The following is a 72,089-nucleotide window of genomic DNA, read 5'->3' on the forward strand; positions in this document are numbered from 1 at the left end:
AACATACTTTTAAAAAATACAAAATGTATATTCACAATATGTTAATATAACCATTTGAAATTACCTACTTCCCTGATTTTCACTAAAACTTAAGGTTGCTGAGAGTTTAAAAATTCCAATCAATATATGATAATTGGAACTAGAAATAAAAATGGAAATATTTCCATGTGTAAGAAAAGTAAGACTTGTTTTTGGTAAGTAAAGCTAAAAGGTATAAAGAATGCATTTTGACTAAGAAAAAAAGAAATTTTTTCCATAAAGTAAAATGATAATTAAAATTTAATGAAAAGAGAAAAGAGTATACAACAAATAATTCAAAAAAAAAAACACAGTGTCAAAGGTTTGTAGAAGATGAATCTTATGAAAATAACTACGTAAAAAGAAACTTGTTAAAATGAGAAGAAATTATATTTTTCTAAAATTTTGACATTTAACATAAAAAATACACTAAAGCAAGACTAGAATTGGATCTTTTCTGTGAAAACAACAAGGTTTCCTTGGAGTATTGATAGTGTCTCAACAGGAAATACAAATACTCTTCAACATATGATGAGGAAACATACCAACAATCCCATCATAAGTTAAAAATTATTGTAAGTCAAAAATACATTTAATGCAGATAACCTACCAAACACCATAGCTAAGCTGAGCCTATCTTAAGCATACCCAGAACACTTACATTAGCTTGCAGTTGGGCAAAACCATTTGGCAACATGAGTATTGTACACTGATCACATGGCTAACTAGGAGCTATGGCTCCCTGCCAATGCTTGGCATCATGAGAGTGTATCATAACGCAGTCCACTGCATGCATATCACCTTTGCAGCATCATAAAGTCAAAATAATTGTATGTCAAACCATCATGATTTGGTTACTGCCTATAGCAAAAGGTTTTTATTTTACCTTTACCTTCCTAGTGTTACACTTTTAGCAATTGGCCTAGGAAACCAAGATTCTGTGTTCTATGAATATTATTTCTTTTGTTTCATGTTTTGTTGTATGAGGTCTTTGCTTGCAAAAGAAAAGTAAGTCTCCTCAAAATTAAAATAGTTAAGGTTTTTCTATAACTATGTAACATTTCTATATTTGTATTTAAAATAGTTGTCATTTTGGTATTATTCCAAAGTGATTTGTGACCCTATTTAATCAAGTTTTTAAAATCTTTTGATATTTTTGACAAACTTCACAAAATAAAATTTTGAATTATGTCTTTTTGACCCCAAATTAACTTTGGGAAATTTCATGAAAGCCCCTGAAAATCCAAAAGACACATAGTAAACCAATTAGGCTTATCTGAAATGTTAAATTACATAGAAAGCATTGTCAAAATAGGAAATGATGTTTAGGTTTCTTTGAGTTATATATATGAGATTGAGTTAACATATTTATATTAACATATATTAATATGTCTTCAAAAAATTATATACAATTCCAAGAATTCTGATATATCATCAGTCATTATTATATGTTATAATTATATCAAGTTGTTGTATGTCATAGAAATAACCAAATTCCTTGTTAACTGCATCAATATTGTAATAAATTCTCGTCAGATTTTGACCATGGCGATTCTAAGTCTTTGCCATCTACAGAGCTATTGTTTTGATACTTCTCTAAAAGTACTTGCAATCAGTTACAGCCTAAAATTGCATTTTCTTCAAAGATAGTTTTTCTATTGGAAAAGACAGCTGCAAAAAGACTCCCTCCAATCTTACCAGAAGAACCCATAGCGGGTCTTGTTAATCAATCCTTGTACTACCAAGCTTAGAGAGACTGATTCCTGAACACATGTATTCCATCACTGACACCTTATTAGAACAACACTATTGTCCATGAATTGATACTAATAATTTCCAGGAATCCAATCAGACATCTGAACTAGACTGCTTCCTCAAGATGACTGGACTGGTCCTATACATTTTTTTCTCACTGTTAGTATTTTACTTTGCTCTCCTTCTCTGCTTCTTGGAAAACAATTCCTTTATCCTCATTTCCAAGTCCATTGCCAAAGGAGAAAACCTTACTAATTATTGGAACTATCATCACAAACCCTGACCTGTCTGTGATGCTGGTGACCCTTTACTTGATGCTATAATGAGCCTTGCTTGGTTTTCAACACCAAATAACTGGTCCAGTTGCATACTGGAACTTTTTACAGAGTTACACTTTCCTATTACTCTTTAGTTCTTATACTTTGTTTAACTTGTTTAAACCAGTGGCCTTCTAATTGGGCCTCTGAGATCTGCAATAGAGCAAAATTTACAAACCACTTCCTAGAAATCCCTTATTTTACAAACGAGACAACAGAAGTACGTTTTAGAAAAAAAGAAGGATTATCAACTGTATGCAATAACAAAATAGAACCATGGCTTAAGTCAACTGTTTGTAGAAGAATTACTTGAAAAGAATCATATGCAGCCCTCCTGGTTTTGTTTATATTTCTGAATGACAAAACTCAATTTGGGGCACTAACTCTTTAGATTCATGGATAATGGGAGACCAATGTGGACTAGAATATTTGACCACTTTTTCGTCAGTACATAAGAGATCCAAAACAGATCACTGGGGTAACCATCGGACCCACCCCCTTTCAACACATCAAAGGGTCACACTGGAGCTGCTTGGCAGAGCATGGGACTCAGGGTTTGTTTCCTTTGTTAGACTTTTTGCATCATATTTTGGTAATTCTGCAAACAAAGTGATGATTATAAATCGACTTTTTACTCTAGGAATTTTTATAGACTCCACTGCAAAGCCTGGCTCTACCCAGCATCATTTACTTTATCCCTTGCTAGAATGGTTTTAGATAATAGAATACCTCTTGATTATTTACTGGCTGAACAAGGTAAAGTCTGTGCTATTGCTAATACCACATTCTGAACCTAGACACACTCTTCTGGGGAAGTTGACACCCAGTTATACAAAATAAGAGAACAAGCCATGTGACTACAAAGTCTTGCCCAGTGCCCCGTCATTTAATTCGTTTAGTTGGTTGCCTTTTCCTAGGTTCCTGGCTCAAAACCATTATGCAAATTGGAGTTATAATATTACTATTAATTTTGCTATTACCAGTTTGAAGCTTTGTACCTGCAGTGTGGCAAATTTCTGCAAAAGTGTCACTTCTGAGAGCTGTGATAGACAAAGCTACTCACAGTGAGCTTGAATTAAAAAGCAAACAGACAAAAAACTCCTGAAAAGAAACTTGCTTTTCTTTGCCATGTTTCTGATTAGAGCAAAGAAGGGAATATATGTCTTTTATAAGAACTATTCAGTGCAAATGTGAACATGGACTGTGATAGATTTCTCACTTTTTATCTCCAACTTATGATTATTTAGTTTAAAGCCTACATCTCATTAGTAGCTGCCAAAAGCAAACTCAAAACATCTCTGGAAGAATACTCCTTAAACATGGGTCTCAAATAATTTCCATTAAGAAGTTCACAATGAAAGACCAAGAAAAACATAAAGGAGAGCCATAGAAAACAACAAACTAAAATCAGACCCACTGTGATACACTGATAATGAACAAACATAGAAATGTCTTATAGGTTTAAAGAAATAACAAGAGATTGAAAATCATGATAAAGAAAAGGGACATTCCAAACTGACATGGTAGATGTAAGAATCAAATACATTTGCTGGAAATGAAAAATATAAGAGTAAACATTTGACAAATAGATATGAGGTATATTAAATACACTGAAGAAAACAATGAACAATCGTAGCATGAGGCTACAGTAAACTATCTAGAATGTAGCACAGAGCCAAAAATCACCATTAAAAAAAATCATGAATGAAGGAGATTTTAAGGGACATGGATGATTCAGTGGGAATATCTTATGTACATATAATCAGAGTACCTTAGGAGAAAAATGTTGAGAACAGTGGCAGGGCAATGTTTAACAAGATAACAAATTTTTTATAAGTAAAAAAGTCATTATCAGATTCATGAATTCCAGGCAAAGTAAATTAAAATGAAATCTGTACCTAATACAATACAGGAAAACTGTAGCACACAAAAGACAAAAATATACTGAAAGCAATTCAGGAGAAGAATAGATTTCCCACAGAAGTGGTTAGATTGACATCTGATTACTCAGAAGCAATAGGAAAGTAGAATCACTAGAATAGACTCTTCAATGTATTGATAGAATATAACAGAAAAATATGTATTTTTCATACAATTGGCTGGCTCAAAAATAAAACCAAGGAAGGGAAGTTCTTAATATCAGGTTCTATGGCACACATCCATAATCCTAGTGCTTTGAGAGGGGCCTAAGTGGAAAGATGGCTTCAGGACAGGAATTCATTTGAGGCTGCCATGAGCTACAATTGCACCACTGCAGTGTAGCCTGGGAGATAGAGGAGACTTTAAAAAAGGAAAAATAGTATAGATGGGATAAATTGCAGAACAGAAATAAACAGAAATTTAAAATCAACTCTAATGCTAGTAAGTATAATCAATGTAAATGAATTAACTAATGAGTTAAACATATTTTAGGACAGGGTTTTAAAATTTTAGCTATTTGTTAGAAGCAAAATTAAAATGTAAGGACATTACAAGTTTCTTCTCTTTTTTATAAAATGACGTTAAACACATACCAGGCAATATTAACTAAAAGAAAGCTGGCATAGTATATTAATTTATCAAGGACACAATAAACCCCAAACAAAAAACTAAAAGTTGAACAGCAAACAAAAATTTTGTTTAGCTCAAATAACTACATGTGAACAAAGGGTCCACTGATTAGTTCTGTTGATCTCTGCTAGGATTTTTTTCCCCCTCCTTTGGAAGTTGTCTAGTCTTGGCTGAATTCAGCTGTCACAACTTGGCTGTGGTCTAAACATCTCTCATTTCCCTTGTGAGCCCATCAATTCAGGTTCAACTTGTGAATCCTCATCAAAGTTCAGCTTGTAGTATATCTACTAAAATCTCATTGGCCAAAGCATATTCCATGGAGGAAGTAGTAGAGACTGACCATATTGGGAAGATGGTGCCTGAGAAAGTGTCTGTTACTTGATCCAATCACTGAGAAAGGAGTGAAGAATAGAAATTATAACACAAGCTAGCACAAAGCATTATATTCATACCTATTAAAGGTAGCTTTATGGCAAAGGCAGTAATAGACTACTACTGATTTATAAAATGTTTAATTCTCAGAGAAAATCAAATGATTCTAAAATAATTTTCATTAAATAATATGCATGTTTATAATACAAAAAGTAAACGTGACTAATATAGATGATAAAATAAATCCATAAAGTTTGTTTTAACTCATCTATCTCAATAACCAAGATTAATCAAAGAGAAACATCAGCAAGAGGTAGATTAGTGCTGTTAAAAAGAGTTATGAGAGCCCAGAAGTGATTTTCAAGTCTCTAGTAAGTGCATTAAAGAAAGTAATAGAAATGGTGAGTAATAACTTTAACATACTAAAATATGTTAATAACATATTTTATTTAACCTAATATGCCCAAAACATTATTTCTACAAGTAATCAGTGTAAAACGTCATACCATTATTTTCTACTTTTGTTTTACACTGCATTTATTTTTACAGGAATAATGGAATAACTAACTGGTTAAAGGAAGGTAAGTAATTAAGAGATCAGCATGTTATCTAAAGCTTTTCAATAAAGGTAATGGAAGTTGGGTCAAAGAGAAATATTTTGAGCTAAATGCTGAAGCGTTTATTGAATAAGTGACGTTCACTGGGTGACAGGATATGAGCCTCAAAAGAGCAAAAGGTTTGTTTCTTATATCTTAATAAGTTGAGAAGCTGCAGGAAATTCTGCAGGCAAAGATACAAAAGCAAAAAGAATACTAACCTGTCATTGTGATTCTGTCATAATTGGAATATGTGAGGACAGACCCCACCTGGGGCAATCAAAGGTGCAATATGTCACAAGAGAATAGCCAAATCACAGCAAGGGTAGAATATGGGAGAAATTTTAAAAGAATTTAAGAATATGGTGAAATGGTCAATCACTAGGTAAGCATTTTAAAAGCCTAAGTGGAACAGAGAGAAAGACAGAGAGGAGAGGAGGAAGGAAAGAAGGAAGAGGAAGACAGAAAATTGGGGAATTTGTTCAATTACAGAAGTAAAGAAGCAAGAGAAAGAATGTACAGGAGAAAAATAGACAAGATAACAAGAAAAGCTTAGGCTTTGTGCCTTTCCCCATGCTTCTCTCTCCCTGTTTTGCATCTTTATTATAATCTAAGTAGACTTCTTTACTATTCCTACAGTACAGTCATTATAGTAATTTCTATTCAGGCTTCTCTTCCTCTAACAGAAGGTAAGTTTCTTGAAAACAGGGATTAGGTTTGATCAGCTTTTAATGTCTTAGTTTCTGTAGAATGTCTGAGACGTAACAAGTGTTCAGTGCTTGTTTTAGGAATGAATTATCCCTTGATAGGTGCATTTGTATATACAATAGGATCCACAGTTCTAAGAGCTGCAAGTATAAACTGAGCATAGCTTCAATTCCCTCCTCTCTGAAGTGAAGTGTTTGTCCAGAATAACCTCTATGATGCTCTTCAGCTAGCGATTTTATGGCTTCTAAATGACTAATCCTTTCATTTGTTCAAATGTTTCACCAGTGGCTTCAAGTTTTTAGTTTCTGTACTAAGATCCCCAAGCTGGTTTTGAGAGTTTTTGACACGGACCTCTGTTTTGGAAGCCTTACACATAGAGTACCACATTACCCACTTCTCTTTTAAACTTCTAGAAATGCAGAGTTAACTTTTATATCACCTACCTTGCCGGAAAAATAAGCTATGAATGATCTTGCTCTAAATATCATGTAAATGCTGTGTTTCTTAAAACCTAATATCTTATTTAATATTGTATTTTAAAGTATTTATATCAGTACCAAAATGGCTTCACACTTTTGTCTTTTATAAGCAATAAGGTACTACATAAAATAAATAATATCTATAATAAATTATCTCTAGAAAATGGATTCTAGAAAAATCCAAAATTATTCACTATTTTGGAAAATCAGTTAAATAGTGTATTTAGGGTTTGTAAGTGCAATAATTACATATGCTTTGTAGGATTATATACAAAAATTATTATAAACACATTCTCCAGAAGATAAAATTTAGAGTCAATATAAACAAACATCTTCCTAACATTTTCCTTCTTTCGATTTAGTTTTTCTTTGCTCATTCTTTAAATCTGTTTCTCTTAATCCCTGAAAGTTTAAACTAAAGAGCCATCACAAAGAACATATAATTATGTTTGAAATATTTGCCTCACATGTTTGAGATGAAGTTTGGAATCTATAAAAACACTGCTTCTGAACTGTTTAGCACAAGCAGATGTGCAAGTATTTTGTCAGCAAAATGGAATTGTTCACTGATGACAATTGGAATAAAAATAACTTTAAGAATATAGAATCACGCGTTACTTATGAAGGAAATCATAATTTCAACTAATGTTCAACTTTTCTAATTAATTGTCGTGTTCACACAGAACGGATACCCTCAACACAAAGGTCGATGAAATGAAGGCTACCTCTTTTTTTTCTATCACCCAAGGCAGCATTCAGCTGGTTGAAAAGTTTTCTTTATCACTGCTTTGTCCTATCCTCATCTATTAATTTGCTCTGAGATACAGTATTTGGAAGTAAAGAATTCTTGGTAAATGGCATAGAGCAGAGCAAAAGTTCTTAAAAGTATTGTCCAGGGATCCCCAGAATATGTAGATGGTTCCTGAGTTCAGAAAGTTTAAGAGGTCCTAGAATGGACTATTTCCTGTGTCAATCAAGTCCCTGTGTCAATATGTGTCAAGTTTTTACATATTAATTTGTCCAGTCAATTATGGAGAGGAGGAATTATGTGGATTATGGGGCCACAAGTAATTTTCTTTTGTAACTAGTCATGTCTCAGAATTCTACCATGCTCTTAGATTCATACCATTTTTGTCCACCTACTAGTGATTTTCCACCATTGTTCTTATTGCTGAATTTGTAATTTTTAGGTAGAACTCCAGTGACGAAAGGAGACATAAAGTCTCCAACAGGAACATTTGGGCAAATTTTCAAACACGAAGGAGCAATTGGAACAAACTAATCACACGTAATGATATAAATTATAGGAAGCATAAAACAGAAAAGCAGCAAATTCAGTTGCTTTTTAGAATTGAATAATACAATAGGTGGTCTTTGGCATGCGATGCCAAAATTTTAGTTATCACTTCAATGAGCCATGTTTACTAAATTTTCATTTATAGGTTGATACGGTTTGGCTCTGTGTCCCCACCCAAAGCTCATGTTGAATCATGATCTGCACCATTGGATGTGGGTCCTGGTGGGAAGTGACTGGATCATGAGGGTTGTTTCTAATGGTTTAGCACTGTCTTCCTATTTCTGTTTTGTGATAGAGTTCCCATAAGATCTGGAAAAAAAAGTGTGTAGCACCTCCACTTTCACACACACTCTCTCCTGCAGCCATGTGAATATGTACCTACTTCCCCTTCACCTTCCACCATGATTGTGTTTCCTGAGCCTAACTCAAAACTAGAAGCCTGTACGGTCCACAGAACTGTGAGCCAATTAAACTTTTTTCTTTATAAATTGCACAGTCTCAGGCATGTCTTTATAGGAGTGTGAGAAACAAACTAACAGATAAGTATATTTATTTCCTAGGACTATTGTAACAAATTCCTACAAACTTGATGGCTTAAAACAACAGAAATTTATTTTCTCAGTTTTGGAGGTCAAAAGCCTGAAATGCAGGTGTTGGCAGGGCCAGGCTACCCTTGAAGACTTTAGGAGATAATCTGTTCTTGCCTCGTCCAGCTGTTGGTGGGTCTAGGCATTCTTTGGTTTGTGGCCACATCACTCCAATCTCTACTCCCAAGTCATATTATCTTCCTTTTCTTTCTCTTATAAGGATACATGTGATTGAGAGTTAATTCTGTCTTTTACCATATAAGGTCGTATTCACAGTTTCCAGGAGTTAGGACTTAAACAGATCCGTTTGGCTTTGCAGTTGCTCTGTGGTGAGCAGGCCTATGCAAACCTACCCCTAAAGACTGAGGAAGCTGAGAGGCTGAAAAAACAGTCTGTCAAATCCAGTTTCCTAGAGAGAAACATTTAATAGGGACTTATGAACAGAAGCCATGTCCCTGCCAGACACAAGGCAAGATGGTGACAAGACAAGATCCCTGTGTCATTACCCTCCAGACCCAGGGCTTATATACCATAAGGAAAGAATGTGTCGGGCAATTGAAGTCAGCCCCTCAGAGAAAAGCAAGAATGCTAGGTGAATCTGCCTAAGGACAGGTTTTATAGTTAAGGTTTTTTTGACATAAGAATGGGATTTACAGTAACTGTAGATAAAGTAGAAATCTTAAAAGCATTTCTGGAACAGGGGTTAATCAAAATCCAGCATGGTAGATTAGCATCCAAGATGGAGTTACTTTATCCTCCACAAGAGGCTATCGCTTAGCCTACCATAATAGGCATAACAAATCCTATTTTCAATATAATTCAATTTAAAGGTAATATGTCTTTCATGAGAGGAGGTGATAATGAGAAGACAAAAAAAGGAAATAATTTGTTATATACTGTACCTTTTCAAATGACTACTTAGAAAGGTGATAGTTTTTAATATTTCCAGATGTACCAGTCTCTCATCTTGTTGCTCTATCTTCTGATACAATATTGAGAATTAAAAGAAAAAAAAACTTGTAATTTATTTTCCAAGAAAGCCATTATTTATCCTAGAAATTGCTTCATCCTTGAACTTACAAAATTCACTTCTGCCAAAAGAAAGAAAAATTGGAAGTACAAATAGGCTGCTCATATGAAAATGATGACTACAAGTCACATATCAATTTTCTTTTGGAGACGATTCACAAGCCACCATTTTGCCCTAGGGAGAAATGTTGCCATTTTCACAGCAAAGTGTTTTTTTTTTTTCTTTTCGTGCAGTGAAATGACAGTTTTCTTCAACAGTAAAACTGAATTAACTTCTGAAGGAAAAACCACAGTAAAAATGTCAAACTCATAAAATATATCATGTTTTGAACATCTGCACATGTTTTTGGACTGACCTGACCAAGAATGAAAATTTCCTCAAGGTACTAGTGATTCGGGAACTAGGTGGTTGAAGGACAGGTGGGGATGAGGATGGGAGTATTGGGAATAAGGAGGAGAGATTGTAAGTGTAACTTAGATACAATTGTATCATCTAGAAATAGCTCCATTATCTTGAGTTCCAAGGTATAGAAATGGATCATAATAATAGATACACTTGCTATTTGTGCTGTGCCATATTGAGCAGTCTAAAAGATCTGTCTAAGGCTACAAAGGAATATAACTCCAAACTAGAAAGCCTGATGTGTCTCAGAGGAAAGTCTTTCTTACCTCCCTTCTTTCTCCACTTTCTTCCTCTTTCCATCCTTCTCTACTTTCTCTTCTTCCTTCCCACTCTTTTTCTTCCTCCCTCCTTTTTCTTCTATCGCTTTTTTAAAAATTTCAGAAAAATGGTTTGGCTTACTAAAAGCGATATTTAGTCATAGACACTAAATGTATGGGTGTGAAATACTGCAACCGACAAGAAAGAGACATTATGACTCTTATATTCTGTTAAAAGAAGATTTCAAAACATAAAGCTTTTAAAAAATTCTATAAGAAGAGATAATTCAGCATTTTCCCTCCTGACCAATGGAAGAAAATCAGAACAGTTCCACCGAGAAAGTTATGGATACTCATAATATCTCATTCTCTTATTCTTTTGTGTCATGCCATGAGATATTATGAGTATGCATAACTTTACAATTATGCATAATTATTTATTATTTATAGCACTATCTCATAATTCTTTAATTTTGTCATCATAATAGTCATTGAAGTAAGCAGGAAAGATAGTGATCCTTTTGGTATTTTATAGAAAAAGACATGGATGCAGAGTCAACCTGAGATGTTACCTATTGGTACAAAACACTGGGCTCACTGCAGAAAGCGTAGGTATCTGTGTGAACAACTGTGGCTACCTTTAATAGAGAGAGCATTTCAAGAAGCTGGGTCTCAGCTCAATCATGCCTCTTACTGGTAGACTCTACCTAAGGAGCTTCATATTCCTGGGACTCAATCCTATTTTGTTATAACAAAGAAGGAGTAATCTATGATTTCTCAAATTCTTTTTAGCTCACACAAGTTCAAATTGTAGAAATCCTTTTCAGCAAGGGCCATGCCTGTCCTCTGTGTGTAGGAAAACTTTACCTTTTCTCTTTAAATTTCTCTTACTCTGGCTAATGAGAACACATTTTATTTTTGGCACCCAAATTTACCTCAGTGTGACCTTAAAGTAAGAGGATTGTTTGGAATAAGGAGACAATTTCAAGCCTCTGAGTTTTCTTCATTACTGAAGTCAGTTGTTCATAAGGCAGCACCTCATGTTCTTATGGTTTTTTTTTTTTTTTTTTTTTTAGACAGAGTTTCACTCTTGTTACCCAGGCAGGAGTGCAATGGTGCAATCTCGGCTCACGGCAACCTCCACCTCCTGGGTTCAGGCAATTCTCCTGCCTCAGCCTCCCGAGTAGCTGGGACTACAGGCATGCGCCACCATGCCCAGCTAATTTTTGTGTTTTTAGTAGAGACGGAGTTTCACCATGTTGACCAGGATGGTCTCGATCTCTTGACCTCGTGATCCACCCGCCTCGGCTTCCCAAAGTGCTGGGATTACAGGCGTGAGCCACCACGCCCGGCCGTTCTTATGGTTTTTACTAGCCACCTTCCACTGGAAGCATCGTCTTGTTCTGTCCCTCTCAGTGGTATACCCTGTTAGAACCAGCTAACTGATCAGATGAAGAAAGGTAGTTTTTGACCATGACTAATGTGTATATATGGCTGAAGGAAAACTTACGCATAATAGAAATTCTTCAAAGTTAATAATGTAATTGCATCTGGCAATCAACTGAAATCCCTATGTTTTTCACATATCCTTGAGAAAATTCAGATGTTTCCTGGTTAATACAGAGAGGATAAGAAAGGGCCTGGTATATAGTACAAGCTTCTGCCCTGGACTTTGATCAGGCTCTTGTTCTGGTCTGTATTTGTATACATATCCTGAGAAAGTCTCCTAGACAAATACTTTATATTATCATCTATCATGTTATCTTTGGGATTGTGTGAAAGACAGGATATTTCTTCAAAAAGTATGTTATGAAGTAGATGTAATCTCAGAATAAATGTTTGGTTTTCTATTCTTGCATCTGTTTGCTGAGAATGATGGTTTCCAGATGCATCCAGGTCCCTGCAAAGGACAGGAGCTCATCCTTTTTTATGGCTGCATAGTATTTTATGGTGTATGTATGCCACAATTTCTTTATCTAGTCTATCCTTGATGGGCATTTGGGTTGGTTCCAAATCTTCGCTATTGCAAACAGTGCCGCAATGAACATACTTGTGCATGTGTCTTTAAAACAGAACGACTTATAATCCTTTGGGTATATACCCAGTAATGGGATTGCTGGGTCAAATGGTATTTCTATTTCTAGATCCTTGAGGAATTGCCACACTGTCCTCCACAATGGTTGAACTAATTGACACTCCCACCAACAGTGTCAAAGCGTTCCTATTTCTCCACATCCTCTCCAGCATCTGTTGTCTTCAAATTTTTTAATGATCACCATGCTAACTGGTGGGAGATGGTATCTCAATGTTCTTGATTTGTATTTCTCTAATGACCATTGATGGTGAGCATTTTTTCCTGTTTTTTGGCCACATAAATGTCTTCTTTTGAAAAGTGCCTGTTTGTATCCTTCACCCACTTTTTGACGGGGTTGTTTTTTTCTGGTAAATTTGTTTTAGTTCTTTGTAGATTCTGGATATTAGCCCTTTGTCAGGGTAGATCACAATTTTTTTTCCCATTCTGTTGCTTGCTGGTTCACTCCAATGATTGTTTCTTTTGCTGTGCAGAAGCTCTTAAGTTCAGTTGGATCCCATTTGTCTATTTTGGCTTTTGTTGCCATTGCTTTTGGTGTTTTCGTCATGAAGTCCTTGCCCACACCTATATCCTGAATGGTATTGCCTAGGTTTTCTTCTAGGTTTTTCATGGTGTTAGATCTTATGTTTAAATCTTTAATCAATCTGGAGTTAATTTTTTGTATAAGGTGTAAGGTATGGGTCCAATTTCAGCTCTCTGCTCATGGTTAGCCAGTTTTCCCAACACCATTCATTAAACAGGGAGTAATAATTCCTCCATTGCTTGTTTTTGTCAGATTTGTCAAAGATCAGATGGTTGTAGGTGTGTGGCATTACTTCCAAGGCCTCTGTTCTGTTCCATTGGTTTATATCTCTGTTTTGGTATGAGTACCATGCTGTTTTAATTACTGTAGCCTTACAGTGTAGTTTGAAGTCTGATAGTGTGATTCCTCCAGCTTTGTTCTTTTTGCTTAGACTGTCTTGGCTATGTGGGCTCTTTTTTGGTTCCATATGAAGTTTAAGGTGGTTTTTTCCAGCTCTGTGAAAAAGGACAATGGTAGCTTGATAAGGATAGCATTGAATCTATAAATTACTTTGGGCAGTATGGCCATTTTCATGATATTGATTCTTCCTAACTATGAGCATGGAATATTTTTCCATCTGTTTGTGTCCTCTCTTGTTTCCTTGAGCAGTGGTTTGTAGTTGTCCTTGAAGAGGTCTTTCACATCCTTTGTTAGTTGTATTCTTAAGTATTTTATTATCTTTGTAACAATGTGAATGGGAGTTCATTCATGATTTGGCTGTGTGTTTGTTATTGGTGTATAGGAATGCTTGTGATTTTTGCCCATTAGTTTTGTATCCTGATACTGCTGAAGTTGCTTATCACCTTAAGGAGATTTTGGGCTGAGACGATAGGGTCTTCTAAATATACAATCATGTCATCTGCAAATAAAGACAATTTGACTTCCTCGTTTTCTAACTGAATATCCTTTAATAGTTCCTTTCCTTGCCTGATTGCTGTGGCTAGAACTTCCAATGTGATGTTGAATATGAATGGTGAGAGAGGGCACCCTTGCCTAGTGCCAATTTTCAAAGGGAATGCTTTCTGTTTTTGCCCATTTAGTATATATTAACTGTGGTTTTGTTGTAGATAGCTTTTATTATTTTGAGATACTGTCCACTGATACCTGGTTTATTGAGAGTTTTTAGCATAAACACTGTTGAATTTTGTGGAAGGCCTTCTTGGCATCTATTGAGATAATCATGTGCTTTTGTCTTTGGTTTTGTATGTGTGATGGATTATGTTTACAGATTTGTGTATGTTGAACCAGCTTTGCATTCCCAGGATGAAGCCAACTAGATCTTGATGGAAAATTTTTTTTTGGTGTGTTGTATTCAGTTAGCCAATATTTTATTGAAGACTTTTGCATTGATGTTCATCATTGATATTGGCCTGAAATTTTCTTTTTTAGTTGTGTCTCTGCCAGGTTTTGGTATCAGCATGATGTTGGCCTCATAAAATAAGTTAGGGAGGACTCCCTCTTATTGTATTGTTTGAAATCGTTTCAGAAGGAATGGTACTAGCTCCTCTTTGTGCATCTGGTAGAATTTATCTGTGAACCCATCTGGACTTGTACATTTTTTGGTTGGTAAGTTATTAATTGCTGCCTCAACTTCAGACCTTGTTATTAGTCTATTCAGGGATTCAACTTCTTCCTGGTTTAGTCTTAGGAGGGTGTCAGTCTCCAGGAATCCGTTTCTTCTAGATTTACTGGTTTATGTGCATAGAGGTGTTTGTAGTAATCACTGATGGTAGTTTGTATTTCTATGGGATCAGTGGTGATATCCCCTTTATCGCTTTTTATTGCATCTATTCAATTCTTCTCTCTTTTCTTTTTTGTTAGCCTGCTAGTGGTCTATCTACTTTGTTGATCTTTTCAAAAACCAGCTCCGGGATTTATTGATTTTTTTGAAGGTTTTTTTTTGTGTCTCTGTCTCCTTCAGTTCTGCTCTGATATTAGTTATTTATTGTTTTCTGCTAGATTTTGAATTTGTTTGATGTTGCTTCTCTAGTTCTTTTAATTTTGATGATAGGGTGTCGATTTTAGCACTTTCCTTGCTTCTCATGTGGGCATTTAGTGCTATAATTTTCCCTCTAGACACTGCTTTAAATGTGTCCCAGAGATTCTGGTATGTTGTGTCTTTGTTCTCATTGGTTTTGAAGAATCTCTTTATTTCTGCCTTCATTTCATTATTTATCCAGTAGTCAGTCAGGAGCAGGCTGTTCAGTTTCCATGTAGTTGTGTGGTTTTGTTTGAGTTTCCTTTTTTTTTTTTTTTTTTTTTTGAGACGGAATTTCACTCTTGTTGCCCAGGCTGGAGTGCAATGGCACGATCTCGGCTCACCGCAATCTCTGCCTCCTGGGTTCAGGCAATTCTCCTTCCTCAGCCTCCTGAGTAGCTGGGATTACAGGCACACGCCACCATGCCCAGCTAATTTTTTGTATTTTTAGTAGAGACGGGGTTTCACCATGTTGACCAGGATGGTCTCGATCTCTTGACCTTGTTATCCACCCGCCTCGGCCTCCCAAAGTGCTGGGATTACAGGCTTGAGCCACCGCACCTGGCCCTTGTTTGAGTTTCTTAGTCCTGAGTTCCAATTTGATTGCATTGTGGTCTGAAAGGCTGGTTGTTATGATTCCATTCTTTTGCATTTGCTGAGGAGTGATTTATTTCCAATTAGGTGGTCAATCTTAGAGTAAGTGAGATGTGGTGCAGAGAAGAATATATATTATGTGTATTTGGGGTGGAGAGTTCTGTAGATGTCTATTAGATGTGCTTGGTCCAGATCTGAGTTCAAGTCCTGGATATCCTGTTAATTTTCTGTCTCATTGATCTGTCAAATATTGACAGTGGAGTGTTCATGTCTCCCACTATTATTGTGTGGGAGTCTAAATCTCTTTGTAGGTCATTAGGAACTTGCTTTACATATCTGGGTGCTCCTGTATTGGGTGCATAAATATTTAGGATAGTTAGCTTGTGTTGCATTGATCCCTTTACCATTATGTACTCCCCTTCTTTTTCTCTTTTGATGTTTGTTGGTTTAAAGTCTGTTTTATCAGAGAGTAGGATTGCAACCCCTGATTTTTTTTTTATCTCCAATTGCTTGTTAAATCTTTCTCCATTCGTTTATTTTGAGTCTATGTGTGTCTTTGCATGTGAGATGGGTCTCCTGAATATAGCACATCTATAGGTCTTGACTTTTTATCCAATTTGCCAGTCCGTGTCTTTTGATTAGGGCATATAGCACATTTACATCTAAGGCTAATATTGTTCTGTGTGAATTTGATCCTGCTCATTTTGAAATTAGCTGCTTATTTTGCTGTTAGTTGATGCAGTTTCTTCATTGTGTTGATGGTCTTTACTATTTGGTACACTTTTGCAGTGGCTGGTACTGGTTGTTCTTCTCCATGTTTAGTGCTTCCTTCAGGAGCTCTTGTAAGGCAGGCCTGGTGGTAATGAAATGTCTCAGCAATTGCTTGTCCGTAAAGGATGTTATTTCTCCTTCACTTATGGAGCTTAGTTTGGCTAGATATGAAATTCTGGGTTGAAAGTTATTTTGTTTAAGGATGTTGAAAATTGGTCCGCACTCTCTTCTGGCTTGAAGGGTTTCTGCTGAGAGATCCGATCTGCTGTGAGTCTGATGGGTTTCCATTTGTGGGTAACCCAACCTTTCTGACCTTTCTCTCTCCAGAACATGAAGGATTTTTTTCTTCATGTCAACCCTGGTGAATCTGATGATTATGCCCTTTAGGGTTGCTCTTCTCAAGGAATATCTTTGTGGTGTTGTCTGTATTTCCTGTATTTGAATGTTTCCCTGCCTTGCTAGGCTGGGGAAGTTCTCTTGAATGATATCCTGAAGTTTGTTTTTCAGCTTGGATTCATTCTCCCCATCACATTCAGGTACACCTATCAAAGGTAGATTAGGTATTTTCATATACTCCTATATTTCTTGGAGGCTTTGTTCATTTCTTTTCCCTATTTTTTTTTCTAATCTTGCCTTCTTGTTTTATTTCATTGAGTTGATCTTCAATCTCTGATATCCTTTCTTTTGCTTGATTGAATCAGCTATTGAAACTTGTGTATGTTTCAGGAAGTTATTGTACTGTGTTTTTCAGCTTGATCAAGTCGTTTATGTTCTTCTCTAAGCTGAGTTATTCTAGTTAGGATTTTGTCTAACCTTTTCTCATGGTTCTTAGTTTCTTTGCATTGGGTTGGAACATGTTCCTTCAGCTCAGAGAAGTTTGTGATTACCTACCATCTGAAGCCTCCTACTGTGAATTCATCAAACTCATTCTCCATCTAGTTTTGTTCCCTGGCTGGTGAGGAGTTTGATCCCTTGGAGGAGGAGAGGCATTCTGGTTTTTGATGTTTTCATATTTTTTTGCCTGGTTTCTTCCCATCTTAGTGGATTTATCTATCTTTGGTCGTTGAAGTTGATGACTTTTGGAAGGGGTCTCTGAGTGGGCATTCTTTTTGTTGATGCTAAGTCTATTTCTTTCCATTTTTCAGTTTTCCTTCTAATGGTCAGGTTCCTCTGCTGCAGGACTACTGGAGGTCCACTCCATACACTGCTTGTCTGGGAATCACCCAAGGGATGTGGAGAACAGCAAGGATTGCTGCCTGTTGCTTCCTCTGATAGCTTCATTCCATGAGGGTACCCGCCAGATGTCAGCCAGAGCTCTTATGTATGAGGTGACTCTTTGGATATACAGGGGTCATGGAGCCACTTGAGGAGGCAGTCTGGGTTTTGTTTCTAAGAGTGTAAAATGTAGATAATAATAGTACCTATTTGATAGGATTGCTATGAGAACTACTTATAATAATCGAGTGATTAGAAGTGTACTTAGTACACAGAAAAAAAACAATAAAGATAACTTGTACTTTTACCCATAGTTTTCATTCGATCTCTGAAGAGCTGTTTTCATTAGATCTTTTAAGTTTAAATCCTGTATTTAGCATTGCACCTAATTATTAGTAAGTTAAAAAATTGTGGAAGATACTTAAAAATCCATTTTGCTGCACTGTTTAATAGAGTTTATTTATAGTCTCTGCTTCTTTAAATAAATGACAAATTTTACCCATGTATGAGGTTCATGAGCTGGCAAATATTTTTCAGAAATATACAGTTACTTATAGATTATTTAAAATCCTTTACTTCTGTGCTATTGGTGTTTTATGGGAGTTGCTTAACATTTAAATATACCCATAAGGACAGTCATAGGACTGTTTTAATTGTTATGTGATAGTATTTATTGTCGTTATTACTTTTTTTTACTTGATTGATTTGTGTCTTGCCTTAATATGCTGTTGCTGTTGCTGTTGCTGTTTTCTAGTAATTCATTCCTTTAAAACTTTATCCAACCAAAAGTGAACAGAGTAGCCCACTGCAGCTAATGTCTGTTCAAGACTTATATTTATCAAATTTGATTTGACTTTATCTGTGTATGCATTTGAAGCCAACTTACTAAAAGTAAAGTCCCTTGCCTTTATCCATGTTTTCTGTTTTTATAAAGAAAGCTAACATTTTCTTTCTTTAAATGTGAAAACTATGTTTACTTGAAGCTAGAATTTGGACCAGAAAGGGAGCATAACAACTTTTAATTAAGAGAATTTCAGATGAATCTATTCATGCTTGTCACCTGTCATTAAGTGGATTTAAGCCTCTCAAAGGTTGAAAACTGTTTTGAGGGTGTTATTTAGGCTTTTATTATTGGAAGCACTCTGATTATTCTACTTTTAGTATCCTTTTAAAAATGTGAATTGGGGGTTGACACTTTACTGTTAATATATAGTTTCACTGTTGGCAAATGGAAAACAAATCTGAATGATTTTTCTTCAGCTAACTACCAAATTTTCCAAAGAGTAGAAGAGAGATTTTTCACGAACATGCTGAATAGCTTTCATCAAGCTTAATGGTAACAAAGAACATTATGCTTAGACACTAGAAAGATAATACAAGGATATTAGTGTGACAAGAAATATGAGGCCTATTACAAACAATTCCATGTGGAAGAGTTATGTGTGACATACAAAACCAAGTTAAACACTTCGGAATAGGTCATAAAGCATTCACAAATGATGTCAAATATATATGCAGATTAAAGATCATAGATGATCAGATAAACAAAAACGTAGAGACAACTTTGGGTAAGAAAATTAAAGCTCTAACTTTTCATGTGGCTTTTAGTAACTACAGAGGTACAGATTTTGTTTTCATCATATACATATCTTATGAATTATTTATTACTCTAATAAAATAACATAATTTTACAATTAAAAAATCAGAGACAATTTCATAGGATTAAGATGTTGCTCTTTAGATTGCATTTGGTTTTCATGAGGATTCTGATTTTAATTTGAATATTAGCTAGCCAACTAGGACCTGACAAATACTGAAATATATTTAGTTCATCATGTAATGTTGAGTTGCTTCAAATTTTGACTTCTGTGTTCTAGGTATACATATAAATTACAACCTTTTATTTAAAGACTGATAGATATGGCAAAGTGAAAAATTTTTTTTAATTCTATTGATCTATATCTGTTGTGCCTGCACACACACACACACAGACACACAAACACACACAAAGTATTTTAATCTAAGTGAAAGGACAGTCAGGAGTCTCCATGTCATCCTGTTGTTTCAGATTGTGTAAGATTCAAGCAGCCTCCTAAGAAGAATCCCATAGTCTACAGAGAGACTTATGTGGCAATGTAACTGCTGGTGCTTCAAGTTTGTATGACATTGTGCCTCCCTTTTCTAATAATACTTTTTCACTTAATCTGTTTGCATCACTTGAAAACTTAGTTTTCTTTTTCTTTTTTTTTTTTAAATCAATTTCTTTATTCTCTGATCTATGTCTTTCTTCTGTTATCTAGTTCTTTAAATTTGGGATATAAAGTGACAATTTAAAACTTGACCTATTTTTTTTAGTAATCCAGTTACACCTGTTAAAATGGGATATCTAGCATAAATTAATAATGGATATGTATTTGAAAAGAGGAATCATTAAAAACATTAAAATATTTTGGATGTTTTCAGTATTCTGAAGCATTTTAATGTGGAAAAAAGAATAATAGATTCATCAAGTGTTGTCTCTCAGATCTCAGCCTGTGTGGGAGTCTTGACCTCATACCATTGATCTAAGCTACTGGGTGGCAATTGGGAAGTTAAGAACATGCTGAATTATTTAAATATTCAAATTCATTCAGCAAAATAAATGCAAGGAGAATGGGAATTAGAACATTTCATTTAATTAATATTTACTACATAGCTACAGGGTGCTTGGCATGAAATCAGGTGCTATTTGTACAGTAAATGTCCTTCTTAATGCAAAAACATTATATATGTTATTAATGGATATGAGCCTGGATTTACAGTTTCTGTTATAAGGCATGTCTTATTAAATCTTATAAGATCTCAAGAGATGTTTATAACAGCATTGCTGGTAAGTTCACCATGAAAACATAGCCAGATTGACCTTTAGGGTTCAGAATTAATATGTTGCTCCAGGAACATTTGCCTTAATTTGCCTGGTTCTAAAATTTGCACAAGCATCTCCTCCATTTCTGAATACCCACTGAATGAAAGGCAATTGAAGCCAAGGAAAGGTTCTTTTTGATGGACTACTAATCCACTGCACTAGTATACTATACTAGTCTGCTGTAACTTTATAAGCCAAATTTGCTCCACTATCTGATTTAGAAAATACAGTTTTATTGGAACAGTGACACCCATTTGTTGTGTTTTCATGTTGTGTGTGTGTTCTTTCACACTACAATAACAGTAGTGAATAGTTGTCACACAGCATTTAGAACTCTCAAAGCCAAAAATAGTTTGGTCTGGCCCTTTATAGAAAAAAGTTTGCTGGTCTCTATTGTAAAGAGTCATTCTTTTCATCTTGAGGAAGGAAGTTTCATCAACCAACACATAAGACCAAAGAGACACACAGACACTTCAATGCCTGATCTAAGCTTGCTGAATTTGGAGTAGCCACAATATTTCTAGGAATCCAAAAAGATTAGTAGAGGATGAGAAATTCCCAAGGACGGATTTGTTTTATAAAAATGTGAAGTCTGTCCATCCTACTTGTATTCTCACTGTGAGTGTGATTTTTTGAGTTGTTCTAACTTGTATGCTATGTGTATACATGGAGGTTTGAAATTCTTTTCTCTGGTTGTTTCCGCCTTGTGTTTTATTAATATATTAGATCTATTTTCACTTTCATGTACACCTTTTTCACTAAATAAATAGTAGCATATAATATCTTCAATGGCTGATTTTACTTTAACTCACAAATTCTTCCTCCTTCTTGCCATATATACATATATAGAGCCATATGTGTGTGTGTGTGTGTGTATATATATATATATATATATATATATATATATATATAATCACAAAAGTCTATAGCTCTGCATCATTTAATAAAATGGATAAAATTCTTGACTATAAATGTCTTTGTCATCTCAAAGAACAAAACAGCAGGTACCTTAGGGCAAACGGAACCCAGAAATAGTACAAAATGTTACATGTGATGTGACAGAGGAGGGATGTGCCCAATCCCTTGTAAACATCTGCTACAATGAGAATGACCATTAATCTTTTATGTCCTCTCTTCCATACTTATCTTCTACGCTTTAGGGCAGTAGTAATCTTTGGGGACTCAAATTTCTAAAGTTTCACATAGAAGCAAATTACTTTGTGTAGATCTTATAGGCAGGCATCTCAACAATATTTACTGAATATATACTTTGCACAAAACACAATTCTAGAAGTTCTTGAGTACTTTTTAAAAATCTTGGATTATAGCTCCTGCCCTGGAGGGGTTTATAGTCTAAATGATATCTTAGAAAAATAAAAGCTCATTTTGAGAAGAAAGAAAGTTTGACAACTTTGTTTCTGTAAAAGTTGTATAATTGTTTTGCCATTACATCAGAAACAATAATTAATGAGACAAAATTTAGAAAAAAAAAAAAAAAAGCAAAACATAGCTATTAACAAGAAAGAGCAAATATCATTAAGAAAGCCTTTCATATCCCATCATCACTAGCAGGGAAATCCATAAATTGATGATGGCAACAATAGACATTTGAAGCTCTTATGAAAATCACAGTTACACTTTTGTAGAGAGTGATGAAGGAAACGGCATATTCATGCTTTGTAGCTCTGGCCCAGAAGAGCGCTTGAATTGTTACTTATGCTACTGGGTTGTATTAAGTGTAATTGAAGGATAGAAGGCAGAGATGTTTGAAAGAGTCTTTTAAAATAATCTATAGTTCCTCCTAGGCTTTTCTAAATTGAAAACAACATGGTTACCACTTCGTATTTGCCACTGAGTATTAAGATCTTGTCTCTCAGAAAATGAGATAGCAGTTTGATGCTCATAAATCAAGAAGCCTCTGTTTTAAAACAAATTATGATGACTTTGCGAGGGAGCTTAAAGGTATGGAGTATTGCATTAGAGATTACAGAACCAGTTGTGGCTCACACATTTTCTTGGCATTCCAATACTGCATTTTTACGTGAATTTGAATTTTCGAGGTCAGTGTATTTTTGAGGTCCTTTAGAAGAGACCTTTGTTTGGCTGTGTCTCCTGTGATCCACTCCACACCCATACTCTCACTATTGAATTCTGTTCACCTTTTCAGACAGTCATTTGGGAGCACAAGTTGTTTCTGCCTGTATGATCCGAGGCGGTCACATACATTCTATGGAAAGTGGTAGCCATTTGAATAGTTCTTGATGAGTGGGAGTTTTAGTTTTTTCAAACACAGGACTTCATATATTCTTCTTCTTATTGACTATTTTAGCTTTTACAGACATGAATCAGGTGCCAAGCAACAGAGCTCTTAATTTCAGGAGACACACACAAGTGGCTTGTTAGGTAGTTGATCTGAAAGCTCTTCAGGGCTTCAGATAAGATACTTCCCACTTCCCTTCATGATGGGGAAATGAAAGAGCTTAGAGTATACCTCCTATAAACACATTAAAAAAGAATAAAGTAGCCTCTATTACCGCCTGGTTCCTCTGTCAACACTTAGAATTGTTTTAACATTTGGTTTCACATGCCTTTTATAATTGTTCAGTACAAGCAGAGGATACAATTCAAATTACACCTGAGGGTCAGGATCGTAGGAATGTGCCCTCTGCAACCAAACAGCGGTCCATGCTCAGATGGGTTCCATGCTTAGCTCAATACTCTGCTATTTCCCTCTTGAAATTTTTAATAACTGCCTTTGAACTTGTGTTTTGTCATTGAGGTCTGACAGGAGGAGAGACTTGTGTAACATGTACATATGTGCAACATTTACTGAGTGCTTACTAGATCCCCATTCTTTTACAGCATCCCTAAAGACCCCATAAACCTAGGATGCTGGTGAATCCATAGTGCATGGGAATTCAGAGGAACTCAAAGCCAGTAAAAGACATGTATGTCTGAGTAAGCAGGGGCACTGACAACCCTGAGAGACCTCACTTTCCATTCAAACTAGAACTTGCTTCAAACACAGAAAGAAGGCAGTATTGGCTTAAGGAACACAAAGAACCAAGAATCCCTGTTATAGCCTTTCTTGATCATGCTACTTTGTCTATTAGCCAACCATTTGCACTAAAAGTCATGACATAGAAAAAGAGGAAGCAAAGAGCAACCCAGAATTTATTTTCATTTCAGTCCTCTATTAAGTGTTCAACAGGTAGAGAATGTAAAAACTCACCTATCTGATAGTAAAATGAAAACAGTTGAGATAGGTTTGTGCAGCATTTCCACTATTCTTTTAATGTTTGTGCACAAATAATGAAATAGGCATTATGCAATTTTGGTGATTCTTACGCAAGTCAAATGCTTTTATATTTTCATTTAAAACTGGCATTGTGCCATACAACAATGAATAGTACAATTCATGTAACTATTTAAAATTTCAGCTTTGCTAGACTGAATTAAATAGCAAACAGAAAACACTACAACAAACTAAGAGAAAGAATTTGAAAGAAAAGAGAAAGTCTTACATTTTGTGCATGATATTTTCTTTTGTTTTGATACAACTAAATATAATATTTAGTTATCATCATGTCACAAAATAAAATTTATCCCAATTATTACAGTCTCTTTAATAATTATTTTTAGTAATCACAACAATTTCTTTGAAGAGGAATACTATAATTAACTCAATCATACATTATATATTTTTGAATATATAAATTATTTAAATTATTCTAAACATACTGTCACATAATTTATCATTTATTAAACAAATATTTCTATCTGTAAAGATCTATGCTTAAGTAATTTTTCAACATATTGTAGCAGACATATCCTCAATATGCAAAGTATAGCAAAAAAAATTTAGCAGATACAGACTGACATCTGAACTGAAATTAATATGACACTTCATTTGGTTAACCACCATACAAACTCGCTATATTAAATTAGGCCATCTTGTTATATAATCCAGTTTCCATTTTAGAACTAAGATCAGGAGATTCTCTGCATGAATTTGAATGGAGTCTTTTTTTTTTTTTTTAAAAAAAAGCATTAAAAAATTAAAAAGGAAAGAAATTGAAGCTCTTACTACAACTGTTACGACATTTAATTTTAACACCAATTTTTAGAGCTTTAAATGTTTTTAAATGTAGTAATAAATCATTAAGTCATTGAGGAAGGAGCGTTTTGAGTGCATAATAGCAGCTAAATGTCAATTGTAACAGTTTTTAATTAATATACATATATAGCTCATTGTGCTTTTGATAGTGATGTATAAATAGCTCTAACACCTTTATTACTTTTGTTGATTCTGAAAGTAATGTCCCTTTGGAGAAAAATATATATAAATGTGTATGTACATATACACATGTATGCATATATGTATATGTGTAAGAAAAAGTACCATTGAAGATTACACACATATGCACACATACATAAAACTTTTTTTAAAATTAAAATTTATTATACTTTAAGTTTTGGGATACATGTGCAGAACATGCAAGTTTATTACATAGGTATGCCTGTGCCACAGTGGTTTGCTGCACCCATCACCCCATCATCTACATTTTAAGCCCTTCATGCATTAGGTATTTATTATAATAATAATTATTATACTTTAAGTTCTAGGGTACATGTGCGGATCATGCAGGATTGTTACATAGATAAACACATGCCATGGTGATTTGCTGCATCCATCCCCCCGTCATCTACATTAGGTATTTCTCCTAATGTTATTCCTCCCCAATCCCCCCACCCCCTGCTATCCCTCCCCTAGCCACCCCCAACCCCCAATAAGACCTGCCCAGTGTGTGATGTTTCCCTCCCTGTGTCCATGTGTTCTCGTTGTTCAACACCCACTTATGAGTGAGAACATTTGGTGTTTGGTTTTCTGTTCTTGTGTTAGTTTGCTGAGAATGATGGTTTCCAGCTTCATCCATGTCTCTGCAAAGGACATGAACTCATCCTTTTTTATGGCTACATGTTATTCCATGGTGTATATGTGCCACATTTTCTTTATCCAGTCTATCATTGATAGACATTTTGGGTTGATTCCAAGTCTTTGCTATTGTAAACAGTGCTGCAAACACACATAAAACTTTACCAATGAAGCTAATCCTGATCTCGAAGTCTGTTTCCTACAGAGAAATTCAGAGAGTAAACCTTTTATTGGAAGTCAAAGGAATGATTTTTATCTTTTATATATATATATATATATATATATGTTTTAATACACATATTTAGAGTTGTCAAAATATGATTTCAAAACATAACCTTCATACAGATACATAGGAACTCTTTACCAAAATGTCTTTAAGTCATTAATGAAAAACGAAGAAGAATGGTAAAGCTGGTCTAAGGAGTGTTTGAAAAACATTTATTTGTCAGGCACGGTGGCTCACACCTCTAATTCCAGCACTTTGGGAGGCCGAGGCAGGCGGATCATGAGGTCAGGAGATCAAGACCATCCTGGACAAAATGGTGAAACCCCATCTCTACTAAAAATAGAAAAATTATCTGGGCATGGCAGTGCACGCCTATAGTCCCAGCTACTTGGGAGGCTGAGGCAGGAGAATCACTTGAACCTGGGAGGCAGAGGTTGCAGTGAGCCAAGATCAGATCACTGCCCTCCAGCCTGGTGACAGAGCAAAACTCCATCTCAAAAAACAAAAGGCCATTTATTTATAGAGTTTCTCATGGGGAGGTATATAGTACTTCCTCAAATAAGTTTGTTATATTAGAGACAAAACAAATCAACGTACTTACTGTTAGTGAATAAAAATGTAATAGTTAGGGTTACCTTTTCTACCAGATAGAAATAATATGCCTTCTTATGGAATAAAAATCTATGAATTAATATGCAACTTCTTAGACTTTAGGCCCTAACAGTAAATTGCAAATCAGATGAAAATGTATTCTAGAGCACAGATTGACAAACATTTTCTGTAAAGGCCAGATAGTAAATATTTTGCCTTTCCCAGCCACAGTCTCCTTGTATATTCATTTTTTTGTCTGTTTCTTTAATTTTATTTTATTGTGGTATGAACACTTCATATGAGATCTATGCTCTTAAGAAAATTTTAAGTGTAAAATGCAGTGTTGTTTACTATAAGAACAATGTTGTACAACAGATCTGTAGATTGTACTTGTCTGTCTTCACTGAAGCTCTATACTCAGTGATTAGTAAGTCCCCATTTTCCCTTCCCCTCAGCCCCTGTTTATTTAATCTTTTGCAACACTTTAAAATTGTAAAATACATTCTCAGCTTAAAGATCATAAACAAGCCGGGCGCGGTGGCTCAAGCCTGTAATCCCAGCACTTTGGGAGGCCGAGGCGGGTGGATCACGAGGTCGAGAGATCGAGACCATCCTGGTCAACATGGTGAAACCCCATCTCTACTAAAAATACAAAAAAAATTAGCTGGGTATGGTGGCTCGTGCCTGTAATCCCAGCAACTCAGGAGGCTGAGGCAGGAAAATTGCCTGAATCCAGGAGGTGGAGGTTGCGGTGAGCCGAGATCGCGCCATTGCACTCCAGCCTGGGTAACAAGAGCGAAACTCTGCCTAAAAAAAAAAAAAAAAAAAGATCATAAACAAATAGCCAATGAATTTGACTGATATACCATAGTTTGCAAACTCCTGTTCTAAGCTGGTTAGACAATACCCAATGTGACATTGAAAGAACATTTGGCCATCCTACAGCTTTGCTTCCATATTTTGAATAAATGTTCTTAACAATCCTTAATTGTTTTTTAAAATAATTTCCAAATATGTTCACAAAAATGGTTAGTCTCATTTCTTTTTTTTTCTTGGTTGGTCTAAATAATTTACACGGGCACAGCACAAATGTGAGCCATACAAGCCTCTGCATAGTATCGTTAACAAAATCTAGACCCATCTGACCTTGAACGATGATTAAGACAGAGAGTTACTTTGCTTTTTCTTTTTACAGAAATTTTTGTGAGTACATTGTAGGTGTAGAGAGTTACTTTTCATTTGAAAATTTTATAGAGAACCTAGGATTGCATTTTTAATATGTTCTATTATTCCAGAGATTTCATTTTAATCACTCTTATTGGCTTTTTATTTTGGAGTCTCAGAAACCAATCCCCCAAAAATTCACTTGCAGTATCTATAAATAAGGTTCAATTCTTTTCCCCTCAAGGTCTCCCAAGGTCCTGGCTTCCAGCCGGCTGGGAAGTGAACTTCCACATTGCTACCTGTAAGGCGCGGAACCTGTAAACCACAGAACAGTTTGCAGGCCTATTTTCAAGGCATTCTTCGTACAAATGAATTCCATCTATAAAATACAATTTTTTTTTCCTGATTGTAGGATTATAATATGTGATCAATTGAAGTATGAAACTTCAGTAATGATTTTGGATATACATTTCATGCAAAAAAGATGACAAATTTTTATTAAACCGACAAAATAACTACATTGCCATTGAAAATAAAGAAACTTAGTAAAATTATTATTTGAAATTCCAAGGGGTCAGGGAAAAGTATATTATTTAAATATACTTCATCAATTTGCAAAAGCATAGTCTATTAAATCCAGGGTTAGAAATAGATCAAGAAGAAAGACTTCCTCATCTATTTATCAAAATAGAACAATAAATATCATAGCAATAATATCATCATACTTTCAATAAAAAGTAACTACAATTGAATGTCCTTCATTGATTCATTCAGTTCTTAGTTATTTCTTATTCTACTGGACCTTGAGGCATCAGGCTGCATTCCTGAGTCATCTGGTTGTCAAATAGAAAAGAGAAAATCATGACTCAGTTCCCAGTATAGACTGAAAGTTTTCTAAGCAGTGTCAACTCAAAATTCCATACACATGAATTTTTCCCTTAATGTCACAGTAGTTAAGAATAGCTGACACAGTTCTTTTTGTTCTACAAAGGCTTAATGCTGTCCTTTGTTGAACACCTAACAGATTCTGTGGCTCTTGAGCCTTCTATTAAGCATAAGAGGGGAGTAGAAGCAACCTGCTGATGTTGGTGATGATGATGTTGATGATGATGATGATGATGTTGATTGAATAGAACTTGTCTCATTACAGTAACCAACAATATCAGAGTGGAGAGAATGATTTTTTTAGGATGAAGTAAATTACTCATTTCAAAGAAATTGATCAATTCTTACATTGAGGGTAAGAACATATTATAAATAGAGCATTCATACATTTCCAGGGGAATCCAATATATCTTGTTAAGAACATCATCTTTAAAACATATTTATTTTAATAATTTTTATTTGTATAGAATTAGCCTAAGAAAGGCTAAACTTTACTTTTCATTTGACACCTTTCTCTTGTAGATCTTACAATAATGTTGAGCTAATTAATAAGAAGCACGTAAAACAAATCTAATTATTTCTAGCATCCTCCTCTTTTTGAAGTGAAAGAAAAAATGTTTATAATGTTTGCAAAGGCTATCTGGGAAACTGCAAAGATAATTTTAGGCATAAAAGACATCTTGAAAATTATATGTTTTTCTGAATTTAAGATGTAGTCTTGAGATCATAAAATCAAAAGAATTATCAAGTAAGTTATGGCCATTTGATTAAGACAGACAATAAATAGTGTAAGCTTAACCACCTATTAGTCAAAGGTAAAATATAATATTTTTAAGAACACATGAAAGAAGATAGACAAGAGTATTTGTTGCTCTTTCTGAAGCAATAAATACTTACTGTTTTTAAAAAATAATCTAGAATTAAATTAAATCAATTCAGTATGGACCACAGAAAATTATCCTAGCAAAGTACAGAATCTTTATTATATGGGAATATTATCCAAAAGGTAAAAATCAATTTTTATTACTATTTGTCAAGAGCAGACCAAATACCCTAATATTTATTTTATCTTTCAAAAAAGCAAAATTTTAGTTCTTCTTTAATATAAGAAGAGAATATTTTAGTAGTAGAGAATACACAATTTTTAAAATGGGTGAACCCCTAAAATTGAGTCAAATTTGATGTTTTAATATGTTCCACAAGCCTAAGGGAATTGTATACTCATGTTCTAGGGCCATGGTAATGTATTACTGCCAACAAGTGGCTTAAATAAACAGAAATGTATTGTCTCTCATTTCTAAAGACTGACAGCCTGCAGACAGGGCCATGCTCCCTCCAAATCCTTTAGGGGAGGATCTTTCCTTGCCTCTTTTAGCTTTTGGTAGCCTCAGGCATTCTTCAGCCATAGGAGCATAACTCCCATTTTTGCTTCCATGGGTTACATGGTCATCTTCCTCCCTCTGTCACTGTGTCTTCACATGGTGTTTTTCTCTCTGTATCTCTCTCCTCTTCTTATAAGCCTCTAAAAATACTGAATTATCTTTATTTACTTGATATATGTACAAAAACTCTATTTCCATATAAGTTCACATTGACAGGTACTATGGACCAAGACACACACACACACACACACACACACACACACACACACACACACACACACAATATATAATTATATATATATATATTCCCCCCCGACCCCCAGACAAAGTCTTGCCTTGTCACCCAGCCAGGGCTGGAGTAAAATGGCGTGATCTTGGCTCACTGCAATCTCTGCCTCCCTAGTTCAATCAGTTCCTCTGCCTCAGACTCCCAAGTAGCTGGGATTACAGGTGTGTGCCACTATGTCAGGCTGATTTTTGTATTTTTAGTAGAGACGGGATTTCACCAGTTGGTCAGGCTGGTCTCGAACTCTTGACCTCATCACTCTGCTCGGCCTCCAAAAGTGCTGGGAATATAGGCGTGAGCTACTGCACCTAGCCTTAACATATATTTTTTAAAGAGAAAACTCAACTCATAATAAACTGTAAACCAAGACAAAAAAATTCACTTCCCTCAAACATCCTACAGATTGTGTTACCCACTTAAGTTTTGTCCTATGCTACAGTCTTTCTTATTCTGAAACAAGCTGACATTTTATTTTAGGGCAAAATGCCTTTTTTTTTTTTTAATCCCTCAACTTGGAGAAGGAGGAGGAGGCAAGGAAGAGAACACATTCATTACTTTCAGTTGTATTTTGTTGCCACTATCATTTCTAGAACAGACTCAACTATTATATTAATCCTACCTCTTAAGCAAATTAATTTCTATTTCACAGTGAAAACTGAGAAGTAAGACATTGAAAACTGCATGTTAATATACAAATATTTGAAGATATGAACAAAGTTCACAAAAATAGAAATTCCTACAGCTGGAAGAATTTCTTTAACACTTTCTTAAATGGTAAAAATTAACACCTTCATAAACATGAACAGAACTTATAGTTATTCCGTGAACTGTTAGATTAGAAAGCACATTGAGTGTCTTTAACTCAGTTTATATATATTAACTAAATTTCTTTAACACTTTCTTAAATGGTAAAAATGAACATCTTCATAAACAAGGATAGAAGACAGTTATTCAATGAACTGTTAGATTAGAAAGCACAATCGTATATATGTTAACTGAGTAAGAACTGTAAATTTCTTCTTACTTAGAAATTACCCAGGTGTTCAAAGATCATCATTAATTCAATTTTGTCCCAGAATTTTAAATTAATCAAGAATTTAGAAATTCTGTTTAAGCTGACATACTAGAGAGCATAATCACAGTAGATATTTTAAAAATCTGGTTGGAATTACAATTTAATTTATTTGCACAGCATTATACATTGTTCATAATCTTAAACATTAATGTAGGAGTATTACTAGCTTACATGATCTGTATGACAATAGAAGAAGTTTAGAAACTTTATATTAACTAATCTTTTTATGAGAAAGAAATCCAAAACATATTTAAATATGATGTATTCTTGTATAGTTATGCAAATAAATAAAATCAGAGAAAGAATAAAGAATTTTTTAACCAAAATTATGGATGGTCTGATTTTTTGCCAAGGATTAACCTTGATCATATAAACACAGATTTTTCTATAAAATGATTCTGAGTTAGCAGGTTTTGAAGGGAGTTTGTTTTGTTTGTTTAAGGATAGCACATTCAAAATGTGAGGGTTTTCCCCCTCCACATCCCTGAAAACCTTCTGTTACTTTTTATTAATGTCTGCCTTATTTTTTTCTATAAAAAGTAAAAATAAAGCCTTTTTAATTTACGAGGCATTATAATCTTGTGTACACCTATGAGACATAAAAATATTTCAAACTCATACAATAAATGGTAAAGCCTTTTCTCAGTTATGGACACTGAGACACAGAACTTGCAACTTTGATCTGTACTGTGACTAAGGTCACATCTGAATAGAATATAAAAGCTTACAGATTCAGATCTCAGGGTATTTGTCCTTTCCAGTGAGCATAAAATATTTTATTAATTGACCAAAACTTACTATAGACAAAGAACAAAACAAAGAGAGAGACTAACAAGCAACATTCTTTCATTTCTAACCTTGCAGAGATTCTTATTATCCCAGCAGAGATCGGACGGTAAAATTTGATCCTCAACCATTGCTGTTCACAATGGGGAAAAACGTCTTAACATAGGCAAACCAGAATAAGAACTAGAAGCAAAAATAAAACCACAGAGGGAGAGAGAGGGAGAGACTGAAAGAGAGAGAGAAAGAGAGAGACTTATTGAAGGTAAATTTCCATTGTACCTTAGGAATTAACCCAGAGTCCCAAGGAGGGGAGGTGGAATATGCCCGGGGATTTTACAGATCATAAAGTGCAAGGTGCATTTCTTTAGACATAAAGCTTAATTGCCTCAAGCAAAAGAGTCTACTTGAATGTTTCTTTGGAATCTTCAAAACTGTCAAGGTATAATTTTCATTGCTAAAATCATGACTCTCATACAGATATATGGTGAACACATATCAAAGATATATTTGACTAATTAATGAGGAACCCAGTAGAATAATAAGGTTGATTCAGAGCATTTGAAGCAGAAGAAATTTTATAGCTAGTTGGGAAAGTCATAGTGAAATAAATTTGCTAAGTTAGAAACAAAATTTTCATATCCAATAGGTCAATATAACCGTACATTTTGTGGTTATCTTTTCTATGAGACAGAAATCATTTGCTTCTCCTCTGGGCAACGTTATGCAAGTTAATACTAACCTTTACAAATTTGGGGCATAAATCAATAGTAAATAGCAAGTTAAACAAAGGTTCATTCCCTAGTGAATTACATAGCACTGAGTGGGCTTGTTATACAATGCTATAACATTAAATAGACACACAGCAATTTTCTGCTTTATTTTCATGTCTGGATACATTTTCTTAGCAGATCTTTGAGACTTACAAACTATTTGGCAGCTTTTCCCCATTAATTGAAATAAGATAAATAAATCAAATTTGAGATGTTTCTGTAAGAATAAGAGAATAAATACTCTCAGAGCCTTGGGTATTGATAAAGAGATTACTGTATAACTGTTTACTATGCATGATTTATAGGGTTTTATACTATTATTTGAGTGTTTCATTTTTCTCTCACTGTTTTACATATGGTCTCACAGCTGATTATAGATTTAAGTGTTTCTACATGGCAATGAAAATGATAATAAAAATGACAGTAATGTAAGAAAATATTCATTTAATAAATATCTTTATGTTAGTTTTGAAAACAAACATGACAACACTGAAGAGAGTATGTTATTAATATTCTGAAATGATTTTGTTAGGAATAGTCACATAAGTTTTCATTCTGTATCTTATGTATAGATATATAACTTTTAAATAATAATTTACATCAACACAATGCAAACGATAATAATAAAAATGACTTTCCTGCTTTCTGTAAACAGAATAGCTAGTAGAATTCTGACAGGGTTTAGGCAAATGAATTTCTCGTCTTATTTTGCATCCAGACAGGTTCAGGGTTAGTAGAAACATTGATCCTGGAGGGAAGAAGTGAAACCAGAAAAGAGCATGTCTCTTCTTATGTGCAGCTCCCGTGTTTCTCTGATGTATATTCTGTTTCATCTGCAGGCAGTTTCCAGGCATGTGTCCAAACGTAAGTATTCTACATCATTCATTCTAAGAGGGAATAAATGCTGTATCTTTTATTTGTATCTAATGGGTATTCTACCATGTGTTTTTCATAATACATACATACACATGTGTACGTACTATACATAATACATACACATACACATGTGTATGTACTATACATAATACATACACATACACATGTGTATGTATTATAAAATTAAATCCGTGAAATTAATCCATGAAAAATCATCAGATTTTAGGAAATTTTTTTCACCTAAACATATTTGACCATGATCCAATCATCTAAACTTTGAAGTAAGCAATTCGTTACTCACATTTTAAAGATGAGAAAAAGAAAGCTGGTAGTAATTCAGTAACTCAGTAACTTTCCCATTATCATCAAAGTTCTGAGTAGATGAGAATTAAATCATCATCTTACCCATTTCCTACTGTTTCCAGAACTACCACACTACCCTAACAACTGACATCTGGTGTTTATATAGTATACTACTATACATCCTATACTACTATAGGAACCTCTAGAAGGTTCTCTTTGTTTTATCATTGCTCATTGACCACCCTTACCAATCAACTATACTCTGTATCATAGCCAAAGAGAAAATTTTTAAATTAAAAATTCTAATAGTGCCCAACTGTGCTTAGAATATACTTTAGTCTACTATGGTCAACCAGGCAACACTGAACTGGCTTTTAAATACTCTATGGTTCCATACCTTTCCACTTCTTTTCTTCACTCCTCCCCTCAATATCCGTCCTCCTTACAGGACTTCTCTTACTTCATATCTGCCTTTGGCTACTAAACTTATTTCTCTTTTGAAATTGCCTCTCCCCAGACCTTCCTATGAATATGCCTCTTTCTCATATCTCATTGGCCACATAAATGACTCTCCTGATGACACTATCTAACGTAGTCCTCAACTCTCATCAATTTCCATCTAACTAGTTTATGTTCTTCAATAGCTGGCATTACTCATTAACTCAACAGTATTTATTGGTACCCATGGTGCCTATCACTGTTCTAGTCATCAAAATGCATTAATGTAGCTAGGATCTTTTTGTCTATTTTATTTATTGGGCGAGACAGGCAATAGAGATGTAAATAAGTTCAATCAATGATATTGTAACCAGGTGTTGCTGGACGGGATGGAGCTCAGCTCAGCCCCGCCCCCCTCCCATTTGATGTGCCACGTTCTTGGCCTCTCTTTGCCCCAAGAATGGGAAAGGGCACTGGCGGTGGGGCTGAGCTTAAGTTCAAGTAAATATTGGACCCAAAGAGTTTAGCAGAAAGCGATTTATTAGGCAGAGAGAGAGAGAGAGAGAGAGAGAGAGAGAGAGAGAGAGAGAGAGGAAGCTCCCACACTCCCGTGGGAGGGGAATCCAAAGGGGATATCCACACAGGTAGAGAGGGAAAAACAGCTCCCACGTTGTTGTGGGAGAGGATCCCAGAGAGGGAAATACACACAGGTAAGAGGCAGTAGGGTTTCAAATTTGAAGTTATTCCCGCCTCATTCATGTTCTTGTCCAATGAGAGAAGTTCTTTCAAAGTTCCTCTGGAGTTGATCTTTGACTCTGATTCCAGATTGGTTGCTTGGGCCCACAACAGAGTCCCTCCTCCCAGGGATTTTGGCCGGCTTTCTAAACAAAGGAAGCCCACCTGGAATTTTTATCTAGCCTGTGGGGGAAAGTTAGACAAAGAACTCTTTTTTCAGATGGGGAGGTGGATGGAGGAATGATGCTGGAAAGTTCTTGCCTTTGAAACCACGCCTTCTTGTGGACTCAGGAACCAAGTTTTTTCCTTAACACAGTCCCTCAATATGTGATGTGTTATAGAGTGGAAGCAAATAAGTACAATCAATGAGCAGTGATGAATTATACGGAAAACATAAAGCAAGAAGATAATAGTGTTGTACAGTAAGAACAGTGTTGCGATTTTTAAACAAATTCTCAGGAAGAGCCTCTTTGAGAAGAAAGGTTTTGAGCCAAGACCTGAAGGGCAGAGGAAGTCAGCTATGCTTATATCCGAAGAAAGAAAATTCTAGGTGCATGCTTTGACATTCTTGAAATATACTATGATTAGCCTTTCCCCACATTAGAATCTAGTTCCATGAAATCAGGACCTCGTCTGGTACTGTATCCTTAGAACCTGTAATAGTGCCTGCCATAGGAGATACACTTTTATATGTAAGAATTTTCTTCTGTTTGTTTCCAGTACATTCCTCAGTGGTGAATTTTTATTTTTTTCAACACAAAAGCATATTTATTGGATTACTGTCATCAGGGAAATGCTGCCTAAATTCTTTTCCTGGTCTAACTGACGTTTTGCACATGCATTCTTATTATGCCTCTGTAGTCATATTATCTTACACTTGAATGCATTCAAATTTCCCTGCCACTTTTCTAACTACTTCTGCAGCCTCATAAAATCTTCCTAGTTTTTAGCCATTAGCTTGAGATTTTGCTACCTGCCCAGAAGTTTAGTGTTTGTTCTTTTCAAGATTACGAATCTTACTATGTGTTTCCTTCCTGTCCCACGTATATAAATACTTATATGCATGTTGCAACTAGCCGCAACAACATGTTTTTGTTCTGAGGCTTGTGCATGTAATCCTACCTTTTATCTCTAGTTTTCACACTTTATTCTTGAAAAAACAAAATAATGAGGTTAGAATTTACCTTTAGACCCTACGTTTCTTAAGTTTTTCTAATACTATCTTGTATGTGCAACGTTGGCAAAGCCTATTTGTATGACAATTCCTTGTATTTCCTCTCCTTTCACTCTCTGACTCCTAATATGCCAACTTTTTTCAATTCTTAAATTGATTATGTCTCCTACACCCACTATTTACTCCCTGCTAGCTTATCCTCTTCTGTTTTAGCCTTTGTTTTGATTATTCTTACCCTACTAGGTATTAGGAATCCAACACTATTGAAACTCCAATTACATAAAAAAATACAAATGTGTCAGTGCAGAATGATTTCTACATTTATACATTAAAAGCCAAAAGACTTTTTTATCTTTAATCTGATTATAGAGAAACCTGATTCATAAAGAGTACAAAGAATTCTAAATATGTTAGATTTCTTTTTTTTTTTAATATTTGTAAGGCATTTCCTAGATATTATTTTCCAATCATTTTCTTTTCTTTTTTTTTTTCCACAAAGGTAGCAATATCCTAAATCAGGAATCTCTTTGCATTTACTAGATCGAAATATGCCTTGGTTACAAAAAATTTAAAAAGCCAGACAACTTAATTCAGAGTATTTACATGAACCTGGCAAGAACTCAAGTTTCCCATTTTGTGTTGAGTGAGGCACTCTGTCTTGCTTGCAGAGATCTGGTGGAGATATAGCAAGTAGCTGGCAGAGCAAGCAGTCTGCTGGGTGTCTCTGTTACCTGCAGAGCAGGCAGTCTGGATCATTCTCCCAGCCTCCTGTGCATATTTTACAGATGCCACTTCACATTCTTTCTGGAGTCCTCAGGAGCATTTGAAATTCAGACACTTGGCAAAAGCATGCTTATCTGATGCTTTCCTATTTAATCTTGCCGAAAGGGGTGATTCTTCAAAGTGTGAAAATACTATACCAAGGTATACTATCGACAGATGTATAGTTACTGAAACTCATTTTAAATACCTAAGGGGATTCATTCTCCTGACATGCATTTAACTCCCATTATGATTGGTGGGAGCATTACTTGATTTACAACATGCCCCTGCCTTTAGATGGCTAATGTCTGCAGAGGAAGGAACCGTCAGCAAAATTATGATCTCGATTCATGATTCAGCTCCTTCTTAGCTTAAGTTAGACCCCATGACTTGATAACTGTTGCTCTACCTACCCATATTGACAGAACCTCGGGTTTTATACTGCAATAATTTTTTTAAAAATCTAACCTAATTAGGAATTTTTCGCATGAGATTATTCACTGTCAAGTACTAATGACTGCAATAAAGAAAGAAAATTTTAGCTAAAACAAACAAATGATTAGACTCAGCAACACAATTAATGTCTTGACTAATTTGTCTTCCCTTCTTTCTACATTAATTTTTATATGAACTTTAGCAGGAAGATAGGTACCTAATTCCTTATATAAATAGCACTCATTATCATTTAGCATTTATTGAAATATATCATATATAAATTGTCTAGGCACCAGGAACTGGTTTCATAAACATTAATTATGATAGTGATGAAGATACCATGAAACCATACACTAATATCTTAGAAAATTTGCATAGTTTTAAATAGTAAACCGTATTTCTATACTGTGTAATTTTTATCCCCTCTGCTACTTGGACTATCCTGGTCTATCTATAAGAAGAACAAATGTAATTGAAGGCTCAGTGGGACTTCAGGTTTATTTACTTTTAAAAACTTTGATTAAATTATTATTTACCACTCTGTAGTTCAAAGTGGTAAATACTCTGAGAATTCCCAGTCTTAGTCTTTTATACATATTTTTGCCTAAATATTATCTATAAACTTACCAGAAAACCTCTATGAGAGTTACATTGAAGACTAGAATTAATGCTTTCTCTGTATACATCCTGAATTTTTTATGCCAAGTTAGTCTTGTAGCTAGATGTGAAATCGACAATGATGGTTCCAAAATGTCATGCTTAGAATAATCTATTAACCTCTATGCCCATCTTGATATGCTGACTTAGTAAATCAGGAATGAAGTCAGAATTCTATTTTTTAAAATTAATCACTACTATTGATTTCAATGCCATTAGTTTTACCATGTATTCATACAGTACATATTTACTGAGCACCTGCTATATTCTAGGCATTAGTATTGGCAGTGTAGATACACAGTGCACTAAAGGATTTTAGTTGCCTTTTTGAGGCTTACATTCTAGAAACACTGATTTAAAATATCTAATTGTTCTGCTGAATCGAGCATAATCCCAAAGAATAGTTGTACAGATTCAGGAAAGAGGATGACCATTTATTTATATTGTGGTTCACATGAATAATATGTTTAGGAGTTGTACAGTACACAGCATGAATGGCCCTATTCAGTAAAACTGACTTGTTTTAATTCTACATGATGTACACAGCAGACAAAACATGTCTGTTTTCATTACCTTCTATTGGTAAATAGATATACCACAGTGATTCCAAAAACTGAAATACATTCTTACATAGCTAAATATATAAATAATTTATGGTAATTTACTCTGACTTTATTTCCAGATGTCTCAGAAATACTCAAAAGACTTTCTTGCTCTACTGAGTCTTCTTTTCTAGTATCATCATGGTCAAAGTGAAGCATAAAAAGTCATAAGAAATAGATATAGAGACCCCAGATAACTGGTGGTGCTAAATACTGAAAATTAGGCACTACTGCCATTTTCTAAAATTGATATCATCCGATAATCAATAAGCCTTTCTGGCCAGTGTTGATTCATATGCTTATTCAAAACCTGATTGATAGTCTACAGAGAATTTATAGAAATAAATGCCTTGCTAAACTCACATTTTAAAAACTGTGACTGGGCACTAACCAAGAATATCAAAATTGAGTCAATTTACCATATAATTCACTATAAAGTGTATTCACTTGGAAAAGATTTTTTTTCACTATATATTTGGATATATTTTTTGGAGAGACTTACAAACTTTTGCTTGAATATTTATTTTTCATCCCAAACTTTAACCTTAAAAATTCATTTATTATCTTCACTATAGTTGTCTTAATTGGTGGAAAGAGAAACCCATACAAACTCGCTCAAATTAAAAAGTGGGTTTTTTATTTGTTAGCTTTTTTTTTTTAAATCAAAATATAGAAATTTGAAACAGCAATTAAAACTTCTGGCTTATCCAGAAGCAGGAAGTTATCAGCTAGTTATTCTGAGACAGGAAGCTAATGGATTCTGCACTCATATTCCCTGGTGAGAGGATGCCTTTTACTTAAGACAACTTGTTGAGAGGATGCCTTTACTTAAGACAAATGACACTGCTCCTGTTCACATTCTATAGTATCTTACTAGTGCAGCATCTAACTGTATGGTTCTGTGTTCTATATGCAAATTTCTCAAAAACAGAATATGATCAATTTTCCTTAGACAACAGTTATGTTCCTCTCTTTTCACATCCAACCCTAACTAATTAGTTGTAGTCATCAGCACAAGAATATGTGTTAAAACTACAGCCATCTAAATCCATTATTTCTGCAGGCACCATGAGTTTGGAGCAATTTCAAGAAATAGGTATGATATTGTCAAGAACACATGGATTTGAAATTTTCATCTGTGCTAGGAGACTTACTACATGAACGGACTCCTGTTTTCTGGCTTCCCATTGGATTCAGACAATAGATTGATCCAACAGGCAACTAAGGAAAGAAGAGTGAGGTTGGGTTTTTTATTCTACTTGTTCTTTGTGGTGGCAACGTGGGCTGAGGGTTGGGAGACAGAAACTAGATTGTAAGGAGATGAAGAATAAAAAAATAAACATTATTTTTTAATACTTTGAGGTTTGTTTGAGAAAGGTAGAATGGTGAGAGGTTGATAGTTTGAGTGTCCCGTATTGATTCCTTCCCCTCCTTCTCTTTGATTAGAAAATGAAGAGAAGAGACATGTTTGTAATTGGAGAAATACGATCTCATAGGGAAGATACAGGGTACAATTGATAGAGAAAAATTGTTGAGAAAAGGATTGGCAATGCATCTTGCAAATAGTTGAAAGGATTAGATTTGTATAAGGAAAGAAATGCCTCTGTATTTGAATCCGCAGAGGGACTCAAATCAGGATGAATTAGTTTAACTCTGAATTAAATTTAAATGTTTATTAAATTGAGTGAGATTTTCAGCATTTTAGTTTAAGATTGTTTTATGAATGTTTGTGGATTTATAAACCTATTTTCTTGTGTGAGTCAGTTACTGCTACTGAAGTCGACTATACATAAAAATAGGCAGAAATATGAACTACGTTAATTTGAACTATAATTCTAAACTTTACACTGTGGAATTATAGACAATTCTGTATCTATGTGAGAAACTAAAGGGATAGACCAAACAGAAGTTTATTTTGAGGAACTCTGAAGATTCATATGAGAAGTAACTCATTTTATGAGAATGAGCTAAACAAAATGAATTTGACCTAACGTGAAAGTCTAGAGTATTTGCTTTTAATAGAAGATTCTGACTTTTTCTTGTCTTTATCTATAATATTCTATACCCATACCTGCATCTTAAGAATAAAAAGGACTAGAGATACAGTTTCAATCGTCTCTGTGATATTTTGACCCCCACGAAGCACAGTAATGTGTTACTCTAATATTATGGACCAGTAATCAGAGTATTCTCTTATTTCATTCTGATTTCCTACAAGTCAGTACAAAATGTCAAAGCTTATAGGTATCACAAAAGAATTTCTGAATATTTCAAGTCATGGAGAGAGAATGTCTGAATTGGAGTTGGCATGAGGTAGGGAGACTATAAGAGAGGTAGAGTCTTACGGAATGACTATTACAGCTGCATTTCCCGGATACCAGTTGTACGGGCAGAGAGGAAGGATGCTTTCAGAGATTTCAAATGCTCTAAAATCTAAAGTCAAATGGAGAGTGTGTGGCAGCATAGAGTAAGAATAGCGCTAGTTAGAGTAGTACAAATATCAAACTTACTGAACATGTATATGATATCCCCACAGAATTCTCAGAAATAATCACAGGGGACTTTGTAGAGCGCTGAGGATCAAAAGGGGCAATTAACAAACCAGAAAACAACAAAATAAAAGATGTAATAGTAATGGTCCTTTCAGATCTCTGGCATATCATTTAGTCATAATAAAGTACTTCATGTTCAGAATGTGGTAATGCATTTCAGTAAGTGGTTTATTTAATGCATGAGAGTGAATCAAACACTAGGGAGGCATTCTAATTCTGAACCACCAAAAACTCTCCAAGGTATCAAATATAAGTAGATAAGCTTATGATTTTCTTTATATACACTTGGGCAATGTCATTTACAATCACATCTCTTAATATTAACAAAGCCACCACCAGCCATGCTAAACTGTGATTTTTCTTTGTCACCACTTGAAATGTACATTTCATGTGAATTACTTAAGTATATGTATGTGTTGTTGCATTCTACATGAATTCTTTTGCACCCACTAAAGCTTTATTAATTTCAAGTTTCCTTTTGTAGGATTGTTTGGGGGAAAAAAACTCTAATTTGGATAATCAATGTGGCTTATTAAAGCCCTATTAAATCTATCACTATCTCTACCTCTGTGTTTCTTGCTGTTTAAAAAAATAATGTCATTTCTTTCTTGCTCAGGGATTGAGGCCTCTTTGTTTTAACATAGTCCTACTCAGTGCAAAGATAGAATGAGAGAGGGTAAAAGCTGATGCAAACCTCATGAGATTGTGTAAAGCTAATAATAATGCTTTAATGAGCCATTTGGGTGTTGCTTACACTGCAATCACAGACTTCACAGAGTAGTGAAAGAAAACGCTGAGAGTGTGGGCTCCCAGAGGAGTAAGCTAAGATTAGGTGGTTAGTGGAGAGGGAGGAAAGAAAGAAATCTTTCTAGTGGAATGGCAGATTGGGTTGCCGAGACTGCTGCTGCAGCGCCCGACCAAGTGCATGCATGTGATGAGTGACTGTCATAAGGATGAAGGGTTGATGTGTGACAAGAACCCCAAAATAGCCAACCTCTTTGACCTCCTCTGTGTCCTTAAGGGTAGTGAAATTCACAAGCTGCAACAGTTCCTCTTTCTTCAATGAACACTGCATTTCCTTATTCTTTAAGAAAGGAGACTTTTGAGATACATAAGCAAATTCCAAAGTTTTCCACCCTCAGCTCACACGGAAAAAGCCTAGCTAAAAACAAGAAGCTAAAAAAATAATGAAAATAAAGGCAAGAAAATGGAATTTCATTCTGATTTCCTACAAGAGAATTCTGACTTCAGAGTTTTTGGAATTTCAATGAGATCAAACAGTTGTCAATAAGTTATGCACTTTGAGTTATTTGTGTTGTGTATGTACACACACATACATGCTTTTTCCCTTAAATTTTAATCGTTGGACTGAATAGTCCTGCTCTATTCATTTCAAAAAATAATAAATTAGCTTTTCTTTGCAAATAAAAAAGATTCATTTTGCTTTAATAAAAGGTATTTATTGGTATAGATAATTGAATCATTCATAAACTGTTGTGAAATTCAGTATGTTTTGATCCGTTTGTACTCATTGTCACCAAGATTCTGGATCTGTGTCTCTGTGATTTACTATGTGCTGCTTAATGTATCAGTTTCATTCATAAGCTAGATGTATTACGATATCAAAATGATTGTAGCATTTTCTTTGCAAATCAACACACTGGAGAGAAAGAGAGCCTACCTGTCCAGGCAAACCAAGCTAAATTCTGAGGTGCACTCTGTTTGGACCATATTAGTTATCTTGCTCACCCTTTAATGTGACCTGGAAATAGAGCAAATCGTTCTTTTAGTCTATTAATAGTTCACAACCTCACTTTTGGTCTTTGGATGGATTCTAACTTCCCATCATGGTTCCTCAAGTAAAAATGGGAATCATTCAAAGGTGGAAGATGAATGTCAAGGAGGAAATAAAAACCGCTCAACTTATTTGTTCTTACAAACTGTGTATCATTCTTAAAGATTGTTCACCCTGTGTTTGGCTTTACCTTCGACGTGAAATAACTAAATTAGCTGGCTAAACCAAGCATCCATTCCAGTTCCCTGGGTTCTTTTTCTCCATGCGCTGAGCAACTAAGTCAACCTTTCTTCAATGCATGTCATAAATATTTTACTCTTGAAAAAGATTACCTAAAATATTTAGTTTTTGCCAAATGATTTTCCTATCCAATTCTTAAAATCTGAAATGATAACAAATTTCTATCGGAATAATTAATAGTCTTACTGCCATCTAATCTTCTTATATCAATTTACAATTGTGGAAGCAAATTTTAGGAGTATTTTGCAAAAGGTTCCAAAGTGAAAGCCCATATAAAAATTAAAAAAAAAAAAAAAAAAAAAAAAAAAAAAAAAAAAAAAAGATCCCGGGCACAGTCACTCACACCTGTAATCCCAGCACTTTGGGAGGCTGAGGCAGGTGGATAACCTGAGGTTGGGACTTTGAGACCAGCCTGACAAACTTTGTTTCTACTAAAAATACAAAATTAGCCAGGCATGGTGGTGCATGGCTGTAATTCCAGCTACCTTCCAAGTAACTGGAATTATAGTCATGCACCACTATGCCTGGCTGATTTTCTTCTATCTCATAGTTTTACCTTGGGTAAACAGAGTACACAAATTCGAGCAGGATAATTGTTTGAATCCGGAAGGCGGAGGTTGCAGTGAGCCGAGATTGTGCCATTGCACTCCAGCCTGGGCAACAAGAGTGAAACTCCATTTGTAAAAAAAAAAAAAAAAGAAAAAAAAAAAGAAAAAAAGAATTTAAAAAAAGAGAGACAACTAAGAAAGGCAGGACTTTCAATCTGTTCCAGTTTCTTTTCTGATTCTCATTACTCTTACAAGATATTTTCTTTAAATTTCTGGAATTAAAGTTATCTTCCTATTTGTCTCCATTTTTTGTAGTGAAGATATTGCAGGATTTTCTTTTATTTATTTTAGCAAAATTTTCCACTTTTATGCCCCACATTTTCTACTAGTATTAATTTCTGCTGTTGAGAAAATACTGACAAATTTTACCACTGACCCAAAACCTGGCAGGTTAAAATTTAAGTAGTGATGATGTGTTATTAATGGAGCTTGTGAATATTTATTATTAAAAGATCCAAGGTGGCTGGGCCACATGGAACATAGTGTTCCTATGCTATTCTGCAGCATATGGAGGGTTCACATTTGCATCTTAACCTAATCAAATATCAAATATTAATACAGTCAGGAGGGCTCTAAATATTTTGAGAGTACTGTGACTTCTTATAATTATAAATATGAATAATAGACTTGGCTAAGTTACAAAACTTAAGTATAATCAGAGCTTTGAACTTTTTTTTTGTTTCTATAATCAGCCTTTCATTGTGCTTGTCCTGAATGTAATTAATATGTTTCTAATCACAACTGTGCATAAAATAGAGAAAGAAAATAGTCCCAGCTGACTAAGTTTTATGAAAATCATTGTCCCCTTATATTGGAAAGTGGTATAAATTAATTTGATTGAAAATGTTTTTATATTTTTGCATTAAATATCTAGCAGTTTATAAATAAGACCATAGCCAGCTATTCTTGATTTGTGTTGTATTAGTATGGCTTGTATAGATGTCATCTTATTGTTTTTCAATTAAAATGTTGACATGCACTTAAATGAGAGGCCCGTCATGTAGGAATATTTCCTTCTGACTTTAGAAATGCTATAAATATCACATGAAGTACCTTACATTCAATCATATCATTACATTTTTGACACTATGTATATTAAAACAATTGATGAAATGTGTGTTCTATTAAGGAATCCCAAAGTTCTATTGTAGTGAGCTATTATTGGAAGATTAATATTGATCACCACTTGACACGGTTTACAGTTTTTTTTTACTCACAAGGAAGACATCAAGGAAACAATGACACATGTTACAAAGATTAGGACCACGTTGCATACAGTAAAGAAATAAAAGAAAAAAGTCAGAATATTTTAGTGTTGGATATAAAATATCTACTGGATTTTTCTTCTATCTCATAGTTTTTACCTTGGGTAAACAAATTAAAGAAAAACACCTCAGTTTCTTTCTGATGTAGTTGGAATGGGATATAAATCACATTTTTGTTTAACATAAAAACACAAAAAATTGAAAAATTATTGTAACAACAAAAATTTTCTTTCGAATATAATAGCAAAACGTTATTATACATACAAAGTTGTGTTACTATGAATTGAAAACTTTCTTCAATTTAGGTGACAATTTTCTGCATGGTAAACAGGGTCAAATAATGTAGTTAAATATAAGGCACTTGATGTTCACACTGACCAATGCAGTAAGAAAGTGATTGGACTCTAAGATTAAAAAAAAAAAAAAAATTGTGAAATAATGCTAACAGAAAAAAAAAAAAAAAAAAAAAGCAAGATGCTTTTTGGAGCAGTTTGACAGAAGCTTAGTGCATGTGAGATTGGACTCTGGTCTACATGACTAAGTTCTCTTGCCAACTGAATAACCCAGGACATTTTTGTTAACCTCATTGGACTTCAGTTTCCCTATCTATTAAATCACCATTATAATAGTATAAACTTCATAGACATGTGTTTGATACACAGAAAGCACTCAAACCATTAGCAAGTTCGGTCATGGGGGAAAGAAGGAAGTTTCAATTTTTGGTAGTAGTTTGTACATGGTTACATTAGAGTTCTATTTTAAATTTTTTCTTTCAAATATTTAAAACATTAAGTACGACTTTATTTTACTATTATGTCATCTGCCTAATCTCATTTATTTCAGTGGTAAAATATTGCTTCACTCTAAAAATAGGTAAATTAAAATAATATAAATAAATAATAACCTATATTTTTCTAAATGGAAGGAGGCAACTGACTCAAGCTGGATTTCGGCTCATATCTGAAATATTATAAAAAGCATATAATGTACACTTGAAATCAAATTATAAAAGAACTAGATTTTTTTTTATACAGTCTTATTTTCCCTAAACTATGGTGAATGTCCCTGCTATTATGAAAATATTTCAGTAATGACAGGCTGACTGCTCAATTGGCATATCAAATGTTACTTTTGAAATGCCAAGTAATTACATTCCAAGATGCATCATTAGGTCCAAGAAATATGGGGACAATAGCTACCCTATTATTTCAAGATTACCATCGATATGGAATGTGACAATATATATGAAACTTGTTATATAGGCTTTGGTAAAAAGTATTTGGAACAAAGGCTCAAAATAAATTTGATACTAAATGAATTTTAGTTTTAGTTAAGAATTTCAACAGTCATTCCAATTAATTTTTAATTTTCATAGAATTTCTTATAATAACTTACAAATTAAAAATTTTCCAAAGTGGTTTTTACAATTTTCACACCTTATTCTTCTGTATGAGTACTAAGATCGGGCTCTATTAGGTTAATTTGAAAGAGTTCACAGAATATTGAGAAGCAATGTATAATTTTGTTCAAATAAAATAATATTTATTTTAATTTATAAATCTACTATAAAAAGATGCACAGTAAGATTCTGTTTAATAAATATGAGTGCCCCTAAAAGGTGCAAAGTCTTATTGAAAGACCTCATTAGAAATCAAGTAGTTGTGTATTTTCAAAATCAACAATTAAGTACATTTTATAGTCAATGTGTCAAGAGTTAAGAAAGCAAGAAAAGTATTTCTTATATACAATATGTCATGCACTGTATATTTTTCATTTGCACACTAGGCAAGTCATCTATTTTAAATAATCATTTATAGGTGCAACTCAACTGGATTCACAAATTTATTCAAAATTGCAGATATTTTTAAAAATTATATCAGATTCAGAATGTATTTTATTATTGCATTACTTTTCTCTATCCAAATGCAGTGAATTATCTACATCCAAATAGACTTGATTCAGAAAATGCTTTTAAAGTATATGTGCTTAGTCCTATTAAACATTCATTTTAAGAATAGCCTGAAAGGAATAATAGTACTTAGCTCTTTAAACAGATTATTAATAGAGTTCATAGTGAACCTGAGTGGCTATAGATGCACCATTAGGGGCCGGCAATATATAGTTTAATATAAATAGAATGCTAATGGACACCTTATTTACTCATGAAAAGTTAAGTCATATAACTGAAAGGTACACTTATCTGGAAAATATGGATAATCCTCTGCTGACTATTTTACAGAGTTATTATAAACATGAAGTAAGTCGAATATTTGTAAAGTTGTTTGAAATCATACTGCTAGATAAGGCAAGATATTAAAATGTAGTTGACTATGATCAGTCTCAGTCAGTCTGCATAGTGGCACAATACAAAACACCTAATTTGATGTCAGTCTCTCAGTTCTTGTGACCATTATCACTGGCAGCATGAATTTAACTTGCTGAATTTAGGATTGGCCTAATATGGTTATCACTTTCAAAAATCGATTACTTGCCCTCTCTGCTACTTATGGAACATTCAGCCTGAATCCATTTCAGTTCATGTTAAAGTTTGTCCTCAATTGCTTTCAGATGCAAGGCAGCTGAAACTTATCTAAAAGAAAACCTAAAGGGAGTTCAGTACTGCTGCATTCTTGGCAATTACAGGCACATCTAATTTCAAATTTTGGACATATATGAGAAAAAAGGGTGTCAGAAGGAGATTCACAGTAAAGTACTCAATTTATCAAAGAGAGGAGACTATGATCACAGCATTTTGATACTTCATTTACTAAACAAGCTATTTCTTATTGATATATTTGGGAAGCCAGTTCAGCTCTGTTCTCTGAACTTTAAAATATAAATGTAAGTTCAAAATGTGCAACACACTGTGCAAAAAAGTCAGAATCACAATGGACTTAGCCCAGAACATCTGTTTTCCCCATCAATATCCCTGCACACATGCCCTTTGGTCTTATTGGTTTTCGATGGCAACTGAGGATGTGTGATAATGCTATTTCTAAAATAAACAAAACTACTCTCTTTGGAAATTGGGCTGGACTCATTCTCTTTACATAATTCATTTACATCAATTAAATTAAATGTATTTATCAAAGCTGTACTATGAGTTTGGGAGTGCATTACCTGAACATCTTCATGGTATTCTTCTAACTGAATTATACAAATGATGCTATGATTACTTTTCACTAATTCAGAAATCTGAAAGCATATTCAAGGCCAACTTTAAACATCTGGCAGGAAATTATATGTTTGTATTTTATAATTTGCAGGGTACTGAAAAATGTCTTAACATGTACAAATTGAACAGGCCATGTCATCTTTGGTCATTTTAATTAACTATTGTCTGTAGTTATAACTTTAATATTCTAAAACACATTAACAAGAAGAGAAGTGTAAGCTATCAAGATTCATTAATTTCCAAATAAGTTATAGTCTTATGGTGTTCATTTAGGCAAAGCAAGCTGAGAGGTAGACCAATTTATATCTTTTCATATGAATGTAGACATAGCCTGCAACTTTACTATGTTTTGATCAGAGTTTAACATACCTTTCCCATAAATAACAATAATGCATATCATATGTGAATAATATTGAACTTAGTCTAAAGAGAAACTAAATTGTACCTTGAGGGGAAACAAGAAAACTTCTGGAGCACCTTAGGTAAATTAGCTACCAGGTCTTCAGGATTAATGTATTCATTAAATTTACATGCAAAATATACTGAAAAATGGATTCATTTACTTGGATAATTGAGGCCTCAAGCTCAAGGTTTTCATTAACTATTCAGAAAATTTAGGAAAGATAATTTTTTCTTTTTTATACTTGAATTATCTTGATAATTGCTTCTTCGCTTGATTTTATGTGGGGGAAAATAGACTAGAAAAATCCCTCACAGTCTACCAAGTATTTTTATTATTATTTTTACTCACAATGTCTTTTTTAATATCTTGTGAAGTTAATGAATAATCAGTTACCTGTTTTCTTCCAACGTATGCATTCATGATGGATGCTGTAGAAAGACATCTCACTATCTATATTTATATCTACTTATGTATTTCCTGTGTGTGTGTATGTGTGTGTGTGTATGCGTGCATATATATGTTGTACTGAACCCCTATTAACTTCAGTAGGGGTGGTCAGGTTCAAGAGATGTAAGGAGAGACCCAGAGCCAGCAAACAAGACAAAGGGCTTATTGAGAGGATTTACTTACAGAGCAGTCCAGTGATGGCAGAGTGGACAGGAGAACCCCAACTGCTTGCCAAAAGCATGCAGTTTTTATATAGCATTTTTACTTACACCCTCCTGCTAACAACCTCCACCTGGTAACGTTCATTTAACCCAACACAAAGGGCCTGATTCCCTATATGGCCCACATTCCACAGGATGGGCCAGGAGTTCAGATGCTTCTCATAGATAAGGAATAAATCTCTGGGTTGCTACTTCCAATTTCCTTAGCTCAGAACTCAAAACACACATTCAGGTGCATCTGCTACACATGTATGTGTGTATGTATATACATATATGTATAAATATATTCCATATACACACATATGTATCATATTGCATCTATCTGTATGTATTCCTGTATTCATGTATATACATATATATGAATTTTTGCCAGTTGGAAAAATTTTATTTCTATTGGATTTGACAGTCCCACTGATGTACTTATTCAACATAGTATAAGCTAGTCATATAATCATCACTAAATGTATTGCACTGTTCACTTTGAATAATCCTTTGGTTGTTAGGGGAAGTGGTGATGTGAAGGAGCTGCTGACATGCCAGTTTATATGTGTGGCTCTTGTTTGAGGAGATCAAATATAATGATAATAGTAATATTCCTAACAACTCTCTTCAGAGAGGCTATGGGTGGACTTGATGGTGTTAAAGAACAGGAAATTATAATTATATATTTGCATATTTGGGCACTCCATTTCTCATTCGACCTGCCATTTGAAACTACTTCTAAGTTTTCAAAATGATCCTTATTCTGCTTAGGCCTTAGTGAGCCTGTAGATGATGCCTTCTCCTCCTGGAACGCCTTTGCCTCTTCCTCTATTCCCTTGGATTGCCCTTATGCATCTCTTTTCCTTTTACAACTCTCAGATCTTTTCAAGTTGAATAATCATATATTTTTCCTGACAAACTTCAGTTGCTGTCATTTACATTAAAGTTTTAGCCCCTCAACATTTTCTCTCTTTCCTCCTATCACCACTCAAGACTCAATCAACATTACAGTGTCTTGTTTGTCTGTTTTTATCCTTCTCATTTACAATATTTCTTTCTCTGTCCTCTGTCTCTTCCATCCATTCCCAAGATGGCACTGTGGACCAGCACTGCCCAATATAATTTCTGTGTTGATGTAGTTGTTCTGTCTCTGTGCTGTCCAGTGAAATAATCATTAACCACATTTGGCTACTGCGCATTTGAATGGTGGCTAGTACAATTCAGGGACCGTATTTGTAATTTTATTTCATTTTAATTAATTATAATTTAGATTAAAACAGCCACAGGCATTGAGCAGTATAGCATTGGAACTTGCCACACTATTAATTGCACAGGATTCAAAATCACACTATAAATAAAGCATTCTACTCTTGGCCCTTTATGTACAGATCCCATAATGTAATACTCTTACTTAAGTATATTTTCAGGCTCATCACATTCTCCAGCTTTTTACCCTCATTTGCTTCATAGCTTTACTTCCCTTCTTACCCGGTTTGCATTTCTTCATCTATTCTTATAATTACTCTGGTCCCATTTTTCTTGTGTCTGCAAACCCTAACCCAACTTTTTGCAAATTCCAAACCATAAAATAACTAATTAAATAAACTGGAAGGAAAAACAAAACAATACAAAACATACATATGCTGACCTGTCTCACTTTAAGATCATATATTGGTCTACACTGTCAATAAAATTTCCTATGCTTTTCTGATTATTCATGTCCCTAGTCTTCAAAATGAGCAGTTCCTATCATATGTCTCCTCGAACATCAACATCTCTCTTTCACACTCAATGACACTTGATTATATTACCTAATACTTCACTTGAGGAAGTTAGACAAGTCTACTTCATCAATTTACTGCAAATTTTATTTCCTACCTACATTTGTTCATATAATCTGTTGACTGCCCTTCCTTTTATATCAAAATGAGTTCCAAACTTAGATATTTTGAGACACACACACACACACACACACACACACACACACACGGAGAGAGAGAGAGAGAGAGAGAGAGAGAGAGAGAGAGAGAGAGAGATTGTTGTTCTCTATCTCTCCTACAAGTTGTTCTATGTTTGGCTCCTTCCTTCAAGTTTAAGTTCAAGGGCACCTCCTTAGTGAAGCCTTCCTTGATTAGACTATACCTCTCTCTCTCCGCTGAGGCCACCAATATCCATTGTAATCATCCTGCTTGATTGTCTTTATCATGTGAGGACTCAGTAAAATTATCTTGCCTATTTGCTTACTCTGTACCATCTGACTCTTCTGTAAGGTAAATTCATCTCCCTTTGAACATGAGATCGATATCTGAGTCAGTCTATCCTCAGCAACTAGAGTAGTGCCTGAAATACTACAGAGCTCTAACATTTTTATTGAATGGGTAAATACATGAAGAAAGAAAATAATAAAATTGTCCTTTTGTACTACTCAGCCAAGCTATCACCTCCTCTTGATTTTTCCCCTCTTCTCTAACCATACCCATGGTCCTAGGAAAAGTGTCCTCCATCGTCTTCTTATAGCAACCTTTAGCACTGACTGATGCTTAAGTATCTGTTTCCTTTATTCCTGCCTAGAATGTGAACTTGTGGGAAAAGTTCTGAATATTATTGCTTTTATCTGCCATATGTAACACAATAGTGACTTTTAGTAATCATCTCATTGGCACATCTGTCATGAACGTTCTTAATTTTGGAGTTCCTTAAAGTACTATCCTATTTATTTCTTGCTTTAGTGCCCTTTCCCTGTTGATTTATCTATACTGAGGACTTCATTGTCATTGTTACAAAAATAAATCATAATTTCCTATCTGTAGTATAGATGTCTTTTTTGACCTAGGTATCTAGGTTGGCCTGGCATATCCTCACTAAACATAGTCCTCCTCCAAAATTCCCTACAGCAGTAAATAATACCATCACACACTGAGAACCTCAGCAATGAGATGTTATTACTGACCCTCTTCTCTTTCCTACTATATTTAAGCTTTCACCAAGAGTTGGCAGTTTTAACTCTAAGATATATTGCCAAATCTTTCACTTCTCTCCTTCTTCATTGTCATGCCTGTTCTCCTCTTTCCATTTCTGGTCTGGAATTCTGAAATAACCAAATTACTGATCCTTATGGTCTATGATGTTCTCTTCCAGTCTGGTCTCCACACTATTGCTAGACTCACCTAAAAATTGGCTTCTGATTATATCACTCTACTGCTTAAAAAGCCCTTCAATGGTTTATTATTATTCATTAGGCAAAAACTTGTATTAAGTAGACTAACATGAGATGAAATCTACCTACCTCTCCAGAATTGAATCACATTTCTCTCCCACATCTATTCTCTACTTCAGCCCCCATACGTTCCCTTGCTACTCCCATATTTCCGACCTAGGGATGCATCCACTTGGAGGCTATTTTTATTGCTGATCTTTTAAATTGTTACTTCTTATTCACCTTTCAGGTCTCAAGATCAAATGTGACTTTATGAAGAACATAAAGTACAAACTTTATAAAGAACATAAATTATACTCCTATATACTTTCATAGATCCCGTCTGTATGAATTTCTGGATGTGTCAGAATAATTACGGTAGACTGAAACTGAAAGACTCCAATGATAAATTGTCCTGTTCACTAGTTTTTGATTTATTTTCTGTACACTGTATCTTTAGAATTCTATGAAAATGTGTAAACCTTCTTTTATTGTATGTTCAAAATGACTATGTGAGTTCGGCAGGCTAGAAGTCATCATCCCCCATTACACGTGAGGTCACTAAGATTCAGATTGTCAAATGCTAAATTGAAAAGAGGTGCATGAAGCCAGGTGTTCTGATACCGAATCGCATATTTCTTAAATCAGGACAGCCATATTCTTATAATCATAATTTATATTTAAGTCAGATCTCAATGTAACCTAAAAAAGGAACATGTTTTGGAATTTATAGTATTATGTTGTTTACAGAATTTTTTATTGAAGTTAAATGGCCTAGTCTTTATTTAAACTGACCCTACATTGTGTTTCTGATAGTGGTTCATGCCTTTTATTAAAGAGAGGAAGAAAATACTTCCTTTTAGAAGTCTGGCTTCAAGCTGTTGGAAGAACAAATTATAGTATAATGATAAACATTTTTAAAAGAAAAAGCGTACATATTATATTCAATGAGGAATGTTGTTTTCTTAGAGAACTATGAACAACAAGGATTTTAAAACAATTTTGTTGCATATGACTCATGATTAAATTCTCCCTTCATTGTTGAAGGTACCGTCTTTGCCCCATTATTAGATGAAATAAACCCAAGGACAAAGGAAATCAAGAGGTAATCCTTTTGGCAATCTTGTCATGCAGTTTCTGCAAAACATTCCCTGCAGTGCAGGATTGTTCAAAGCTTCACATGCTGAGTCTTGCTTGCTGTGAGAAAAAACTAGCTGCCTCTTGCTGAGAAAGATTTTCTGAAAAAGAAAAGGGACGGAGTGACTTGCTACATCTGTATGGTCCAAGGTCTTGGCAGACCACAAGTCTGTGTTTCAGTGATCCATGGTATTTGTTTCACACCTTGTGCCCCTATTGGGTGACAGTATTTAGCTTTGAGAAGGAAACATCTCATTTAATGTTGCACTCTTTTTTCCAAGGAGCATCTTTTTCTACACCGATTCTTTATTTCTCATACTTTTATTTTCTTTACCGATCCCGATTTTTCCTTAATCCTATTAGCCCTTGATGTCAAAAACATGTGGCATTATAAAATAAGAAAAATATACCACTCGTGTGATACTTATAATGCATATAGAGCAGGAATACTGAAGATTATGCAAGAAAATTTCACCTCATGAAATTTCCCAAGTCACCTAGAGTGCATCAGAATTTCACATTATGGGAAGAAATACTTGGAATTGGAGTATGACACTTTCCCACTGTTGCTCAGTCTGAGAACTAAAGTTATATATTGACATAGAAGCTCATTAGAAGCAGATGTTGCCCAAAAGAAGACTAAAAGTTTGTTGTGTAAGTGTGAAACTGAACTGTCTAGTGTACTATAGTAGATTGTCTATTTCTTAGTCAATTGTCATTCATTCATACATTTCAAACAAATCTTTATTGAGTATATTAATGTAAGAAATACAAAGAAGATACACATTAGAAATCCACATGTTGTGCTTGCTTTGATATATAGCTATGATTATAAGGGTATATTATTTGGCCAACACTCCAAAAAATATAAAATTGAAAAGGATAAAAATTATTTTTAGACTATTCTTTGTAAAAAATAAAAATAAACACTCTTCTCGTGCTTTTATCAAGATTTAGAAAATTTGGAATTCTAAAGGCTTTCTTAAAGATGAACTTGTTCCTTGTAATTTAGACAATGAAACAGAGCTCAGAATGGTCAAAGTTTTCCAAAGATGTTAGTGTGAAGAGGATGTTGAATCATTTCAGCTATTTTCTTCTCTAGAACAGAATATTATATCATATTTTGTTATTTGTTGTCCATATTTAATATATAAAAATTCCAAAATATCATAGAATCAAGTGGAAAACATTAACACCTGAAACAGTAAAATAAAAATAATAAAAAATGGTAAATAAAAACTTTCAATAACACGACTTCACTTTTTGTGGTTGAAATTGCTCATTAAGTAAAAAGGTGACTATGAAATATTTCTTGACATATCAGTGAAGGAAATGGATAATAAACAATTATCATCTTGACCTCTTAATTCAAATTTAGGCTCAAAACATTAGTGTGATTTGTAAATTAGAACAAATGTTGACATGAGAATCTCAGCCTCCTGAGTAGCTGGGATTACAAGCGCTACTCGGATTACATGCCATCACCTCTGGCTAATTTTTGTATTTTTAGTAGAGACAGGGTTTTGCCATGTTGGCCAGGCTGTCCTCGAATGATCACCCACCTTGGCCTCCTAAAGTGCTGGGATTACAGGCGTGAGGCACCATGTGCACTGACTTCAACTTCTCTAGAGTCTACCTATGACTTTTTTGTACTATTTGCTGTTCTCTCAACTCACTGCCACTCTGTTTTGCAGGTCAGGAGCTCTCCCTGCTTTGTGATTGTATCTATATTTATCAACCTTTTAAGAATAGCAGCTACTTAATATATGTTTATAGAATGAAGAGATTCTGTGGAATCTCAGATACACCAGCTTCTAGACACTTTTGATATCATTCAATAGATTGACTATATCTTCTACAATAAGGTATAGTATAGTGAAAAAATTAGACAAGCATGAAAAATTTGTCTGTTTTCTTAAGAAGTGACTTCTTTGTTGCCATTTCAAATAATTACTTTTCATACTTATGTTATTTTTTAAAATAAACTTTTTTTCTGTTTTGGGAAACTTGCAGATTTACAGAACAGTTACAAAGATAATACAGATCATTTTCATCTACTCATTACCCAGTTTCTCTTCCCCCCTGACATTAACATCTTGTCTATCCAGGGTACATCTGTCAAAACAAATAAATTTACATTAGTAAATGACTATTAGCAGCAGATTTCACCAATTTCTCCACGAATGCCATTTTTCTGACAGAGGATCTCATTCAGGATATTGGTGTCAGGGCTCCATCATCTCCTCTGGGTCTGTAGCAATACTTCTGTCTTTGTTTTAAACAATCTTGACAGCTCTGAAAGGAAGTAGTTGTGATCTAGACAACCCCTGAATTTTGAATTGCCTGATGTTTTTCTTAGCTTAGATTGAAGTTATGGGTTTTTGAGAACACCATAGAGAAGTAGACTTCTCATTCCAGTATATCAAAGATTATCTGATATTAACATGATAAACCCCTGGTGATGTTAATCTTGATGAAGTTATTGCCTGTCAGGTGATTCCACTGTAAGTCACTTTCTCTTTCCATACTTTAGTCTTTGGAAGCAAGTTGCACTTCCACCCCACACTCCAGGAGAGGAGAATCAAGATCCGTCTTCTGTAGGGAGGTGTGTCTATGTAGGTAGTTTGGAATTCTCTAAGGAAGATTTGTTCTCATTTTGCCTTGTAAATTATGATGAAACAATGGTACTATTGTACATAATTTAAATTTTATTTCATGGTTTTGTGTGTGTGTTTGTGTGTGTGTGTGTGTGTGTGTGTGTGTTAAACCTAATTGCCACATGCACAGTGCTTTCTTTGAGAACTTTAAGTGAATGTGGAAATAAAGAAAACAGTCTATACTGTTTATAAAATTTGTTTTCATATGTGGTCTAATTGAACTCAAATGCCAGTATAACCCTTTTATTTCTTCAGTAGGATATCACGTCCTAAGAATAAGTTTTATGTCTCTTGGTGGACCTAGAAAATCATCAGCTTTAATCTCAATAAATTGGATAAAGCATATCAGTATACTTTATTGAAGCTACATATCTACTAAGAAATGGAGACGTAATTGCTAAAGATAATATTTTTGAGATATAACAAAACAAAACAATTTTTTTCTACGCACACAGATGGAATATAATGAATCAAAATTGCAACTACATTCCACAATCAGGGAACATATTTTCTAAAAGCCTCAGCTTCAAGGGATTTGAATTAATGCTTTGGAAAGACTAAATAGCCTCCTCATTGTGACCTCAATGGGCAACAAGGGACATCCAGTGACAATAGATCTGGCACACATATTGGTCTGTGGCCATTAAGTATCTTATAAGTGAGTAACAAAACTTTAAAATCAATACAGATTGTTATGGAAAGTCAATGAAGAGACTTTCAAATAAAGAGTAATATGTTCAAACAGATGACTATCCATAAGGATGTGGCTGACTACATTTAACAGAGAATATGTTTTGGAAAGAGAACAGCTCTACTATCCCATAAGTAGAAAGTCTGAGTGCTCTGAACTTTGTAATACATATTGTTAATATCACAATGAATATATTATATCATAAGAAGTGTTTCTTATGATGAGATAACAAATTAAGAAGTATTTTGCAAATGGTAAAATTCTCACAAATGTTACTAATGATTTAGAGATATTGCACCATAATTCTGAACGTAATGCTTGAAAAGACATCAGTTTAGTGACAATTTGCACATTATAACACTGACAGCACTGAACTATGATTTCATTTGTAAGTGAAATAGTTAGCTTTGAGACATTTCAAGTTATTTTTCCTTCCTTTTCAATAATTTCTGTCTAGAAGAGACTATTTTTTTCAACAATTAAATCATCCTTGGTTCATCTTTTACCTACTTCATGTTCAGTTAAGCAGAGACACACCTCTTCACTTGTGGCTTATATTTGTGTTTTTGACCAGAGGTGACACATTAACAGCAAAGCAGTAAGTCCCTGCACTGAAAGTCCCCCTTAACCCACAAAAATGTACATGACCTAAACTTGAAATGGGAAGATAGCAGAGATCCAAAAGTGACATGAAGAGTTTGACTTCAATTTTTTTTTTTTTTTTTTTTTTTTTTTTTTTTTTTTTTTTTTTTTGAGGCAGAGTCTCACTCTATTCCCCAGGCTGGAGTGCAGTGGCGCCATCTCTGTTCACTGCAACCTCTGCTTCCAGGGTGCAAGTGATTCTCTTGCCTCAGCCTCCTGAGTAGCTGAGATTACAGGTGCTACTCAGATTAAATGCCATCACCCCTGGCTAATTTTTGTATTTTAGTAGAGACAGGGTTTTGCCATGTTGGCCAGGCTGGTCTCAAACTCTTGACCTCTAATGATTACCCACCTTGGCCTCCCAAAGTGCTGGGATTACAGGCATGAGCCACCATGTGCACTGACTTCAACTTCTTTAGAGTCTACCTATGAATTTTTTGTACTAGTTGCTGTTCTCTCAACTCACTGCCACTCTGTTTTGCAGGTCAAGAGCTCTCCCTGCTTCCTTGTGCATACCAACCTCTCACTGCTTCTCTGTGCATACTCACCTTTCTCTGCACGTATGGCTTTCTGCAAATCTGTTCTCTAAACCTCTGACAAATTCATCTTTCTGAAATGTAATCGAGACATGCCACCCCCTCTTCGCAAAGTCCTCTACTATTTCCTTATATTGTTCGTAATACAGTCCAACTTGATTTGCTTGGCCTGTGAAGTCCTTCACAATCTGGACTTTATTCACCTTATCCAGCCTATTTACACTTCTCATAATGAGCTGCTTCCACTTTTCAGTTTTTGCATCTCATTTTCATAATCCACTGCCTTACAGCCCTATTGCATGCTGTTCTTTCAATCTGAAATGTTCTTATTCAGTCTTTTGACAAGGATTTCCTATACTTGAGAGTGGTTTGGGTGCCTGGTAGGTGGATATAATGAGATAGCTACTCTATGAATATCCCATTATCGCACCTCTGTACTCTTTTCTACCTATCGCCTTATCTTGCTTCTCCACCAGACTGAAAACTTCTTGGTCAGGGACTGCATTGTTAATCATATTCCCAATAGGTAGTACCATGGCCAATACAGAATGGATGTTCATTGAATATTTGCTAAATGCATGTTGAAGCTATGTTTGCAAGTATATAGTCAGTTACATAATGTATTTCTATTATGTAGAGGTATGCACTTGAAAAAGAGAATATTTTCAAGGTTTTATTTTATTTTTCTTGAGATAGACTCTCACTCTGTCTCCCAGGCTGGAGTGCAGTGATGTGATGTCAACTAACTGCAATCTCTGCCTCCCTGGTTCAAGGAGTTCTTCTGCCTCAGCCTCCCTAGCTGGGATTACAGATGTGCACCATCACACTTGACTAATTTTTGTATTTTTAGTAGAGAGGGGTTTCACCGTGTTGGCTAGGCTGGTCTCAAACTCCTGATCTCAGGTGATCTGCCCTCCTCGGCATCCCAAAGTGCTGCGATTATAGGCATGAGCCACTGCACCCAGCCAGTTTGCATTTTTTCAAAAATAATTATGCAGATTTATTAAATCGAAAACTATACTGTCTACATTTGAATGAACTATGGATAAGAATTCATTGAAACTTCCATTAGAATTTTCTTTTTTATTTCATTACAAAGTTTCACACCTTTTTTCAAAATTATCCTTAAAGTTTATAATCTTATAATTTTCCTGAGAATCTAATCATATTTTTGAGGCAATTTTTGTCAATATCTGTTGAGCAGTGTTACAAATATGCAAAAATAACTACAAGGAATGATTTTTTAAAGAAAACATTTCACATTGGGATTTCTTACATAAAGATAATTCAAAGTGAATGAAACTAAAAATAACATATTCACATAAATGAAATATAAGACATTCATTCATTAAGGGGGCAAATTCAACAGTGGATTGCTTTATTTGAGTTGGAAGGAAGACACAAATCACAGCTGGTTTGAGCATTGCTCAAAGGCAGTGAGGCATAATGGACCCCGCAGAAGGGAAATCAGTAATTGAACAGTCTCTGTGGTATTGTTGGGAAAACCTTATTTTGTGTTTGCCAAGATTACAATAATTGAGAACACTCAGAACACAGGAGCTAAATCAGTAAATGGCAATTTTTTTCCAAATTTCTACCTTTTAGCAGCTCTTCCAGGGTGAAAGAGGCTGTTCCCACCTGGGAATCATAGAAGTGGTCCACTTTCTACCAAGTAATCCTGCACAGAACCCTAAAGAAAAAATTATCTCTTGCTGTCAATAGCACTATATTTGAATAACAGTAGTTTAATAATTGCCAGCATCGATTTAGTACCAATCACATGGCAGCACTTTACAAATATTAATTTGACTTAACTCTTAATACCTTCTTAGAGTAGTGATGTCACGTTTTACATAAGCATACAAACACAAGGGTATAATCAGCTGTTCAAAGTAACAAAGGTAAAAAGCATCTCAGTAAGTATTTAAATCATGTCCTTTTGACTTTACAGACCAAGATCTTAACTGAGGAATATAACACATATTATACTCAGAAAAGAAAATTATTATATGTTACCTTTATGTAGAAAACAAATTTCTACTCTCCTCATTCATTTTATTTGTCAACATTTTTTTTTTTTTTTCAAAATAAAGTGGCTTTAGCTACCTCCAAACAGGGACATAGGTTTGAGAAATTTGATTTTCAAGTTAGGTAATGTTTTTTGTTCTGATGAGACCTCTGAAGGTGGTTTTGACATTTAAAGGTGATGTGAAGATAAAGCGATCAAAGCATCAAATGATACTATAACTGTAAGATTGTAGTAATTTCATCATTTACTTTCACTATGAGTCTTATACATGCTTTTTAGACAAGCATTTTTAGTGTGCCTATGTTTGATTTTTAAGGCATCATGATTGACAGAAATTGCTGCAGGATCACAAGTAAATCAAATTCAGGACTTGTAACCCAAGGGGACTAGCATGAACAGCTAAAAAAAATTTAAAAAAAGGAAAAAGAAAAAGAAAAAAATCAAAACAAAACAAAAAACAACCAAACAAAAACTGCATTTTGCAAGTACTATCTCTTGAGAACTATATAGCTCTTCTATGGATTCATAATTCCTAATTGCATAATCTTGAATTCTCTGAAAATAATACACATCATCCAAAGCTGTTGTTAGCCTTTGGTACAATATAAGCACATTTCTCTTACTTTAGCTATTTTCTTTTATTTCTCGGAATTATGTGAGGTCTATTAACTTCAAAAGTTATTTTCACAGACTATTCAAGGAACTAGAAAGTTGCCATGGTATCTAAGTCAGGTTTCTCTGTAGCACAAAGGATAAGTGCGAACAAATATTTCTAGTCTTGTGAAAACCGAAGCAAATTATTGTAACACAACATTTCTGATCTTGTGAAAAACATTTTTGAAATTGAATAAAATTGCTGTGTTTTAAAGGAGACAGAGCTCTCGGTGTATAAAACTATATGTCATTATGTTGCCAGGAGTCTTTATTTTACATTGCAGTTAAACTTCATGGCTGAAACAACAAACAGGCTTTCTTAAATATTCTTATAAATATCACATTTCAGTGAGTTAGTTGGTTCATATGTTCTGGGTGTGTAGAGAATCAAGTACCTGCTGTATCTGACTATTTTAAAGATTACATAAATACTATAAAGTTTCAGTTCTAAACCTCAAAGCATTAAGGTTTATTAGTATATTAAGTAGGGCAAAAGGAAAAAAATTCTAAATATCAATAAAAAGGGCAAAAATCTAAATAAACAAACGATTATTTTTGTCTTGGTCTGAACAGTTTATAGCTTAATGGAATAATTTATTCTCATGTATTGTACAAATTTTAATTTGTATCTCTAAGTCTCTTTAGCAAAATTCCCCAAATTAATGTATCTGATATGTACCCAGTAAAGGAGAGAAACACAGACAAGGTCAGTTTTCTGCCCAGGACTGAGTCTAGATACAAAGAAAAATATTTACCATGAGCATTCATAACTATACCTCTTTTACAATCAGAGTATAACATTAGCATTAACAAAAGTTGATCTTGCAAAAGCTGCCTTCCCCATTGTCTCAGCCTCAAATCTCCTTAAGCTGAAAAGCAACTTCAGCAAAGTCTCAGCATACAAAATCAACGTGCAAAAATGGCAAGCATTCCTACACACCAATAATAGACAATCAGAGTGCAAAATCATGAGTGAACTCCCATTCACAATTTCTACAAAGAGAATAAAATACCTAAGAATACAACTAACAAGGGATGTGAAAGACCTCTTTAAGGAGAACTACAAACCACTGCTCAAGAAAATAAGAGAGGACACAAACAGATGGAAAAACATTCCATGCTCATGGTTAGGAAGAATCAATATTGTGAAAATGGAAGCATTACCTTTGAAATCAGGGACTGGACAAGGATGCCGTCTCTCACCACTCTTATTCAATATTGTATCGAAAGATCTAGCCAGAGTAATCAGTCAAGAAAAAGAAATAAAGGTTATTCAATGAGGAAAGGAGGAAGCCAAATTGTCTCTATTTGCAGATGATATCATTGTATATTTAGAAGACCCCATCGTCTCAGCCCCAAATCTCCTGAAACTAATAAACAACTTCAGCAAAGTCTCAGGATACAAAATCAATGTGCAGAAATCACAGACATTCCTATACACCAATAACAGACCAACAGAGAGCCAAATCAAGAACAAACTCCCATTCACAATTGCTACAAAGGGAATAAAATACCTAGGAATACAACTAACAAAAGATATAAAGGACCTGTCCAAGGAGAACTACAAACCAGTGCTCAATGAAATCAGGGAGGACACAAACAGATAGAAAAACATTCCATGCTCATGGTTAGAAATAATCAGTATGGTGAAAATGGCCATACTGCCCAAAGTAATTTATAGATTCAATGCTATTCCCATCAAGCTACAAATGACTTTCTTCACAGAACTGGAAAAAGACACCTAAACTTTATATGAAACCAAAAGAGAGCCCGCATAGCCAAGACAATCCTAAGCAAAAAGAACAAAACTGGAGGCATCATGCTACCTGACTTTGAACTATATTACAAGCTGACTGTGATAAAAACAGCATGGTACTGGTACCAAAACAGAGATATAGACCAATGGAACAGAACAGAGGCCTCCAAAAGAATGCCACACAACTACAACCATCTGATCTTTGACAAACCTGACAAAAACAAGTCATGGGAAAAGGATTTCCTATTTAATAAATGGTGTTGGGAAAACTGGCTAGTCATATGCAGAAAGCTGAAACTGGATCTCTTCCTTACACCTTATACAAAAATTAACTCCAGATGGATTAAAGATTTAAACATTAGGCCTAACACCATAAAAACAACAGACAAAAACCTAGGTGATACCATTCTAATTGGCCTGAGGTGGTTAGTTAACAAAAATTAACTTCAGATGGATTAAATATTTAAACATTAGGCCTAACACCATAAAAACAATAGATGAAAACCTAGGCAATACCATCCAGGACATAGGCTTTGGCAAGGACTTCATGACTAAAACACCAAAAGCAATGGCAACAAAAGCCAAAATATACAAATGAAATATAATTAAACTTAAGAGTTTCTGCACAGCAAAAGAAACTATCAATAGAGTGAACAAGCAACCAACAGAATGGAAAAAATTTTTGCAATCTACCTATCTGACAAAGGGCTAATATCCAAAATCTACAGATAACTTAAATTCATAAGAAAAAGCAACCATCAAAAAGTGAGCAAATGATATGAACAGACACTTTTCAAAAAAAGACATTCATGCAGCCAACAAACGTGAAAGAAAGCACATCATCACTGGTCCTTAGAGAAATGCAAATCAAAACCACATTGAGATACCACCTCAGGCCAGTTAGAATGGCAATCATTAAAAAATCAGGAGACAACTGATGCTGGAGAGCATGTGGAGAAAAAGGAATGCTTTTACACTCTTGGTGGGAGTGTAAATTAATTCAACCATTGTGGAAGACAGTATGGTGATTCCTCAAGGATCTAGAAATAGAAATACCATTTGACCCAGCAATCCCATTACTGGGTATATATCCAAAGTATTATAAATCATTCTGTTATAAAGACACATGCATGCGTATGTTTACTGTGGCACTGTTCACAATAGCAAAGACTTGGAACCAACCCAAATGCCTATCAATTATAGACTGGATAAAGAAAATATGGCACATATACACCATGGAATATTATGCAGCCATTAAAAAGGATGAGTTCATGTCCTCTTCAGGGACAGGGATGAAGCTGGAAACCATCATTCTCAGCAAACTGACACAAGAACAGAAAACCAAACACCACATGTTCTCACTCATAAGTGGGTGTTGAACAATGAGAACACACAGACACAGGGAGGGGAATATGACACACCAAGACCTGTGGGTGGGGGCCTAAGGAAGGAATAGCAGGGGGTTGGGGGGTTCAGGCAGGATAGCATTAGGAGAAATACTTAATGTAGATTATTGGGTGAAGGATGCAGCAAACTACCACCATGGCACATATATACCTATGTAACAAACCTGCACAATCTGCACATGTACCCCAGAATTTAAAGCATAATAAATAATTTTTTAAAATGATATTGAGTTATTAAAAAAACATACCTTCCCCAAACAAGGTAAACTACAAGTTTACTCTGGGCAATATCACAGTCATGCTATAAAATACCAAACAAAAGAGGAAAAAGAAAGATTACTTTGGAGATTAGAATTTTTAAAAATACTAGATGTCTCAATAGCAAAAATAGAAAAAGTAATAAAAATGTGTAAAGTTTAAGAAAAATACGTTTAAATTATATTTGTACATCTGGAAAAATAAATTTAAGACAGTAGATGAAATGCAGTTTACAACAAAATAAAATTGAGTTTACTGATGGCAAATTTTTACTTATAAACCTATAGAATGCAATTCAGGGAGAAGGAATTTGAATCTCAAGAAAGGACCAAAAAAAGCAGGCACCAAGAGTATGAAAAATATTAAGTATGCATAATATACACAGTAATTGGCTTTATGAAAAAAAGGGATAAAAATAAGCTTCTCTCATTCTTTAAAGGAAAAAAAAAATTGAGATACAGGACCAAGGCATAGTAATTCACTCTATATTACTGATACATTAATTATTTACTTTTATTTTATTTTCTTTTTTTAGATGGATTTTTGCTTTTGTTGCCCAGACTGGAGTGCAGTGGCACGACCTTGGCTCACTGCAACCTTTGCCTCCTGGGTTCAATTGATTCTCCTGCCTCAGCCTCCTGAGTAGCTGGGATTACATGTGCCCACCACCATGCCCGGCTAATTTTTGTACTTTTAGTAGAAATGTGTTTTTGCCATGTTGGCCAGACTGGTTTTGAACTCCCGATCTCAGGTGATCCGCCCACCACAGTCTCCCAAAGTGGCGCGTGTCTTGTGTGTGTGTGTGTGTGTGTGTGTGTGTGTGTGTGTGTATACACATATACACACACACACCATGAACTACTACTCAGCCATAAAAAGGAACAAAATAATGGCATTTGCAGCAACCTGGATGGAATTGGAGATTACTATTCTAAGTGATGTAACTCAGGAATGGAAATTCAAATATTGTATGCTCTCATTCATAAGTGAGAGCTAAGCTATGAGGACACAAATGCATAAGAATGATACACTGGACTTTGGGGACTCAGGGGAAAGGGTGGGATGGGGTGAGGGATAAAAGACTACACATTGAGTACAGTGTAGACTACTCAGGTTATGGGTGCACCAAAATCTCAGAAATTACCACTAAAGAATTTGTTCACGTTGTCAAACACCACCTGCTGCATAAAAACCTATTGAAATAAGTTAAGAAAAAGAATGAATGATTAAGACTAGAACTTACAAAGAAAGGAAATAAAATATGAGATGGAAGACAGCTAGTGCAATGGGAAAGATACTGTTAAAAACAATGCTCAGGGTGCAGAGGGATTTGAATCTGGGCCTATTTTAGTTGACAGCCCATGTCTTCATTTCCGCATGCTTCCATTTGTTGTGTTGTCTATGATTTTTTTCAGCAGTGTTTTGTAGTTTTTTTTTTTTTTTTTCTATAGAGACCTTTCACCTCCTTGGTTATGTATATTCCTATTTTTTATTTTTATTTTTTGCAGCTATTGTATAGGGGATTGGGTTCTCGATTTGATTCTCAGCTTGGTGTCTGTTGGTTTATAGCAGAACTATTAAGTTGTGTGTATTAATCTAGATTCCTGACACTTTGCTGAATTCATTTACCAGTTACAGGAGCTTTTCGGAGGAATCTTTAGGGTCTTCTAGGTAAACGATCACAACAATGGTGTAACTTCCTCTTTACTAATTTGGATGCCCTTTATTTATTTCTCTTGTCTGATTGTACTGGTTAGGAATTCCAGCACTATGTTGAATACAAGTGGTCAGAGTGGGCATACTTGTCTTGTTCCAGTTCTAAGGGGAAATGCTTTCCACTTTTTTCCATTCAGTATAATGTTGGCTGTAGATTTGTCAATGATGGTTTTTATTACCTTAAGTTATGTCCCTTCTAGGCCGATTTTGCTGAGGGCTTTAACCATAAAGGGATACTGAATTTTTTCAAATGCTTTTCTGCATCTATTGAGATAATTATGTAATTTTTGTTAGTTCTATTTATGTGCTGTATCACATTTATTGACTTACATATGTTAAACCATCTGTGCATCTCTGGTATGAAATCCACTTGATCATGGTGGATTATCTTTTTAATATGCTGTTGGATTCACTTCACTAGTATTTTGTTGAGGGTTTTTGCATCTATGTTCATCCGGTGATGTTTGTCTGTAGTTTTTTTTTTTTTTTTCTTGTTATGTCATTTCCTCATTTTCATATTATGGTGATACTGGCTTCACAGAATAGTTTATGGAGGATTCCCTGTTTCTCTATCCTTGAAATAGTGTCAATAAGATTGGTACCAATTATTTGAATATCTGACGGAATTCAGCTGTGAATTTTTCTTGTCCTGGACTTTTTTTCTTGGCCATCTTTTAATTATTATTTCAATCTTGCTGCTTGTTATTGTTCTGTTCAGAGTTTCAGTATCTTCCTAGTTTAATCTAGAAGAGTTGTATATTTCCAGAAATTTATCAGTCTCCTCTGGGTTTTCTTGTTTATGTGCATAAAGGGGTGCCTAGTAGCCTTGAATAAACCTTTGCATTTCTGTGGTATCAGTTGTAATATCTCCTGTTTATTTCTAATTGAGCTTATTTGGATCTTCTCTCTTCTTTTCTTTGTTAATCTTGCTAATGGTCTATCAATTTCACTTATCTTTTCAAAGAATCAGCTTTTGTGTTTCATTTATCTTTTGTACTGTTTTTGTTGTTGCTTTAACTTCATTTAGTTCTGCTCTGATCTTTCTTATTTCTTTTCTTCTGCTGAGTTTGGGTTTAGATTGTTCTTGTTTCTCCAATTTTGTGAGATGTTGACCTTAGCTCTATTTGTGCTCTTTCAGACTTTTTGATGTGAACATTTAATGCTATGAATTTTCCTCTTAGCACCACTTTTGCTGTATCCCAGAGGTTTTGATAGGTTATGTCACTATTACTAGTCAGCTCAAAGAATTTTTAAATTCCCATCTTGATTTCATTGTTGACCCAACATCATTCAGAAGCAGGTTATTTAATTTCTATGTATTTGTATGGTTTTGAAGGATCCTTTTTGAGTCGATTTCCAATTTTATTCCTCTGTGGTCTGAAATGATACTTGGCATAATTTTGATTTTTTAAAATTTCTGGAGACATGCAGCCTATCATATGGTCTGTCTTAGAGAATATTACATGTACTGATGAATAGAATGGATATTCTGAAGTTTTTGGGTAGAATATTCTGCAAATATTTGTTAAACCTCTTTGTTCTAGGGTATATTTTAAGCCTATTGTTTCTTTTTGACTTTCTGTCTTGATGACCTGTCTAGTTCTGTCAGTAGAGTATTAAAGTCCCTCATTATTATTGTGTTCCTATCTATCTTGTTTCTTATGTCTAGTAGTAAGTGTTTTATAAATTTAGGAGCTCCAGTGTTAGATGCATTTATATTTAGAATTGCAGTATTTTCCTGTTGGTCTAGTCCTTTTATCATTGTATAATCTTCCTTTGTCTTTTTAAACTGCTGTTGCTTTAAAGTTTGTTTTGTCTGACGTACGAATAGCTGCTCCTGCTCACTTTTGTTGTCCATTTGAAGAGAAATCTTTTTTCACCCCTTTATCTTAAGTTTATATGAGTCCTTATGTGTTAACTAATTCTCCTGAAGACAGTAAAAACTTGCTTGGTGAATTTTTATTTATTCTGCCATTCTTTACTTTTCAAGTGGGGCATTTAGGCCACTTACATTCAACATTAGTATTAAGATGTGAGGTACTATTCTACTTATCATGCTGTTACCTGAATACTTCCCCCCCCCCATTGTGTTATTGTTATATATGTCTTGTGAGATTTATGGTTTAAGGAGGTTCTATTTTGGTGTATTTCAAGGATTTGTTTCAAGATTTAGAGTCCTTTTAGAAGTTCTTGTAGTGCCGGCTTGGTAGTGGCGAATTCTCTCAGCATTTGTTTGTTTGAAAAACACTATTTCCCCTTCATTCATGAAGCTTAGTTTCACTGGATGCAAAATCTTGGCTGATAATTGTTTTGTTTCAGGAGGTTAAAAATAGAACCCTAATCTTCTCTAGCTTGTAGGGTTTCTGTTGAGAAATCTGCTGTTAATCTGACAGATTTATCTTACAGGTTACCTGATGCTTTTGTCTTACAGCTCTTAAGATTCTTTCCTTCATTCTGACTTTAAATAACCTGATGACTATGTACCTAGGTGATAACCCTTCTGCAATGACTTGCCCAGGTGTTCTTTGAGCTTCTTGGATTTAGATTTCTAGATCTCTAGCAAGGCTGGGGAATTTTTCTTTATTATTTCCTCAAATATGTTTGTCATGCTTTTATATTTATCTTATTTCTTGAGAACACCAATTATTCTTAGATTTGGATGTTTAACATAGTCTCAAACTTCTTGGAGGATTTGCTCATTTTTTAAAAATTCTTTTTTTTTTTTTTTTGTCTTTGACAGATTGAGTTAATTCTTCTCCATTACCTTCTGTTCATTTTTTATTCATTATCATTTATTTTCTTTCTTTCTTTTCACCACTTATTATCTGTTTCAGAATTTATAGAAGAGCTTGAAGAATTTTTAAATAAGTCATGAGAGTGTTGGCGTAAACCCAGAGACAATCCTGCTGCACATATTCACACTTTTTCACTGCTAACTACATGTAAAAAGAATTCATGGACTCTTTTTGCTTAGAATTGTACTTCTAGTAGAGAGAAAACTGATAAATGGTTTCTATGCATAATTCATAAATTCTGTTTGCTAAATTTGTCTATTACCTAAAATTCCTTTTTAATCTCAAGATCAAAACTCGAGGCACTTTGTAAGTCATTTTTTGGACATGCACAGGGTAGGGAAAAAATGAGTTATTCAATGTGTATGTTCCCAGCTGAAGTCAAACAAGGAGACATTTTGCTTTCTTATTGTTCTGTCATATGACAGTAAATGAATGTCTTTTCCTTGATCTGTTTAGGGCCACTTAATTTTTTGTTTGTTTGTGCTTACTGTTGTCAATTTTTCTGTTTAAAATGACCCCTATCTTGTTGAAATGCTCTCTAGTGTTCCTAAGTGCAAGAAGGCTGTGATTGTCCTCATCGAGAAAATTCATGCTAGGTAAGCTTCATTCAGGAAGAGTTACAATGCTGTTGGCTGTGAGTTTAATGTACCAGCACTTTATATTACATAAGGTATTTTTAAAGAGAATCACACATAAAACAAAGTTATATATTGATCAGTTGATGAAAATATGCCCAGAGGCTCACAGGAACCTAACTCTGTATTACCCCTAGGAACAATAGTTCACCTTTAACTAATTTTGTGTTCACAGAGACTTTATAGAACGTAACAAAAGTGAGTAGTGAGAATAGACTGTATTCTAACAATAAATAAGGAAGCACATGTATAATACATACGAAGATAGTGAAATCATGAAAACATATTTACATATGGGACTGAACTCTTCAGTTTGATAGTATATGTGTGTGTGTGTGTGTGTGTGTGTATTAACCAAGTAAAACAAGCAAAACAAATTTGAATATCATTATCTTGAAAATTGAAAATTAGAAGAATGAAAAGTTTCTAATTAGTCTGGGGTAATCAATGGAAATTAATTTTACAATGCATACTTCTTAATGTTGTATGGAAAATCAATGCTATTGATAGTCTTGTTATGCTGTCTGTATTGAGTTATTATAGCAAATGCAAAATCATGTTTTCAAGTGTTTTTATAACTTACCTTAAGTATATTCTGTCAGCAATAAACAATTTGGTTGTACATTCTGAAATGAGTATTTTCAAAAGCACATTGTGTATTGTGTACATGTTCATGTTTGAATTGCTCACATTCAGTATTCTACACTTTCTAGGTAAATAAATTAGAGGGTAGTTCATCACTCAAATATACCTCTTTTAGAACATAAACTTTATAGTACTACCCTGCTTTATTGATAAGGTATACATTCCAAGACCCCTAGTGGATGCCTGAAACCATGGATATTAACGAATACTATTTATAACACTTTTTTTTCCTATGCGTGCATGTTTATGAAGAAGCTTAATTTGTAAATTAGGCACAGTAAGAGATTAACAATAATAACTAATTCTCAAATGGAACAATTGTAACAATACACTGTAATAAAGGTTATATGTGTATATGATCTCACTCTTTTTCTTAAAATATCTTACTGTACTGTACTTGTTCTTTTCTTGTGATGATGTGATGTGATGAAATGTATATGTGATGAGGTAAAATGAGGTGAAAAACATAGGCATTGTGACATAGCATTGTTTCTGTTGACCTTCTGATGACAGGTCACAGGGAGGATCATTTTCTTTGGGTGATCCTGCATCATGGATCCACGTCCATGTCCCTGTCCATGGTTGGATGTCAGGAGTAGATTATGTCTATGAACAAAGAGTGGGTAGTTTATACAATGTGGATACACTGGACAAAGAGATGATTCACGTTTTTAGTGGAACAAAACAGAGAAGTGCAAGATTTCATCACACCACTTGGAGTAGCACAATTTAAAACTTATGAGTTTTCTTCTGGAATTTTTCATCTAATATTTTCAGATTCTGATTCACTGCAAGCAGCTGAAACAAGGAGGGCAATACTTCTGATAAGGGAGACAATTGTACTAATTATATTATTTACTTTAAAATACACTGCTATACAAATCTTTTTTAAAAAAGAAAAAATTTTGAATCTAGTTAGGATATATCTTAATCTCCCTAAATTTGCTTTCCATTGCATCTTTTTAAGGAAAACAACCTATTGTGTGGATTCAAATTTGACTTGGTTCTTTGTGGCAATTTAAATATCCTCTTAAAAAGTGACACTTGCTTAACCAAATCTGTAATATAGTTAACACAATCCAATTCTTTCAACTAGATCTCTGAATGGTAGTTAATAGACAATTACAGATTATCCTATTAACCCTGACCTGATAGTTTTAACTAAACTTTAAATAGGTAAAATGAAAAGGCAGTCAATTAATAGTGTTCTATTTTTTGTTTTAGTTTTTGTATTTCTCCATTGAACTTTATAGACTTAGATACTACTCTGCATTAGGAAGGATATAGAGCAAGAATACTTGCCTGTCACTTGTCTCTATTTTGAATATTTGGAATATAAATGAAATAATTTTTTCCTAGCTTATGTAAGTATGTGTGGACTTTTCCCAATGGTCTGCCTACTACAGTTCTCTAAGGTTAGATTTAATTGGTTCATTGCATTTCTCAACTTTGTATAGCTTTTGTTGACTAATATTTACAAAATTCTTTTGTAGAAACATATTTCCCCTTAGTTTACTCATAGTGATGGGAGTAACACTTGTGTCATCTCTATTTAGAGTGGTAAATAGAGACTACTTTAATCAATGCCATTTGTCACCATGGCACTTAATCCTTTGACCTTGTCACAATTAAAATGCTGAAAAAATCTTCTAACCCATTTTCTGAATCGAATCCGTAAGTATTATGGGATGCAGCAATGTTAGATGAAATTCCTTTATAAATTTTTAGTATCTAATCATCAAAGTCACTTTGAAATACGTGCTCATTATGGGGGAAAAAAATACAAAAAGTCTCCCAAGCTATAGTATTTTTCTAATAGTTATGCCAATGATATAGAAACAGAGTTGGCTATAGAGACCCGTACAGCAAGCACAAACTTTGGTATCATGAATTTATAACTTAAGTAATATAATTGATGGTATGCACTCCAAATAAATGCTCAGAATTACAGCATCTTGCTGTAGTGATTTTTGTTTCACAAATGTGTGAAGTCATATTCTAACTCTTTACAGATGCACATCTACCTTGAGCATAATGTGGCATTTTTCAGAACTATGAATTACCATCAGGTGTGAGCAGA

Source organism: Saimiri boliviensis, chromosome 11 (genome assembly GCF_048565385.1).
Source record: "Saimiri boliviensis isolate mSaiBol1 chromosome 11, mSaiBol1.pri, whole genome shotgun sequence".
In the NCBI taxonomy this organism is placed as follows: Eukaryota; Metazoa; Chordata; class Mammalia; order Primates; family Cebidae; genus Saimiri; species Saimiri boliviensis.